The sequence below is a fragment of the Ochotona princeps genome, chromosome 22, assembly GCF_030435755.1.
Source record: "Ochotona princeps isolate mOchPri1 chromosome 22, mOchPri1.hap1, whole genome shotgun sequence".
Classification (NCBI taxonomy): domain Eukaryota; kingdom Metazoa; phylum Chordata; class Mammalia; order Lagomorpha; family Ochotonidae; genus Ochotona; species Ochotona princeps.
The window spans coordinates 9448562-9517519 of NC_080853.1; the positions used below are offsets into that span (position 1 = coordinate 9448562).

At 54.0% G+C, this 68958-nt stretch overlaps 2 protein-coding genes across 6 annotated transcripts; both read left to right on the forward strand.

The window, feature by feature from the left end:
* Window positions 1–8432: 8432 nt before the first annotated feature.
* On the forward strand, window positions 8433–46721 carry ELMO2 (engulfment and cell motility 2). 4 transcript variants are annotated; one of them, XM_058679269.1, is made up of 22 exons: window positions 8433–8497; window positions 20830–20957; window positions 21705–21745; window positions 22177–22249; window positions 22990–23040; window positions 26929–27110; window positions 28613–28712; window positions 29604–29755; window positions 31917–31995; window positions 32944–32979; window positions 34876–34926; window positions 38347–38469; window positions 38791–38925; window positions 39506–39610; window positions 39719–39827; window positions 40289–40425; window positions 41366–41529; window positions 41812–41924; window positions 42039–42146; window positions 42801–42883; window positions 44465–44542; window positions 45417–46721. In XM_058679269.1, the coding sequence occupies exons 2-22, from the start codon at window positions 20880–20882 to the stop codon at window positions 45615–45617; spliced, it is 2199 nt and encodes a 732-aa protein (XP_058535252.1). In that variant the 5' UTR covers window positions 8433–8497; window positions 20830–20879; the 3' UTR covers window positions 45618–46721. The 4 variants fall into 4 exon arrangements, with proteins under 4 accessions (XP_058535252.1, XP_058535253.1, XP_004585934.1 ...); XM_058679270.1 differs by having other exon boundaries at window positions 28619–28712; XM_004585877.2 differs by lacking the exon at window positions 32944–32979.
* A 1251-nt stretch (window positions 46722–47972) lies between these two features.
* Window positions 47973–57976, forward strand: SLC35C2 (solute carrier family 35 member C2). 2 transcript variants are annotated; one of them, XM_058679568.1, is made up of 10 exons: window positions 47973–48049; window positions 52098–52450; window positions 52855–53005; window positions 53364–53427; window positions 53872–53944; window positions 54335–54503; window positions 54598–54681; window positions 56547–56722; window positions 57463–57592; window positions 57820–57976. In XM_058679568.1, exons 2-10 carry the CDS (start codon window positions 52331–52333, stop codon window positions 57948–57950), a joined length of 1098 nt encoding a protein of 365 aa, XP_058535551.1. In that variant the 5' UTR covers window positions 47973–48049; window positions 52098–52330; the 3' UTR covers window positions 57951–57976. The 2 variants fall into 2 exon arrangements, with proteins under 2 accessions (XP_058535551.1, XP_058535550.1); XM_058679567.1 differs by having other exon boundaries at window positions 47974–48049; window positions 52095–52450.
* Window positions 57977–68958: the final 10982 nt, after the last annotated feature.

The window sequence follows — 68958 nt, forward strand, 5'->3', positions numbered from 1 at the left end:
TGCTATTCTTTTAATTTACTGTGTACATTGTTTTGGCGAATCTCATGGGAAACCGCTCCCACACTGAGCTAAGCCGCAGCACCAGTGGGTGTGTGCGAGAGCCGGATGGGATGTAGCGTGGGCCAGGCGAGGCTGCAACAGAGGTTGGCCCAGGCCAAAAAACAGGGCTGGGGGTCGCCCCAGTTAGGCTGCCACACCCACTGATTTGTTTAAGAACTGGGTCTATGGCAGGCTGGCTGGGCCTCCGCATCGGTCTGTTCATGTAAAGTACGGGGCTGACCAAGCTGTGATCACCCATTTGTGCGTTACCTGGTGCTGGGGACACGTGAGTCAAGTCTGAGGTCACCGCGGGCCAGGTTTCTTGCAGACTCCTGGAGTAGACCTCTGGACTCCGACACTGGCCACAGAGAAAATTCCAGGCTGTGTGGTCCTACCTTGGAGTGCCTATGTCGGGACTGGGCCTCCTCAGTGATTGATGCCTGAGCAGGGACAGCATGCCCGGATGCGCACGGGAACATGACGGCCAGCTCTTCTAGGCCAGCAGAGGATGTCAGCTGCCTAATCAGAGGATGGAAAGAGAAGTAGGTTGGACAGTTTTTCTGGCAAAGAAAGCTGCATCTGTGGAGACACTAAAGTGGAATTTGTCAATTAGTAGACCTTGGAAAGATGTTCTCAACCCTGGAACAATGAAACCAAGCACTTCTTAGAGTGATCAAAACCACTCAAGTAATACCCTCAGAACTCTCTTCTCTGCACGGGGGTCTCTTAGTCATCATCAAACGACCCTCCCCTCTCCTCCCCTGCCAACACAAAAGGAAAAAAACAACTGAAGAGCGTGTCCCACCCACCTTTCTCCATGACTGACCCTCTCCACCCTAACCAGAGGCTCACATGGACATGCATCCCTCTCAACTATATAAATAATATTAAAAATAAATTAAAAAAAAAAAGAAGGGCCTGGAGCGGTAGCCTAGCGGCTAAAATCCTCACCTTGAACGCACCAGGTGCCCATCTGGGTGGCGGTTTTAATCCTGGCAGCCCTGCTTCCTATCCACCTCCCTGCTTGTAGCCTGGGAAAGCAGTTGAGGACGACCCAAAGCCTTGGGACCCTGCACCTGTGTGGGAGACCTGGAAGAAGCTCCTGGCTCCTGGCTTTGTGTTGGCTCAACTCTGGCCATTTGCAGCCACTTGGGAAGTGAATCAGCGGACAGAAGATCTCCCTCTCTGTATATCCGACTTTGCAATAAAAATAAATAAATCTTTTTTTTTAAAGATTTATTCATTTTATTACAGCCAGATATACAGAGAGGAGGAGAGACAAAGAGGAAGATCTTCCATCCGATGATTCACTCCCCAAGTGAGCCACAACGGGCCGGTGCGCGCCGATCCGATGCCGGGAACCAGGAACCTCTTCCAGGTCTCCCAGGCAGGTGCAGTGTCCCAATGCATTGGGCCGTTCTCGACTGCTTTCCCAGGCCACAAGCAGGGAACTGGATGGGAAGTGGAGCTGCCGGGATTAGAACCGGCGTTCATATGGGATCCCGGGGCGTTCAAGGCGAGGACTTTAGCCGCTAGGCCACGCTGCCGGGCCCAAATAAATAAATCTTTAAAAAAAAGAATTTGGGCTTATTCTTCAAAGAAAAGAGAAGATAAGGAAAGAAGGGAAAAGAAAGGAAAGGAAAGAAAGGAAAAGAAAGGAAAGAAACGAAAAGAAAAGAAACGAAACAAAAAGAAAAAGAAAAGAAAGGAAAAGAAAAGAAAACCGCGCCCACAGGGGAGACGCCCGCAGGCGATCTTTTTCTTGCCGGCAGAGGGCGCCAGCCCCCCATAGGCGGCGTGGACTTGCCCTGCTCTGCTCCCCACCAAGTCGGTCCCTTCCCTGGCTTCCATTCTCACAAATTCACCGTAACCCCGGTTCCTGGAAGAACGATCTGCGCAAATTAAGTTATCGTGAGTTATGTGAACCCCAGCCTGCGAGACTGGCTGTCTGCCTTCTGCCCTTTGCTTCCCGCTTAAAGAAGCACGTCACCATGAATTCTCTTAATGATACTGTATTCGCCCGCTTTGGCCATTTTTCTTCTCTTCCTGTCTGAGGCAGAGTTGTCTTAAGGGAGACAGCTCAGCGTTGCAGGAAGGACACGGGTCTCGCCATCAGACAGCCCCGGAGCTGAGTGTTGGCCTCACCTCCCAGCCCTGTCACCCTGGGCCAAGCGTTCCTCCCATGTGAAGTGGGTGTTGGCCTTGTGCACCTGCTAAGAACTGGAGACAAATGAGACACGTCATGTCAAGGCCTAGGCGCCTCGTTGCATCCCTGCCCAGGCTTGGCAAGCATGGGAGTAAAGCCAAGAAGGAAAGGCCGGGAGGGGCTGTTTCCACCCCCAAGGACATATGAAGACTCAGATGGGTACTGGCAAGGTGTGTTGGCTTAATGCTTGCTGGGCTGTGACCTCAGCTGCTTCGTTCTGTATCTCCAAACTTCAACCTTTCTTGTCTGTAAAATAGACCACATTCATACTCCTTAGAAAGTTGATCATAGGGGCGGGTGTTGTGGCACAGCAAGTTAAGCACCTGCAATGCCAACATCCCATATTGGTGCCAGTTGGAGTCCTGGCTATTCCAGCTCAATCCAACTGGCTGCTCACGCAGCTGGGAAAGCCCTGCCAGAGGGCCCAGTGCTTGGGCCCCTGCCTGTCCACGTGGGAGACTTGGAGAGAGCTCCTGGCTTCAGTGTGGCTCAGCCCCAGCTGCTGTCACAGATTTGGGAGTGAATCACCAGCAAAGATCCCCTTTTTCTCTCTGTACTTCTGCCTTCCAAATAAGCAAGTAAGTCTTTTCAGGAGAAAAATTGGCAGTGTTGGGGTTGGTGTTGTGGAACAGAGCGTTAAGCCACCATCTTCTACACTGGCATCACATATGGGTGTCAGCTTGAGCCCTGACTGCTCCATTTCTGATCTAGCTCCCTGCTAATGTGCCTGGGAAAGTAATGGAAGATGAGCCAAGTCCTTTGGCCTCTGTAGCTATAGGAGAGACTCAGATGAGGCTCCTCACTTCAGCCTGGCCCAGCCTGGTCTTTGTGTCCATTTGGGGAGTGAACTCGTGTAAAATTGGTGTCAAGATATAATCCCTGCCACCAGCCCAAAGGATTTCAGATACACTGGCCACATCAGAATCTTCTTGTACCTGCCAACAAAAATAGAACCAGCACTTCCTGTGGGCCTACTGTGTGTTGCTATGTACATGATCAGACCTGCAGCCATCTTTTATTTATTTGAGCAGCAGCATTAGAGTGATCTGCCATGTGCTAATTTACTTCCCAGATATCTATAATAGCTGGGGCTGGGCTGCAGCCTGGAATTCCATCAAGGACTTTCAAGGGGTAGGCAGGAATCCACCTGCTGGCTCCCAGGGTGCAGAGAGCGCGATGGGGCGGGCCTGGATTCTAGATGCTCCAATACGCAAGGCAGGTGTACCTAAGGATAGTTTAACAAGCTGTATCTCAACGTGCATCCCAGAAAGGTTCTGGGGTTTTCTCTGGCCCCATCCAGGTGCTGGGCAGAGGCGTGGACTCAGTCAGTCATGGCTGGGTTCAACTGGAATCCGGCAAGGGCAGCATGAGAGTTGAGGAAGAGGAGACCGGGGTGCTAACCAGGTAGGGAAGAAGCGAGGCCACAAAGGGGCAAGGGACTTCACGCAGGTGGGAGGGCAGACGGAACAGCCACCGCCATGGGACATTTCTCTTAGTTCTGGTTTCAGATGTGACTCAAGGGGAACTTCAAACGCTGAAGGTAATTCACTTACCTAGTAGCTATTTAATGAAAGTCCGCTCATTTTAAAATTTAAAATCCGGGCCCGGCGGCGTGGCCTAGTGGCTAAAGTCCTCGCCTTGAAAGCCCCGGGATCCCATATGGGTGCCGGTTCTAATCCCAGCAGCTCCACTTCCCATCCAGCTCCCTGCTTGTGGCCTGGGAAAGCAGTGGAGGACGGCCCATAGCTTTGGGACCCTGTACCCGCGTGGGAGACCCGGAAGAGGTTCCTGGTTCCCAGCATCGGATCGGCGCGTACCGGCCCATTGCAGCTCACTTGGGGAGTGAACCATCGGATGGAAGATCTTCCTCTCTGTCTCTCCTCCTCTCTGTATATCCGGCTTTCCAATAATAATAAAATCTTTAAAAAAAATGTAAAATCCACCGTTTATTGAACACTGATGAATTCCATCTCAGGCACCGTGCTAAGTGTGGCGTGGCAGGCCCTCTCACACTGAATTCTCCCTACAATCCCTTGAGGACGGTCCTGCCTCCCTCCCTCAGTGAACAGGTGAAACGACAAAGCACAGAAGCGGGCTCAGTAAGCAACCCAGGGACACGCAGAGGCTACACGCCAGAGGTCTGCGTGGTTACATAGCTCTGGGTGCTAGCAACCATGCCCCCCTACATGTGGGTCATGCCTGGGAGTTCTGTCATCAGAGGGTGCCTGCCACGGTGGCACGGTGGTGGCGACCGGCAGGCAGGTGGCGGGGGGACCTGGACCCCTTTCCTTGTGTGTAGTCTCGGTGGAACTGTCATTCAAGGCATCTGCCCTTTTTAGCTCAGATTGCACCTGTTACCTAAGCTTTGGCCAGCTGGACTCTTGCTCCAGGGACTTCAACTCGGATCAAGACAGTGGAGAAAAAGATAGAATTGAATTATTTGGACCCCCTGAATGTCCAAAGTATCTGTGGCCTCTGTCCTTGTATAAGCCAAGGTCTTCAGTTTCTTGTCACCTCTGGATATGAGCCACAACCAATCCATAAACCCCTTTTCTGCTAACATCAGCTGGAACTAGCAGCAACTACACTGATATGTCCTGGTGGAAAAGACACTGGAAAGTTAGGGAAAGGCTTGTGCCTCAGATAAGCGCCTACTGGACAAGGCCAGGGTGCTGACTGCAAGGAGGCGCCCCCAGGGGCTGTGTGAGTGTGAGTGTGGGGTCAGCTCCCACAAGCAGGCAACCCCAGAAGCAAAGGTTTCATATGAGAACAGGAAGTGGGCATTCCCTGCCAGCACACAATTTCATTTTTGTTTTTTAGGATTTAAGAAGTGTTATTAGAAAGGCAGATTTATAGAGAGGAGAGACAAAGATCTTTTATCCACTAGTTCACTCCCCAAGTGGCTGCAATGGCCAAGGCTGAGCCGACCCGAAGCCAGAAACCAGGAGCCTCTTCTGAGTCTCCCACATGGGTGCAGGGTCCAAAGGCTTTAGATCATCCTCTGTTGCTTTCCCAGGCCACAAACAGGGAGCTGGATGGGAAGCGGAGCAGCCAGGACATAAACCAGCACCCATGTGGTATGCCAGCACTTGTAGGCAAAGGATTAACTAGTTGAGCTGTCATGACAGTCCTATAGCTTTCTTTTCCTTTAAAAAAAAGATCTTCCGTCCACTGGTTCACTCCCCAAATGGTTGCAGCAGCCAGGCTTGGACCAAACAGAAGCTAGAAGCCAGGAGCTTCATCCAGGTCACCCACGTGGGTACAGAGCCCTTGCCCCTGGGCCATCCTCCACTGCTTTTCCAGGTGTATGGGCAGAGGGCCGATTCGGAAGCAGAGTAGCCAGGACCAGAACAAGCACTCTCTTATGGCATGCCATCATCACCAGTGCTGGTTTAGCCCGTTGTGCCACAGCCCTGGCCTGGCAGACAGCTGTCAGGTCCCTGGGGTTGCTCAGAACTCCTGGTACTTTTTCTGCTGAGGGTCTGAGCACATTGGTGTCAGCACAGGGTGAAGGCTGAGCCCATCCAGCAAGGAGGAGGACCAAGGGGACAGAAGCAGGAGACCTGATCTGAGAATGGCCTTGACCGAGGATGCCCTCATCGTTGTCCATCTGCAAAAACTCACTCCCCAGCAGTTCCCCACTACAGCTGAGGCTGGGAAGTGACCCGCAGTGGGCAGGCACGTTCCTGTGGAGAACAGATTTGGGCAGATAGCTGGCAGACCCTGCCCCTCCACCCCCATGTGGAGCAGATTCTCCCCCTTTCTCTTTATAAAAATGTATTTTTAAAATTTACTTGAGAGGCATGGGGGAGAGCGAGAGCAATCGTCCATCCGCTGGTTCCCTTTTCGAATGGCTGCAATGGCCATCGACGCATGATTGAAACCATGGATGCTTTGGGCCAATCCAAAGCCAGGAGCCAGGAGCTTCTTCTAGATCTTTCATTGGGCACACAGTATCAGACATTTGGGCCATCTTCCGCAGACTTTCCTGGCCATTAGCAAGGAACTAGATTGAAAGTGGAAATAGTTGGGACTCGAACTGTCACTGACATGGGATGCCATTGTAGCAGGTAGTAGATTTCTTTGCTATGCCACAACCCTGGTCCCCAGCAGATTCTATTCTAAGTCATCTAAGTCATGTTAAAGGCTGCTGCGAACGGCTGCCACTTGGGACGGCATGTGTTCCTGGGCTGGGGAAGTGCAGTTGGCAGTGAGCAGTGGAGAATGATTCTGGGGTGGGGGCTCCAGGAGCATCCCTGGGTCTCCCTGTCATGTGGCATGAGGAGACAAAGGTGGGGCAGTGACAGAACCTGACGGCAGCTTGGGGTGCCAACTGGAGTGAGGAAGCCTCGGGTTAATCTCTGGCTGCAGAGCTGACTCAGGCGCATCCTTGGTCTTGTAGAGCCTTCAATTCCTCCTTTTCAACTTGGCAAAGACAACAGTAGCAGTGTCAGTCAGCTATAGGCCCTGGGTGATGGTATGATGTCTACATCCCATATCTGAACGCCTGTGTAGGTCCTGGCTGCTCTGCTTCCCATCCAGCTCCCTGCCAAGGCAGCAGGGAAATGGGAGAGGATGACCAAGTTCCTGGGCTCCTGTTACCCATGCGGGAGACCCAGATGGAGTTCCGGCTCTCAGCCTCATTGTGGTCCAGTCCTGCCTGTTGTGGTATTTGGGGAGTGAACCAACAGATAACTAATATTCTCTATTTTCCTCTCCCTCTCTCTCTCTCCTTTCTCTGATGCTCTGCCTTTCAAATAAATACATCTTTAAGAACAGTAACACTACACTAACAAGCAGCAACAACACTGTGGGTGAGAAACTGATGGGGAGGATCCTGGCAAGCAACAGTCTACAGAAGCTTTGGTACCCAGCAAGGTGATGGAGACACCAATGCCAAGATCTTGGCCTGGTGTGGAAATGAGCTTCTGGGGGGTCATAGTCACTGGTTTGTTATTGGTGGTAGCTGCTGTCACCGCTGGCCAGGCGAGTTGAGTGTGGCTGAGATGGCGGGATGGAAGGCAGGGGGACAGACCTCCAAGAGGTGGGCGCTTCCTGAGATGAGGCCTCAGGCTCCTGAAGGGCAGGGCTCCTCAAAGTCACCGGCAACCCCACAGGGGTGTGCACCTGCTTTGTGCGCCAAGCATACAGCCATGGAGTACTCAGGTGTGTGTGTGTGTGTGTGTTTTAAGGATTTATTTTATTGGAAAGGTAGATTAGATAAAAGCATAGGAGAGACAGAACTTCCATCTGCTGGTTCACTCCCTCAGTAGCCGCAACAAGCTAGGAACAGGGAGCTTCTTCCACATCTCCCAGTTAGGTACAGGATCCCAAGGCTTTGAGCCATCCTCTACTGCTTCCCCAGGCCACAAGCAGGGAGCTGGGTGAGAAGTGGAGCAGCAGGGACACAAATCGGCACCCAGCATGTTCAAGGTGAGAATTTAGCCATTGAGTTATCGCACCAGGCCCTTCAATTTCTTCCTGTATAACACACAATGAAGTGCCCGCACGACTCAAGGGCACCATGGGGATCCTCACCTGCCAAGCGCTCCACCCAGCTCCGGTCCGGTGGTCTTAACCCCTCTCCCTCGGAAGAAGGAAACCCCCAAGGCGCCTACCTTGCCGGGGGCCGTGAGCCTGGGACGAATGCCACCGCCCAGGGGCCCCTCTGCCTCTGCTCGGCGCCCACGGGCAGCTCCGAGTGCCGGTATAATTAGCTCGCAGCCCCTGGCACGATTGTCACCTCCCACTGGGGTCCCTAAACCGTAGTGGTGTCCCCCGCGGAGGTGTCCACTGGGCCGCCAGAGGTCAGCTTGGTCCCCACAGCCTTTCCTTAGCCACAAAGAACCAACGCGTTTTTCCTCACTCCTCGGCAGTGCACGAAAGCAAACGAAAAGTTTGCGGGCGACGTGAGGGATGGTGGAAGCTGCCTCGTGGCTTTGCCATGGAAATCACGCTCCTCTGGGCCTCAGGGAGCGCGAGGAGAGGGCGTCCTGTGTCTTTAAGAGGCCTCCATTGGGGGGCGGGGACTGCCTGCATTCCCCACCCCTTCTCAGGCCGCTACACCCGCCCCTGTATCAGTGACAGATAAACAGTCCAATGAAAGAAAGATTTCTGCGTGACGGCAAAATGGAGCAATAGGAGCTCGCGTCGAGCTCTGCGGGGGCGGGGTCTCTCGAAGGCCGGGCGGGCGGAGGCTGCTGAGGCTGCGAGACCCGGGCGCGCGGGAGCCGGGCCTAGGTCGGCGCCCTGGTGAGTGTGGGGCGCGGCGCGCGGCGGTGCGGGGCCCCGGGGCGCCCACGGAGGAGCGATCCAGCGGGCTTGGGAGCCAGGGGCTGCGGTTGGCTTAGGCCCCGGGGGTCCAGGAGCTGGGAGGGCGGGCCGGGGCTGCACTTCCCGGGCTTGTCGGGCCCCTCGAGGGTCTCGGCCTAGCAGGGGCCGCCCCGGCTGGAAAGGACACGGCACCCCCCAGGCCTGGACGGGGCCCCCGATGGAGAAGTGAGGACGGGCGGGACCGTGGTGGGGAGCGGGGCTGGGCCAGGCAGCGGGCAGAGGAGGGTGGGAGGATGGAGGCGCTGGAGGCGGGGATGGGGACGGGATGGAATAGGGCCTGGCCAGAGCTGCGGGCCCCGGCCCCCGGGGGTCCTTGCTGGACTTGGTCCCGCGTCCCTGGTCCACCAGCCCCTGCCGGCTGCGTAGCCGCGTTCGCTCCCCACCGCCTTTCCTGGGTTCAGGCCTCGCTCCTTGCCTGGACCGCTGGCATGGCCCAACTGCCCTGCACGCAAGTGCCAAGGCCACTCTCTGTTGGCCTCTTGGCCACCGTGTCCCAAGAGGTATTTTCAGAATGCAGGCGAAAGTGGGGCGCTCGGGCTTCAAGCTGGCTGAGCTCTGGCGCTAGATGGGCACCCAGGGCCAGGGACCGGCCCCACTGACCTCCCTTAGCCACAGGCCAGTGCTCCTTAGTCCTACTTGCTCTGCCTCTCGCTTACTTTTCTCTGTCCCTTCTACGCCCCACGTCTGGCCCTCCTGGGGGGTCTGTCCCCGGGTGGCACCTCTCCACTTCCCGGGCTCCATCTGGCATCTTTCTCTCCATCTTTCACATCTCCCGCAAGGTGTTCCACGGAGCATTCGTGACCATCTTAAGCATCCCGCGTGCTTCTCCATCACAGCTGGTGCACCTGCCACGTTACCAGGTGCAGGTGTGTAGCTGTCCCGCCAGACAGGCGCACCTGCAAGATGGTGTCTGCCTGTGCTCTTCATTCTGTCCAGCCCCCCCCCCCCCCCCACCAGCACACAACCCAGCGCTTCGCATAAGGGGCTGGGAACGGTGATCCTCCTGGGCAGGCTTGGGGAGTACTCTGTGTAGTCAGACTGCATGTTACAGGGATGCTGTCCAATGGCAAAACAGTAAACCTCACATTTAAATTCTTCTAGTAGCCTCCTGAAATAAAAAGGAACAGGTGCAAAGTTAGGGTGAGCATGTATTTTGTCACCTTCTGGGTTCCAAATATTGTTGTAACATGTATCAATATGAAACCATTGCTAATGGGATATGTTTGTACTCAGTTTTTGCAGTAGGGATGCGTGTTACCCTTAGGACCTCCCACCTATCCTCACAGTCTGAAAATGCTCAGTAGTAGCTACGTCTGGCTTGGGGCTGCCCTATCAGGCTGTGGTGTCTGTTACTTGATCAACACGATGAGGCTGAGTTCCCCCTGGATTCTTTCAGGTGAATGTCTCTCTCTGAATTTAATTGATGTTGAAGTTCCCTGCAGGGGAACCCTCCCTAGTGGGCCAGATGAGGCCTCTTGCTGTCCTGTTGGGCTTTTCTGGACTCATGCTGTCCCCTAATGAGGTTTAGTAGGGCAGAAAGTGGGGCCACTGCATGCTCTGGCTTGTTCCATACTGAGACAATGGGTCTGGATGTCTTGGTACCACCTGCGCAGGTGGCCCAGGAGCAAGCATATTCGATGCAGTTGGGGAAAAGCCTTCGAGGCAAATTTTCCTTGGACTCAGTCATTGCGGCTTGGCTCAGCTGCTCTGACTCAGCCTGGCCCCAGCCTCCCAGCTGAAACGTGACACAGCCTGCAGCATCGCAGAGGTGCTAGGAGCCCTGTGCTTGGGTTGGCCACCTGGCCCTGTGGTTCAGCAGCTGCTCCTGAAGGCCAGTGGCCACACTGGTGCCAGGCCACCGTGCTGAAAAGACAAGACCAGATCACACAAGATGCCCAAGGAAGATGCACAGCACCCTGGGGTGTGGTGGAGAGCAGAATCTGTGTGTGCCGGGGACTGCGAGGTGTGCGATGGATTTACTGAAACGCCGGATTCAGCTTCCCACAGGCGGGGTGTTACTTAGCAGGTGGCTCAGTCCTGGCCATCTGGTTGATTTACCTCTCTACACAGCATCCGAAGGCGTCCGAGTGTGCAGGCTCTTCAACCTGCTGGCTGAATTTGAGTTGGTGGGAAACATTTGTTGAGCACCTGTTATGCGCCAGGGTCTGTGTTGGTTATGACTCTGGAAATGCACCAGGAAGTAGTGATCATACTGCTCGAAGCACACTGACAGACCTGCTGCTGTGTGTCACTTCATGAACGATGTGCCGTGGCCTGGTATAGTTATGCTGGGAAGCATGGCTACAATGACAGTGTGTTTGTCCTTGCTTTAAGTTCACACAGATTTCAGCTTCCTTGGTGCCAGGGGCTTGGCTGATGCTTTCCACATGTTATTCCATCTAATGTTCCCAGTGGCTTCCCAGGAAGGGTAGGTTGCCAGCTCTATTTTGTGACTGGGAACATTGTTAGAGTTGTGGTTTCACCCTGGAATGCAAGCTCCTCGCTGCTAAGCCATGCTGCCTCAGTAGATGCGACGCATCATCCGAGAGCCCGAGACTGTGCACCCCAGCGTCCTCACGTCCACCAGCCCTGAGCTCCACAGAGGCTTGAGCTCCAGAGTGGTGATGAGGGGAGGGAGCGAGCTGAGCCGCGGGTTAGGCCGAAGCTGAGGGGCCTGGGTGCTCTGCTGATCCTCACTGTGGAGTGGCCTTGCCAGCTCTCTGGATCTCTGCCCCCTTCTCCCTGAGAGTGCTTGGCTGGACCTCATAACCACAACAGTGCTGTGTTGTCCGGTTCCTATTGAAGCAGTTGGGCCTGCAGGCTGAGCCTTTTCTTTGCATCCCCCAATCCCTCCCTGCCCAGGCACCAGCTCCCCAGGCGTCCCTGGTCACCTGTGGCTGGGAAAGGGTTCTTTGAGTTCATCGACCTGTAGCAGCTAAGTTTCTGTTTCCCTCCGTCATTTTTTCCGGGAAGAAGCAAGTGGTTTGTAAACACTGACCACCCTCCCCAGCCACTTCCTGGTTACTTGGTAGGAATCTGGAAAGTTCTGAAAGGGGGCTAATTCTCTGTTGGAAATTAGAGGTGATCAGCTCTGGGGACTCTCGAGGGGATGTTTTCTGCAAAATTCTGTAGCCACAGCCGTCTGCTGGGCCCCTGTGCTGTAGTTGGTGGGGTGGGTGGTATACAGGCAAGCTGCCAGATGTCCCAGAGCTGTGGGCTTAGATGACCTGGGTGGGCAGTGCTGATGTCAGGAGCTGTGAAGTGCTGGCTGGCCCTCAGCCCACCCCACCCCCACCTCCAGCCTCTGTCATGCACATTGGGCCTCCCTGGGCTCTTGAATAAAGGCAGGTTCTGGTGGGTCTGGGCTGGGAGGACTGCCCTGCCTCTGCTGCCCACATGCAGGTGCCACTTCTGTAGCCAGGGAGGAGACTGGGTGTGAAGAAGTATCAGCAGATGTCTGAGAATACCCATAGAATTCTGGGAGCACAGGAGGGCTCAGCTGTGACCTGAGTTGAAAGGAGTCAGCCAGCCACACAATCTGGGCTGGGCCTTGAAGGCTGAGAAGAAGTGAGTGGGCTGGACAAGGTGGTGGCCCAAGGGGGGTGGTGGGGTGGCCTTTTCTCAGTACAGGGATACGGGCATTCTTAGCAGCCCAGGGAGTTCTCTGGGGAGGGGTTAAGGGGCCAAAGCTGGAGCAGTTAGCTCCTCCACCCCCTCCTCCTCTCCCCCCACCTCTTTGCTCACCACAAAGCTGAGTGGCTTTGAATCATGTGGGGCTGTCTTCAGCTGCCTCCCAGCTGTGCATGCTGGAACCCCAATTGGTGGATCCCCCCCTCAACTCCGCAACTCTGCAGGGAGGGTTGAATCACTTCTCAGAGGAGATTACAGAGGGGGAAGCCTTGCTGGAGATGGAGTTCTTGATGAGAAAGGAGGTGTGACCTCCCCTTGCCTGCCTGTGGAGGTTGCCTGCTGCAGGGCGGAAGCAAACTTCCCCAGGCCTCCCCCACAGAACCAAGAGCACAGAACAGAAAGCATGGCTCAGGGGAGGGGGAGGAGCTGGGGCGCTTCTGGCTCTCTCCATCCTGGATTCCTCAGCAGCAGGAGGGGGTGGGCTTTCACTTCCTGGCTCTGTGGGCTGCCACGGTCAGTCCCCCAGAACCCAGCCTTAGCCGGGTGGTTGATAAAGCTCCTGGGGGCCTTTTGTGAGGACACTAGTTTTGTGAACATGTTCCAGACCAGCCCACCCGACTTTGCTCCGACTCTGTGGAGCAGCTGGCTTTTTCCTTGTCATGCCTTGTGGCAGGCAGTGTGGGCTCGTCTCCTGTATCATGACATTTCAGACTCTCGACATCATCTTTCCATCGGTAATGCCTTAGGAGGGGCTGAGGAGGAGAAGGGTGGAGGGTGGTTGGATCACATGGAGGGGTCCCCTGGGTGGGGACGTGGAACTACAGCTCCCCCACCTCCTTCTTGCTATCGAACCGTAGTACTGCTCAGTGGTGGAGCAAGAGGCTATTTATAACTCGGAGAATTTTGCAATGTGATTGAATTGCTTCGACCTTGTTTCCACTTCATTTCTGAAATGAAAGTGAAGAGAGTAAGCAAACCTGCGCCAGAAGGGCTCCCCACATGTAGACGATCCTTCCTCCTCCCAGGATTGTCCACGGGATGCTGTGTCTCAGCTCCTAGCTCCTGATGCTGGCACAGGAGAGAGTCGTCTCCCCTTTCCATGGGTGGAGAATCAAGGTCAGCTAAACCTGACTTTCCAAGAAAACATGCCCTGATATTAGGTGGAAACCAGGCTGTGAGCAGTGGTGGACATGCTGGGAGTTGCAGGTGGTGGGGGCGTGGTGGGAACGCCAGAAAAGCTGCACCATGCGTGCCTGTCCTTTGGAGCCAGCCCGGGCTCGCGGGAGTCGAAGGAGAGACGCAGGTGCTTACTAAGCCTTGACCATGGGCCACGTGCTGGGCCAGCTTGTGGGACCACAGGGGTTGTACCTGCCCAGCAGGAAGCACTAGGGAAGAAGTGAGAGACATGTAAATACAGGCTGCAGTGTGTGGCAGGATCCGTCAGAGGAGCAGCAGAGCGCCGGGAGGAGCAGCAGAGCGCCGGGAGAATGCAGCGACTTCTAGTCCGGGTTAGTTCTGCCAGGGAGAAGTGTAGAATGGAGAGGAGCGGACATCTGAGCTGGACCTGAAGCTCAGCGAGGAGCCCTTCTGACCACCAGGGACAGAAGAGGGTGTGCAGAGACGTAGCAGAGCGCAGGCAGATGGCCGTCCCAGGAAGGACCTAGTTAGGTGGTAAAGACTGAATACTGGCTGAGCAGTGCGGAGCTCCTTCAGTAGACTGTGAAGTGCTCTGTTTCCTGTTACAGCAGCGAGCACAGATTGGGGCCTGTGTCATGGCATATCAGGTTAGCCACCACCAGCATACCATATGAGCACTGGTTTCAATCCAACTCTCTGCTCATGTGCCTGGGAAAGCAGCAAAGATGGCCTGTGTGCCTGAGCTGTGCACCCACAGAGGGAACCTGAATGGAGTTCTGGGCTCCTAGCTTCAGTCTGACCCATCCCCATTCATTCTGGCCATTTTACAAATGAGCCAGTGGATGGAAAGCTTCTTTACTCTCTTTCTCTCTCTCTCTTATTCTGCCTTTCAGATAAATCATTATTTTTGAAGCACCAGCACTCGTGGTAGGGACCTAGCTCTGTGTACATTAGCTTCAGATGCACGAATCGACAGCCTTGAGCCCAACAGCCTCCAGCAGTCTGGTTTTGGAATTGTTGCAGGTTGCGAGCGAGATCACACCAGACATGTCTAAGGTTTATTAAGGAGTCTTTATTAACCAAGCTTGGTGATAATAGAGCATAGTAGTAAATCACAAGTCCATACAGCAATAGAGCACAGTAGCAAATCACAAGTCCATACAGCAATCCACCCAATCATAATCCAACCAGTCATAATCCCAAAACAAACAAATGGTCATCATCCTTAAGTCCATCCATTAAGCTGAAAAACCTATGTCCCAGCTTCCCCAACAATATATGTTATCCTAAGAGACATGCAACAAATAACCTGGACACACTCACAAAGAACCTGGACACACTTACAAAGCTGCAGACATTCACCTTTCCCTGGCCTCTCTGCCCACATTCTACTACTGCTAGGCCTCACCCCTCTTGGAACTCCAGATAGCACACAGACCAGGAACAACATTGTAATAACCATTGTCCCGTCTAAGCAGCACACAGGGACCATGCTCAGGGAATTACCTGTCCTGGGTCAGCCAAGAGTCGGTGCCAGAGTAACGGAAGCACCTGGCCAGAAAGAGAGAGCAAGAGCCCCTGCTTCATGGGCCTTTTTAAAGGGGCTTGTGAGGGGAGTGGTTACACACAACACAATACTGTCCCCTCTCAGTTGATAGGTGAGTCACAGGTGGGCAGGAGCGAATACCTAAGTGTTGTGGGCTAAGGAGTTGATTAGTGCTCATTAGGATGGACAGGAACAGGAACAGGGCTGGTAGCTAAAAATACCTAGACTAATTGGACTTCCAGTATCCTGGCTCATTTAGGATGTGGGGGAAGTGGTTGAGGATGCAGTTACTATTCCATTGCTGTTAGGATCCACCTTCAGGACAGAGGTTGGGGGACCCAGCCAAATTTCATTTGTCCACTTGTCAATGGGTGCTGGCTATCACAGGCTGCACCCCATAACAGAATCTGGCTGTGCCAGGTACCAGCTGGGTGATGCTGAGTGTGTGTTGTACTTCCCTGTGCCTCCATCTTCTAATCTGTGAAATGGAGGAATAACACGCAGCACACCTAACAACAGCAGTCCTGTACGGAACCAGTGACCACAGCCCTGGGGCTGCCACTGTGGTGCAGGAAGCCCGCCTTCCCTCTGCTGCACCAGCAAGCCATACAGGCCCCAGTCTGAGTCCTGGTTGCTCCGCTTCTGATCCAGCTCCCTGGTAATGCACCTGGGAAAGCAGGGAGAGTGACCCAAGAGCTTGGACCCCTGTACCCATATGGGAGACCCAGAGGAGGCTCCTGGCTTCTGGCTTCAGACTATGGCCCAGCTCTGGCTGTTGCAGCTGTTTGGAGAATGAACCAGTGGATGGAAGATCTCTCTTCTCTGTCTCTCATTCTCTCTGTAATTCTGCTTTTCAAAAAAGAATAGATAAATCTTAATGAGTACAGCCCTTCTAATGTTACCTTTGCATAATATGATTATTGACCAGTGTCATGATTGAAGTCACAGTGAAGGAAGTAGAAGGGGGAACAAACTTTGGAGTCAGGATGCAGACTTGAGACCCAGTTCTCATGTCCTTCCCTGTCCTCTCTTTTCTTTCTTCCCACATTTCTTTCTTTTCTTTTTTTTTTTTTTTTTTTTTTGTCTCGTATCTCCCTTCTTCCTTCCTTTTGGCGGAGGGGAATAACTGGAGGAAAGTGAAAGACAAGAGCTTTCAGCGCCTTGGAACTTTAGTTGTCTCTCTTTGTCTCCCTATACAGCAGGACTGTTTTTCAGGATTGTTGCACCAACGTAACAAGTCTCTGGAAGTGGTTAGTCAGCTTCTGAGGACCTTACATTCTACATAAATTGAGCCTTGTAGACTTGTGGATCTGCTAGAAACAAACCAGACTGGGTTTTTGTGGTTGTTTTTTAAAGAGTAATTTATTTTTATCAGAAAGGCAGATCAGCTTTACAGGGAGAAGGAGAGACAGAGAGAAAGATCTTCCATCCATTGGTTCACTCCCCAAATGGCCTCAATGGCTGAAGCTGAGCCTACCTGAAGCCAAGAGCTTCTTCCAGGTCTCCCATGTGGGTGCAGGGTCCTAAGGCTTTGGGCCATCACCTCCTGCTTTCCCAAGCCACAAGGAAGGAGCTGGATGGGAAGTGGAGTAGCTGGGACATGAACCAGTGTCTATATGGGATCCTGGTGCTTGCAAGGTGCAGATTTACCACTAAGCCATTGCGCCAGGCTCCCAGACTCTTGCAAGTGGACTGTGTTGTCAGTAACTGAGCCAATGTCAAGCACCTCCAACTCCAGCATGTTGGACCTTGCGCTGTAAGTCTCGGTGCTGACCCCCTGCTTTAGAGCGCCTTCAGAACTTGGCTGAGGCTTTTCACTTGCCATGATTGAAATGCAGGCAATTTAATATAAAGGAGGTTGGGAGTTTCAAGTATCCCAAATGTCAGAAGAGTAGCCGGTGGCTTTTTCCATCTCTGAATGGGATTTTGTGGTTTCTTGTGTCTGACCTCAGCCGGTCTGTCCGGGCCTGGAGTCTTCCACAGGGTGGCTCCCCGTCTGTGGCTTGAGAGTGGCTTTGGCTTGCCTGCAAGCTGACTGTGACCTTTACTGCTCCAGGGCCACCCAAGTCCCTTAGTCTTTGTCTTAAAAAAAAAAATCTGACCCTTACACTTTATTTTCATCTGCCTGAAAGAGTAGCTAGGGGAGGGGGACCAGGAACAGAAATTTTCAACCTTCCAGTTAGCTAGCCCCAACGTGTGTGATGGTCAGGGCTGAATCAGGGCAAAGCCAGGAGTCAGGAACTCTAGCCAGGTCTTGTACGAGGAGGGCAAGGGCCCAGACACTTGAGCCAGTTTCTGCTGTCTTCCAGCATGCGTTATCAGGCAGCGGTATAGGAAGCAGAATAGCCAGGGCTTGGTACCTGTACCTGGATATTATATGCAGGCATCAAACAATGGTTTAAACCACTATACTGCAACACCTACCTCACTGTTGGATTCATCCAGCCAAAGTTGATCTTAACTTCAGGCTCCCCTGTAGTGATAGGGCTGGGGAAAGGGCTATTAGCACGAATGGGCCCACTGGGATTTGTGGGAAGGGACAGAATCATGGCTTGCTGGCATTTCGCGTGGACTTGGCAGTTGTAGATTTCCCTGTTTCAAAATGAACCTTGGGTTTTTGGTGCTGCCCTGAGTCATTCCGAGCCAGCTTTAAACAAAGAGATGGTCAACCTGTGAGATGTCAGGTGGGGTCAGAGCAAAGCTCTGTGAAGTCAGAACCTGTAGCCTGCTCACCTCCAGTGATGACGGCAGGAAGGAATGTGTAGGAATACTGCGTGTTTCTTAGCAGCAACACTGAAATAAGGTCACGCCTTCTCTTGGCAAGGGCTTTAAACGGGCATCCTCATTTGCATGCCTAAGTTCTGCTTTAGATGTGGACTTTTGGGCTTAGCAAACACCCTGAGGCACCTGTGGGTTCGACCATCAGATCTTAAAGTTGAAGAAAACTTGGACCTGGGCCATGGGACATGGCTGTACCACAGCGAAGTTAGGATTTGGGCCAGAGTTCCTTGGCTGTAATGACAGTTACATTCTTGAGCAGGACAATCTCCCAGCCCTGGGTTCCTTCTGTTCTACTTACACGGCCTACTTTAAAAAGGGGAAGAAACCAGACTAAATAACAAGGGGTCTGAAAACCCATACTGCACACGCACAACCTCTCCACTGTGATAGGAGCCAGAAAGAGGTCGCCTTCGCAGGAAAGGCGGGGGTCGACCAGAAGGAAGTTTCCTTGGGTGCTGACAATGTGCAGAGTTCTGCAGTGAGTACCAGTTACAAGGATGTGTGTATGTATTCATTTATATACATTTTAATATACATTGCACGCTTAAACGCCACACATTTTGTTACAAATAAATTACATCTCAGTCTTTGAAAAAGCTGCCACTACCGTGCAGTCACACCTGGTAATGACAGCAGGTTCACTGGTTGGGTGAGGATGGATGCCAGCTCTGGGCGTCCAGCGGTGTGTTGTGCCAGGCCTGGAATGAGATCCCTTGCCTTGCTCTGTCACTGTGTGGAAGCAGAGCATTTTATTCAGAAGTGATGCTGAGGGGCGGCGGCTTCTTTTCAGATCCAGCTGTATAAAAATGACATGTGAAAAATTCTGCCTGCAGCTGTAGAAGTTGTACACACTTTAAAGATGATTTAGTCTATCCCACTTAAGTCGCCTTAGGACTTACAGCAAAGATCCAGGCCTGGGCACAGGCATTTAGCCTATGTCATCCCACATGGGAGCACCTGAATTTGATTCCCTGCTCTAGTTTCCTACCAGTTCAGTCCTTCGGAGGCAATATTGATGGCTCAAGTTACTGGGTTTCTACCACCCCACGTGGGAGACCTGAATTCAGTTTCCAGCACTCAATTGCAGCCCAGCCATTGCAGGCATTTGGGGGAATGCACCAGCAGATGGGAGCTCACTTATGCTTTCTCTTAAAGTTGAAATATAATAATTAGGGCCTGGCACAATGGTTCAATTGGCCAATCTTCCCCCTACAAGCACCAGGATCCTATTTGGAGGATAGTTGATGTCCCAGCTGCTCCACTTTCCATCCAGCTCCTTGCTTGTGGCCTGGGAAAACAGAGGAACTGGCCCACATGGGACCCTGCACCCACCTGGGAGACCCAGAGGAAGCTCCTGGCTCTTGGTTTCAAATCGGCTCAACTCTAGCTGTTGCAGCCATTTGGGAAGTGAACCAGTGGATGGAAGATCTTTCTCTCTCCTTCTCTCTGTAAATCTGCCTTTCCACTAAAAATAAGCAAGTCTTTAATTAAATTCAGGCTAGCTCAGGGAAGGGAAGACAAGCTCTGTACAAAGTTGGCTCGAAGGCCTGTCCTGCTTGAGTGCGTATAATCAAACTTGGAGTATTGCTGTCTACATCAAAATGAGTATAGGCTCTTGAAAAGCCCTTTCTTGTACAGTGGTGTCATGTGCCAGACGTGCTGCTTTTCCTTTTTTAAGATTTTTATTCGAAGGAGGAGTGACAGACAAAGGGAGACAGAGAGAAAGGTTTTCCGTCTTCTGGTTCAGTCCCCAGCCCTCAACAGCCAGGTCTGGGCCAGGCCAAAGCCAGGAAGGAGCCTACAACTTCCTTTGGGTCCCGCACGTGGACACGTGAGCCATGCTCTTCTCAGGTGTGATTGTAGGAAACTGGGTGTGGTGCAGAATGGCTGGGGCACAAACGGGCACTCTGACAGGGCCATAGGCATTCCAAGTGCCCAACGCCAGCCCCTGCTGACAGTTAACTACTGAAGCACCCACCTTGATTAGGAGGTGCTTGCGAACGCTTCCCCCTGCCTGAAGCCTGTGGGTTTGTGGGGGACTGACTTTTATCCCTTGTCACCAAAGAGGTTTGTATCTACCGGGCTGTGAGAGCTGTCATCTGTGCTTGGGTTGGAAAATTGACAGCATCCATGAATAACAGCTTAGCAAAAGCCGTGCTGCATGTGCCGCGAGAGGAGGGTGGTCCCTGTTGGCAAGTGGTCGGGGAGGGGTTAAGCCTGGAAGATGCAGACAGGTGTTGTTCATTAAGATAGAGATCTCTCCTGAACCTGAAGGCAAGGAGTGTGAACAGACACTGGAAGAATGCAGCAGTCAAGTGACTTCCTTTTGTCAGACCTTGGGAGAAAAGCTGCTTCAGCTACTGCTTGAATACCACTAAGCTATCGGAGTTGCCTAGGATACCAGTCACATGGGCACATCTTCTGCACTTGCTCAAAATGATTTATTTTTCCTTTATTTTGGAGAAAAGTGGGGGGCGGGGCAGAGGGTCAGAGGTACTTTGAAGGCCTTATTCTCCTAGAGAGGGGCCTTTGTGTGGGGATAGCCTTACCGCCCCTAGCAGCAGCCCTTGCTCTTGGCACTAGGGACTAAAATAGCATTTCCTGTCCCAATTCTCTTCTCCATTTTCTGAACTCTGCGTCATCCCACACAGAGAAGGCTCCGTGTTCTGTCCTTTGAGGGGGAAGGAATGGCAGTAAGAGGACTGAGGGGGCGTGCTGTGGGCCTTGCCGACCAGGAAGTCTCCAAGTTGGCTGCAGAAGGAGCCAGCAGCTGCCCCCCAGCCACCATTCACTCGAAGAAAGCCTGGGTCTGGCAGGCTCCATGCACCTGTTTGTCCCCTCTCCACCTCCCAAGGCAGGAGTTGGCAGTGAACACACTCGTGCACCCAGTGTCCTCTAGACCCTGAAATAAAGCACTGCTCTAACAGACCTTGTGGCCGGCTGATCTGTGGGTGACAGGCAGGTGTGTCACATTTGTACTCGCTGATTTACTCCAGAGAGACAAAAGCGCAGCAAGACGTTGTGGTATGTTCTGGAAAAATTCAGCCCAAGCAGTTGCATGTATTAACTTTCGCATGATGTCTGTCTCAGACCATAACACATATATAGTAAGAGTGAAAAGTGAGCGTGTACTTGGTGACTTTGGCTTTCTCCCCAGGCAGCGGCATCTGTGTGTGTGTTGTGGAGCAGCAGGACCTGCTGGGAACAATGCCACCGCCATCAGACATCGTCAAAGTGGCCATTGAGTGGCCAGGTGCTAATGCCCAGCTGCTGGAGATTGACCAGGTATGCTACTAAAAGGAGAAGCAGAGGGTGAGGAAAGGATACAAGGCGTGTGGCAGAGGATGCCCTCAGGGCCGAGGACAGTTGGCATCAGGAGTAAGAACTTGCAACACAGAAGACCCAGCCCACCCTGGGCCAGCTTGGCCACCTGACTTCAGAACAGGCTTCCTGAGAGGGTGGGCATTCAGCATGGCCCAGTGGACATTACCTGAGCTGCCCACATCCACGTCGGAGTGCCAAGGTCTGAGTTCCAGCTGCAGTCCCGATTCCAGGCTCCTGCTAAGGCACACTGGCAGCTGATGGGAGATGGCTCAAGTACTGTGGTTTCTGCTCCCCCACGTGGAAGACCGCTACTGAGCTCTGGGCTCTTGGCTTTGGCCTGGCCTAGCCCTGGCTTTTGGGAGCATTTGGGGAGTGAACCAGTGGATGGGAGATCTCATCTTTCAGATAGTGCTACTACTAATAATAATTATCTACCAGGAAGGATCTTGACTCTTTTTTTTTTTTTTAAAGATTTATTTTTATTTTTATTACAAAGTCAGATATACTAAGAGGAGGAGAGACAGAGAGGAAGTGGAGCTGCCGGGATCAGAACCAGCGGCCATACGGGATCAAGGCGAGGACCTTAGCCACTAGGCCACGCTGCCAAGCCCAGGATCTTGACTCTTAACTCCCCAATTTCATGCAGAACCTTGCTATGCGTGGGATACAACTGCTGTTGGAGCATCTCTCGTTCTCTCTCTCTTTCAGAAACGACCCCTGGCTTCCATCATCAAGGAGGTTTGCGATGGGTAGGTTGAACTTGACTTTGTTTTTGACATTGGCAGCTGAGACTAAAGTTGTGCAGGGAAGCCTGGAAGGGACTTCTGTGAGGAACGTCTGGGAGGTCTCCAGGGTGTGGTTCTTGTGAGGGACACATGGGCTGGTGTGCACATGTCCCTGTAGATCTTCGTTTTCCTTGAAGCCCAGGAATGGCCTGTGTGAGGACCCACTCAGATCTGAGAGCCACCCTCACGCACATGTGCCTGCTCCTTGTGGAAGGCTGAGGAGCCTCTATTTTCAACAACTTAGCCTAAAGTCTTGTCCCCTGCCGCCACCACCTAGCTCACTTGCACACTGCACATAGGCCAGCCAGTCTCTTGAGCAGCTCTCCTGGGAGTGATTGGTCTGCACAGGCTCAGAGGACTGGCCAAGTGGGATGTGCTTTTTTTTTTTTACCCAGGTGGTCATTGCCAAACCCAGAGTATTATACCCTCCGTTACGCAGATGGTCCCCAGCTCTACATTACCGAGCAGGTAAGTACTCGGGAGTCAGGGATGGTCAGAGCAGGATGGGTGAGTGAGAAATCAACACAGCTCTGGGGAGACGTGCTGATTGTCCTGCCTAAGGAAGATATGGGGTCCAGGCGGCTTGTTTGTGAGGTCAGGAGCTATAGCCTGGACAGATGGGAGAGCACCACTCCTTGTTTTCTTATGGTGGCTGGGATTGGCACCTGTTACATCCTGTGAGCCTGGGATGCTTGAGGCGTCTTGAAAGCTCTTTGCCAAGGAGCGCCCGGGAGAAGAGGGCTCAGCTGAAGGGCCCTCATTACAGCTACAATTGTTCCTTGGTGTCTATGGGGGATTGCTTTTACAACCCTTAAAACCTGCTCGTGATCAAGTCACTTTTATAAAATGGGAAACATTTGCATCTATGAACCAACACAGTCCTGGTGTGATTGAAGTCATCTCCAGATTGCTTTAATCCCTGATGCAGTGTTAATGCCATGTAAGCAGTTGTTAATGTTTAGAGAATCAATGGCAGGAAAAAAACAAAACAAAAAACAATGACACTTTGAGGATAGACACAAGTTTGCTTAGGGACATTTTTGGTCTGTGGTTGGGTGGCCTAAGCCTGTGGAGCCTAGGCAGTGGGAATGCCAACTGCACTTTCAAATGACAGAAAGTTCTTGTTGCTTCAGCCTGCTTGTGCCACTTCATGTTTGATCTTTGCTGGCTGTTGGTCTTTTTGTTTTGTTTTTCTCTTTGCAATGCAGACTCGCAATGACATTAAGAATGGGACCATCCTACAGCTGGCCATCTCCCCGGTAAGTACCCCAGCCTTAGCTCATTCCTTCACGCAGCAGACAAATGGGAGATGACCCCGTGACTCCTGCCCTACAGGTGATTGCAGAAGCAACCAGAAGGGTAGGAAGACAACCAGGAGTGGGCACTGCCCGTGCGGCTGAGGGCAGAGAGAGGGTCAGGCTGGAGTCAGGTTTGATCCACATTCTTTAATGAGCAGAGAAAGCCAACAGACCAGAACAGCTGCCTGCTGGCCTGAGGGGTCAGGAGGGCACAGGTGGTCTTCCTAGCAGCGGCATGGTGGGGTGGTTGGTTGGCCAGATGGCAATGGGTTGAGGAAAGGAACGGTGAAAAGGTGAGGCCCCTGAGTCTGCCACCCTGTGAAAAAGCTTGGTTTTCAAAGGAAGTCCACAGGGAAGGTGGAAACTGAGGGGCGAGCTGTGGAGTCTGAAAGATGGGCTTTATAAAAACAGATAAACATGGATGTGTTTCAAAAAGCAGAAAGTTGGAGAGATCAGTGAGAGATTTTGCCAGACACACTCCTGTTCCCCACTGACTCGGTGCCCCATCCTTCACTGACAGGCAAGGACACAATATTTTGTGTGTCCTCAAGACTAGATGGAGATGGAAGAGGAGGGTGGAAAGTGCTGGAAAGAAGGGATAATGAGCATAATAGAACCATACTGGGAGAGGAGGGTGGAAGGTGCTGAAATTAATTAATCAGCAGAACAGAAGCATACTGGGTAAGGAGAGGAAGGCCGCAGTTTCCTAACGGAGCCACCTTGGGTGCTAGGCCGCTGAGGAAGGCAGCAGTGCAGGTGCATCTTGGAATCCATTTGTGGGAGGACTGCTTGGAAATGATGGGCCTGCTGGTACCTGTGTTGCTAGTGAGTGGGGGGCTGGTTTATCCCCGAGGAGGGGAGGCACATGGGAATACCAGCTAACACTGAATGAAGGCCTGCGCCCGGCTGCGCTCTTTATGGGCACTTATTTCTCCCAAGGAGACAGGGATTTGTGACGGCTCTGTTTTGCAGAAAAGAGAGCCACGACCAGAGTTTAAATTCCTTGTCTCTTGCCGCTCAGCCGTCAGCAGCCGAGCTGGCGCCCGGACCCAGCCCTGTCTGACTGTAGGCCTGCCTCTGTCCTCACCATCATGTTCTATCCCCGTCTTTTCCCTGAATTCTCCTCGTCTTGAGGACTTCATCCCTCCCTCCCAAGCGTGGCTAATTTGACAGCCTGGAAGTGACTCACTTTAGTGGAAGTGCTGAAGCATTTTACAGGCCTCCAGCCCAGCGTCATTGGCTTTCCCAGCGGCACATTGGGAAGCGGGAGGCAGCAGCCGGAAAGGCTGTCCCAGGAGGAGAATTGACATTTGGGGTTGGAAGTTTCGGAGTGTGATGCAGACCAGTGCTCTTCAGAGTGTTCTATCCTGTGACCTTTTCCCGTGGCGCAGGGTTTGGAGGATTTCCTCTGACGCAGGCCGTCTTTTACACAAAGAGGAGCGGGGAAGGAGGGGTAGTGGGTCTGACTGCGTGGCCAGCAGCAGGAATGGGCTCCAGTCACTGACTCAACACTGCAAGGAGTAAGACAAAGGCACTGGTTTTGCCCTTCAGACTCATAACTTCCCAGTGGAGAAAATTCAGTGACCACCCCCAAAAAGTAGAGAATGGGGATCAGCACAGTGGCGTAGTGGGTTGAACTGTCACCTACAGTGCTGGCATCCCATAGTGGTGCTGGTTCAAGGTCCAGCTGCTACCAGCTCCCTGCTAGCTCACCTGGAAAAGCAGTGAGAGATGGCTTAAATACTTGGGCCCCTGCACCCACATGGGAGACTCAGAGGAAGCTCTCTGCTCGTGGCTTGGGCCTGTCACAACCCCGGGTACTGGGGAGTGAACTGTTGATGAGAGATCTCTTACCCCCTTCCTTCAACTGTTACTCTCTGTAACTGTTATTCTGTAACTGCCTTTAAACATTAAAAAGAGAGGGTCCGGCATGGTAGCCTAGCAGCTGAAATCCTCACCTTACACGTGCCAGGGTCCTGTATGGGCACCGGTTCTGGTCCTGGTGGCCCCGCTTCACCTCCCATCCAGCTCCCTGCTTATGACCTGGGAAAACAGTCGAGGACAGCCCAAAGCCTTGGGATCCTGCACCCACGCGGGAGACCCAGAGGAGGCTCCTGACTCCTGGCTTCAGTTCAGCTCAGCTCTAGCCATTGCAGCTGCTTGGGGAGTGAATCATTGGATGGAAGATCTTCTTTTCTGTCTCCGCTTCTCTGTACATCTCACTTTCCAATAAAAATAAAATAAATCTTAGAAAAAATAAAAACATTAAAGAGAGAGAGAATGAAGAAACGGTGACTTGTGAGGCTCCGGCTATGCAGTTAAGTTCAGCAGGAGAAGTCGGTGACCTCAGGGAGGGCTGCTTACCAGCCCTTGCCAGGAGGCGAGCACCTGCTCAGACATGTGCACGTGCCAGGAGGAAGTCTCACCTCCAGCCATCATTTGCAGAAAGTCGTCTTTGCAAATTAACTGTTCTTGGCACCCTCATACTCTTTTAAAAAAATGTTTATTTATGTTGTGTATAAACTGCAGTTGAAATGTCAATGAGGTGGTCACAGAAGGTGGTTAAGAACTCGCATTTATTTTTAACATATTGGTTACTCATTACTATGTCAGTTAATTCCATAATGATGTAAATTTTTGCTGATGGTATGTTGGAGCTTTTAACTGATTGGGATGATACTCTGCTGGCTCTGTCTTCAGACCAGAGAGGGTATACCTAAGAAGCCGTTAAACTTGACTGGACAATAAGATGCTGGACTCTTATGTTTGGTATATGCTTGCAATGGGGGAATCTCAACTGAACTTGAACTGTGGTTATGCAACAAGGTGGAGGAATCCACCATGGTGGGAGGGTTTGGGGAGGGGTGGGGAGAATCCAAGTACCTATGAAACTGTGTCACATAATACAATGTAATTAATGAATAAAAAAAAGCACACACAAAAAAGATAAATGATAAAAAATGTTTATTTATTTCAAGGGCTGAATACACAGAGAGAGGGAGGGGAGAAAAGAGAGATCTTCCATCCTTTGGTTCACTCTCCAAACAGCTAGCACAGCTGGAGCCGGGCCAGTGCAACGCCAGGAACCAGGAGTTTCCTCCAGGTTTCCCATGTGTGTTCAGGGGCCCAAGCAGGTGGGCCATCTTCTGCTGCTTTCCCAGGCCATTAGCAGGAAGCTGGATCAGAAGTGGAGCAGCTGGGTCTTGAACCAGTGCCCATGTAGAATACCGTTTTACTGCCTATGCCACAGCGCTGGCCCTCCCTGATACTCTAACCATCTGTGAGTACTGTTGCCTTGAGGAGGAAGGATACTGACTTAGAGGAAACAGTAAGAGACTTATCACATTGGAGAACTAAAAGGGACCGTAGAGTCATCAGATCAATTTCTGCACCCAATGTGAGAAACTCTTCTACAGCATCTTTGGCACTTTGTTGCCTAAACTCTTCTGGATTGCTTGCAGTGACGGGGAGCTCAGTATCTCAAGAGAAACCTTTTCTATTGTCTGACAGCCATAATTAGTAGGAAGCTCTCCTTTGTTAAGCCAATATCTGTTTTCTTATGATGTGCTGTAGGCAGTGGTTCTCTCTTGTTTTTCTTCAGTAGGAATGCTTTTTAATCCATATGTCAAAGTGGGACAGAAAAGATACAGATTACTACATATTGGCTGTTGCATACTGGTAATTCCATGATTGATCCAGTAAACGTTGTTTAGCAACTTGTAAGCAGTACCAAAAGCCAGCTCTCCGCCTTGGGCCTGGTTGTCCCCAGGAAGGTCCCTGCAAGCTGTCCGCAGATTAGCAACCAGCTGCAAGGAGCAGATGGCACATGTGCTGTCCCTGCTCTCACAGTCCCGGGCCGCCCGCCAGCTGATGGAAAGGACCCAGTCATCCAACATGGAGACCCGGCTGGATGCCATGAAGGAGCTGGCCAAACTCTCCGCCGATGTGACTTTTGCCACCGAGTTCATCAACATGGACGGCATCGTTGTGCTGACGAGGCTCGTGGAAAGTGGAACCAAGCTCTTATCCCAGTGAGTGGCACCGAGCCCTCATTCCGAGGGTCTCCTAGATTTAGTATCCTCTGCAGGGCCTCCTCTTCTCATCTCCTTTGTGTCAGATTAGTTTACTGAACACCTGACCAGGCACCAGGGCCCACCCCGAGAGGTCTAACTTACTGTTGTGGACCAATACCTTGTAGCCTGGTTGAGTTTCCTGCAAGTAATAACCCGGTGCTACGCCGAGTGTATCCAGAAGTGAGGCAGCAGCACCAGTCTTTGAAGACCTCTCCCTTGATGGCAAGTGCCGGGGGGCCTCAGGATGGTTGACTGTCTGTTATCTCCCAGAACAGGTGTCTGCCTACTCCTAGCCATCACCTCCCACCCCACAGGCACCCACACACAGGCCTGCTTTTGTGTCTGCCTATTTGCTGGATTCCTGCCGTGTATTTTCGGGGGTATGGGAGTGGGGAGGAGATGAGGAGGTCTGTGATATTCCAGAGTGGAGGTGACTCTGTTGGGGTGCTGTGCCTGTGACAAGCAGTGAGCCAGTGGGCTTCCAGCAAAGCCTCTGGAAGCCACAGCTGGCAGGCAGGGAGTGAGCTGGTGGATCAGCGTTGGAAGTTTGCAGCCGCAACCATGCACTAATCATAGGCATGTTTTCAGTCTTGGATCTTGCAGCCACACTAAACTTTTAAAGCCCTCATCTGTCATGCATGCTGACGTGGGAACCCTGAAGTCTCCCAGGAGGGCAGGCTTCAGCTAGCCTCAGTCTCCCAATTTTTAAAATGGGGACAGTCCCCATCTCACTGTGGCTGTGAGGGTGCTGCTAGTGGGAGTGTGTCTGAACCTGTTTTGTAGGTGGGAGGATGATTTGTTGATTATGGAGCACAGCCCAGATGTCTAAGGGATTAGGCATCTAAGGAGGAGAGATGGAGGCAGAAAGCACTTAATCCTCCTGCTGCACCAGGACCGCGTTAGGGCTTTGCTCATCACATCAGCTCGCTCTCGCCACAGCCCCACAGGCTACCCCCATGCGGCTAACCCAGCTCTGTGGAGGAAGGAATTGAAGTTTGAAAAGATTAAATGTGCACAGTTAGTACTTGAATCAGGAATTAAGGCCACATCCACACTTTGTACCATCTCCTCAGGCACTCCACTGTCTCTTGGCCAGCAGGTGAACATGGGACATAAGCTCCCTGAGCTCCCCGACAGGTGTGGCAGATTGACAGGGGTCCACTGTCGTCCTGACCTCAGGAAATAGATGAGCAGTTCCATTTTCCTGAGGGGCAGCCATCTGCAGAAGGCAAGGCTAAAGCCGAGCAGCCTGGGGTTTTGTTTCCCCATGGTGCAAATTTCTGGCAAGGGGCACACACAGACTCTTAGCATTGGGCTGACTGATTTCCCGAGGGGTGTTTACATGGAAATCCATCCCTTCTGTGGCTGCCTTACCCCCTGAGTTCTCCGGACTGAATCTTTGTTATCTGTGTGTGTGTGCGTGTGCGTGCATGTGTGTGTGTGTGCTGCCCATGTCTCAGCTACAGTGAGATGCTGGCATTCACCCTGACTGCCTTCTTAGAGCTCATGGACCATGGCATTGTCTCCTGGGACATGGTGTCCATCACCTTCATTAAGCAGGTGAGGCCTCTGATGTTCTCCTTTCTCTCCCTTGCCAGATGTTCCATGGGCTGGTGGGGAGGAGATACTGGGTAATAGACCCACTCTGCTAAGGGTCAGCTTTCTGTGCTCTGGGTCCAGCTGTTTTCCTCCTCCCAAACCGATCTTCCTGTGGTTCCTGCAGGACTCATACTTGGGTGTGCTGTCAGGGACCCTCCTGGGAAGATAGCCCTGGGCTCTCACAGTGGAAATAACTGTCAGTGAGATTTGGAATAAAACCAGCCTGCCCAGCACACTGCCCAAGTACGGCCCCCTGAGCTCTTTCTTTGTCTCCCAATTAAAAAGAAATCTCTCTCATTCCCTGATCTGCCCGGCAGCCTGTCAGGGTCATCAGATTGAACTCAGCAGGCTGATGGGGTCCACTCTGTTTTACTCTTTCTTTTGGAAGGGGTAATGTCAAACTAAACATGTGAACTAAGGCTAATGAATGTTATATCCACTGACCTAGAATTTCACCTATCCTTGGCTTGTGACATTGGCCAGCATCCCCACACTGAAAATATTTGGACAGAAGTAAAATGGCCACGTGTGAAGGGTAGCATGGGACTGAGAAGGGAACAATCAGATGAAAAGACTTCAAAGCTGATTCGGCCTCTGAGCTTTCTCACACCCACACCCTTACTTTGGAAAACAAGATTAAACTCTTAGATTTTGAGGAAGTAACCATTGTGTGGATGCTGGAATCCGAGACTGATTTATCCTTGCCCAGTGAATTCCTGGCCAATTGACCGGGGTAACCATGAGCCAGATAACCCTGGCCACAAGCATCATGCCTCGGGGGCAGAGAGCTGTAAGGGCTGACATCAGGTGCCAAGGCACGCAGCTCTGATCTGCCTCCTGCTCTGATTCCAGATTGCAGGGTACGTGAGCCAGCCCCTAGTGGACGTGTCCATTCTTCAGAGGTCCCTGGCCATCCTGGAGAGCATGGTCTTGAACAGCCAGAGTCTGTACCAGAAGATAGCAGAGGAGATCACCGTGGGACAGCTCATCTCTCACCTGCAGGTGTGAGTAGGAGACCCTCCCTGCCCTTCCCTTCCTGTTCTCTTACCTTGTTTGTGTCTTCCAGTCCTGCCTGTGCCCGGCTCCTAGTCCCAGCTGCAGTCTACCAGTTCATTCACGTATCCTCCCGTTCCGCATTACCGCCCCTACACCAAATGGTCTTTGATGTTTTCTCCTTTGAGGGCCCAATAGTCTCTGTTCCTGTGAAGACTGTATTTGTATAAAATACTGTGTTGGTTTTTTGTTTTAGTTTTTGTTGCCCATTTTGAACATTCAGCTCCTGACTTTATGTAAAAACTTAATTAGTATGTGTTGAATGAGTATTTATTGAGCTTGCCATGAGCTGTGCTAAAGTGCAAGAAGTGTCAAGGAAGGCATGAGTTCAGGATACCAGTTCAGATCCAGGCTTTACTGCTTCATAGGGCTCAGCAGGATGCCTAGTCACTTCTGACCCATTTCTCAACTCAAGAACCCAACTGTCATGGAGTAAGAGGACTGAAAAAAGATGAGTGGATGGAAGAGCTTAGCATGGTCGCCAGACAGGTTAGGTATTTCATAAATTGGGAGCTTTTAAACCTTTAAATTTGTTTTCAATTTATCCAAAAGACAGAGAAACAAAATAGCTGAAGGAGAGAGAAAGAGAGAGAGAATGAGCTCATATCCTTGGGTTCATCCCTCCAAAGTCCAGAACAGCTGGAGCTGGGCTGTGCTGAAGCCTGGAGCCAGTAACTCAAGTCTCCCACATGGGTAGCAGGAACCCAGTTCCTTGAGCCATCACTGCTGTCTCCCAGGGTCTGCGAAACAGGAAGCTGATGTCAGGAGTGAAGCCAGGAGTCAAATCCCTATACTTAGATGTATGGGGTGGATGTCCTAACCACCAGGCTGAAGACCCACCTCCTTTGGTTTTTGTTTTGTTTTGTGTCTTATCGGACAATAGAAGTTGGTGCCAGGTGAGTCCTTTGAAGTTCTGTTCACTTCACTTTTTAGTCAGTCTACACAGTGTAAGGCTGCTGGACTTCTCCCAGACAAGGGCTGTGATCCTGCTGATTGCTTCTTGATTGTTGTTCACGTCAAGCCTAGTGATGTTGCCAGAATGCAGCCGGATTCCACTGCCAGTCCAGAGGAAGTCCTGGTGCCCAGGCTTGGGGGTGTCTAGCAGTCAGTCCTGTCTTGAGTTATACTAATCCAAGTAAAAAGAAAGCCCCATGGTTTCTTTGCAGCTCTGATTTCCACTGATCCCTTTTAAAAATTTCTTAGCCTCAGCTTTTAAAACAAAAGGCCGATGAGACTGGGGGACACCGAGACACTGGCTAGTGCAAGAACATTAGAAACTCTGGGTAGACAATCCCGGTCTTCCTGTGACCTCACGCCTACCCCTGGTTCTTCACCTCCATAGGGAATGACCCCCAACTGCCTCCCTCAGGACACTAGATACGTGCACTCCACAGGACTTGGTTGTACATGCTTTGAGCCCAGTGCTATCGTCAGCCCTTGCATGCTATGCCGAGGGACATTGGCTCCCTTTGTCAGCTGCCTAGGTGTCCCTGCCTGACCAGGGAGCCCATCACCCACCATGGAGACAGAACCACAGAACGTATCCAAGATACAGCAAGTGGCCATGTCATAGCAAATGACAGGATTACAAGATTCCAGAGGATGATTGTAGTTGTTGGGTATGTCTAAAATAATGTAAGTTTGTAGTCAAAAGAGTTTGAAAATACGGAAAAGTACTAAATTATTTGCCTGCTGCCTCACCTCCAAACATAAGCACTGTTAAACGTTAACTTGAATGTCCCTTTAGTCTTTGTGCATATTTTTGTCACAGGATCTCATTATACATAATATGTGTACCTTGATCATTATTATTTTATGGAATAATTGATCTTAAGTATTTCCCATTCTAAGATTGCTCCAGAAAAGGAGCCCTAAACCTGGCTTGCATCTCAGACACCATTTCAAAATCCAGTAATTACTACAAACTCTCACTGTTTTGAATGAGTAATTCACAGTGGACTGACAAGAGTACTTCCATACTGCTTTGAATGTGTTTGTTTGAGACTTACCCCCAGATCAGCGCCTGATTACAGCCCGAGGGTGATTGTTTTGAGGCATGGCCATGCCGTTCAACCTCCTGAGCTGCCTCTGCTTTCTCCTCCATCAACACAGTTCCAACCAGGAGATCCAGACCTACGCCATCGCCCTGATCAATGCGCTCTTTCTGAAGGCTCCTGAGGACAAGCGGCAGGTCTGTGGCTGCCTTTGCAAACTTTCCACCAGGGCTTCGCTATGGCAAGTCTCACCCCACACACTACCATGCAGGGAGCGAAAACCCACTGTCCCCAGAGTCCCTCCTCTCAGCCACCATGGTCAGAGAGCAGCAGGGCAGCAGCCTTGCTAAGGAAGGCCTGGGGAAGAACTGTGAGGATGAGGAGTTAGGCCATTTCTCTACAGAACCAGAGGGAAAAGATTGCCCCGCTTCACCAGCCCAACCATCTGTCTGGCCATGGCTCCACCTTACCATTGTAGCCCAAGCAGCTTGAGACAATAGGTGAATGAACGGGGCACAGCTGTCTTTCTGGAAAACCTTCTTTACCTAAGCCCAATGTGGGCACAGTTTGTAACCTCTCCCCATTCACCTGGGGCAGAGGATCAAGAGCGAGGAAGGGGAGGCCCCCTGGGCATCCCTATTGAAGCCAGCAGGCCCAAGACCGATGAAAGTCGCTGTGTGATGTGAAGCTCACTTCCCTCACCTGTGATACAGCATGGGAAGTGGGGTGGCGGGAAGGGGGGATGGGCACCTGCCAAGGGCCCTGGATTGAGAACTTTTCCTACCTCTACCTGGGCAAGGGCTTACCCACGCTGGCTCTCAGCTGCGCCTCCTTGAAAAGATGGGGCCTTTCTGACCCTGGCACTTCAGGTGACTCTGATGGAAGTCCAAAGTGGTGCCCCAAAGTAAGACTTCTTGCCCCTGTCAACATTCTGGGCTCAGTAAGGTGGAACGCAGGTGGGGGTCGTGCACCTGGCTCTGCCTGCTTTCCCAAGGGAGGACCCATGACATCCATGGTTCTGTCTGTCCTTGTCTCTTTTGGATGGCTTGGCTCTGTTAACCCCTTCCCTCCCAGTCCTCGTTTGAATGTAAGCCGAAAGCTCATCCCGTCTGCTTCTCTCTGTGCCTTTTGCTTCCTGCCGGCAGGACAAGCCTCTTAATCCTCTAGACCTGCCTGTCACTGTAAGTAGCCCCGCTGTGTGGCAAGGGCCCTGGCTCTTTTTCAGGTGGGGAGGTCAGAAGCAGCTGGGGCAGGAGTCTCATGTTCCCATCTCTGCGTGCAGGACGCGCTGACACCCAGGGGACAGTGGTGTGCCGCAGGCCCCCATTTGTCAGACACATAGAGAAAGCAACAAAGTCAAGTCACCAAGAGGGTTAAGAGGACACCTGCACCAGGAAGGTGGCCTGGTCTTCCCCTTGTCCCTTGCCGTTGCATGGGTATCTGGCTACAAATCGCCCATGACTTCACTTAGATGACACTATGGAAGTATTGCCTTCCAGCTTGGGCTGGTGAAAAATGAAAGTCAAGCCTTTTGTCTCTTTAGACTCCAGGAAGACAGTGGGAATGTGAAAAGCCTTAGAGGACAGAAAGGAGCTGAGATGCTCATTTGGAGGATAGGAGGCTTTAGAGAGATTAGCTATGCGTGACTGTGGACCAGAGAGCGTGCTGTCCAGCACCCTAAGGGGCTCCACTCTAAGGTCTTCCCATTCAGCTCCAGATCCCTGTCAGTTACCTGCCTTCTTAGTTGTCCACAGCAAGATTCATCTCAACTGTGACCCCCTGTGGTCACCAGAGAAGCTTCTAGGCTTCCTTCCTCCCTTGCCAGCCCATGTGCGTGCAGGAGATGCGAAGTAAAACCCAAGGTGCCTGGCAGCATCATCCATGCGAAATGTGTCTGGGAACCCGGAAGGGAGGGAGGCCCCTGTGCTCTCAGGAAAGATGATGGACAGGGCCCTGCAGGAGGGGCGAGGCGACCCCCTCGGGCCTCCTGGGTCAGAGTTATCTCTGAAAAGAGATGAAGGCCACACCGTACTGCATGAACTCCTACTGATTAACATTAGGGAGAAGTGATGGCCGACATTGGAAGGGAAAGGCAGAAGAATTACGAAAAGCTGTCAGAAAAATTAAAAGCATTGTAATCTAGGGCCATTTTGTTTAGGGGAAAATAGCCTCACATTTCCACAGCTCCTTAGGGTATTCCAGTGTCACAACACAGGATAATAACCGATGTTCTTTCTGATGAAGCCAAGTCCTCGGTGGTGATTAAATTATAATCACTGTGGACTCTGTGGAAATAAATCTAAGCATGTATTTTTTAGAGATTTGCATAAGAATGGTCAAAATAGTGGTTCTGAGAGAACCCGTAAAGCTCTGCTCTCCAGGAAGATTGATTTATGTAGGGTACTTTATTTCCTGGGTATGCTAAATAAATCGTAGCTGTCAAAATCCGAGCCAGGCATAATAAAAGATCATCTTTTATGAAAATGTACCCAAAAGTACCCAACACATTGCTCTCCAAACCAGTCAGCATCCCAGGTTTGTTTACTGCTGTTGGAGCATCAGTGTGCAGCCCTTGCAGCTTGGGGCTGGAGAGGCTGCTGGGCCAAAGCCTTTTCCTCACTTGGATCCAGTGCTTTGGGAGGGTCCCTTCCGCCCTTAGGGCGGGCTGCGGGTGGTCTGCCTGGATCTCTGCATGTGCCTTGGAAACCATTACGCTGCTCTGTGCCCCACACACGTGTGCAGTGTCCATGCCTGGCATCTCTGTCACACGGCGTCTTGGTATCTTTGTCACACAGTGTCTGGTCCTTCTTCAAACAGTCCATGTCCTTCTCTAAAGATGAGGCAGCCAAGTGTGCCACTGGGAAGGGGCCCCGCTCAAGCAAATGTACACTTGACGGAGGGTACAAGGGTCACATGTGTTTGGTAGTGGCTGTTCTTCAAGTTGCTCCCTTTTTCCAAGTAAGGGAAAAGTTGGGGGGTAAGAGGAAAGGCCCCAGAACTGTGGCGGCCACCTCTTTGTAGAGATCCTAGGTTTGTGTCTGCCACTTTGCCTTATATTTGCTTCCTCTTCTTCCTAGGATATGGCCAATGCATTTGCACAGAAACACCTTCGGTCCATAATCCTAAACGTAAGTTCCTGGAACACAGTGCATTTTGTTAAAGCAGTAGATATTCAGTATAATTAGTAAGTTATTGAGGTTACAGCTGAGTCAGGGAGGGCACGCAGGAGGGAATTTAGCATAGGTACCAAGCCCCTCTTAAGCTGGAAGACTTTTCCTTGTACTCCACCACCAGCACCATCCCGCCAGGGTTTGCAGAACCTGTGGGAGAGGCAGAGGCCAGCCGTACTGCTTGTTGACCTGCAACTCCAGTGTGTTTTTCCGAAGAGACTATGTGCAAGTGGATACCAAAAAAGGATAGGAAGTTATCCAACCAACCCCAGTCAGAGACAAAAAAAAAAAAAAATAAAGATTTGTGCTCCCGTCCTGGTCCCGAAAGAAAAACCAGCATGGCAAGGTCAGCATTTCATGGAGATGTATGGTTGAGGAGGGGCCTCGATGGAAGCCTTCAGAGGACCATCCACAGCTGAACTGCGGCCGGCCAGGTGGGACAAGAATTCCAGGCGAGGGTACTGGAGCATAGGAATGTGTGGAATTGCAAAAGCCATGAGGCAAGGAGCAGGTCAAATAAGTCTGTTTTCTTCCAAGGCCTGCAGAGGAGCTGTGATGAGAAGAGCTTAGGAAGGAGCAACAGAAGGACTTGCGTAGTGTCTGATGAAAGCAAGCAGGATAGGAAGTGTGGGAACCAAGGTCTGGAAAGAGGTCTGATGCCTGTCACCCAGTGCTGATAGGCAGGGCAGGAGGGCTGAGATGGGAAGTGCTGGCAGATTGGTACTGGAGAGGAGGGCCAGGGATCTGGATACAAAGGAGACCGTTAAAATCAGTTGTCAAAAAAACAAAACAAGGGGAAAATGGAGACTACAGTGAAGAGGATGAAATGAAAGCTCAGGAGTCCGTGTAAAAGACTCAGCAGTGCTGGACTTGAACCTTGGATCTACCAGCACCTGCTTTGCCATCACCCCGCCTTTGAGCTTGAGCAATCCAGGTCACAGCCCTGGGCTTCCATTTGTTTATCTGAATGTGAGGACTAGAGGATCTGATACCTTCCCAGCAGGTGCCTGGCACTTGGCAAACATTCTGCCCCCTCCCAGCTGAGCAGAAAGCAAAGGCAGCAGAATTCCACGAGTAAGCTCTGCCGGTCTGCCAGACTTCACCTTGAAGAGCCGGCACCTGCCTGCTGACTGCTGCCCTCAGGAGCCCAGCAGGAGTCCCCCACCCCCAGCAAATCCTGGCCCACAGGCGCAGGGCACCTGTCTGCATGGGGGGGAAGGTGGTCTTCTGGAGGAAGCACAACCTGCTTGATCCTCGGTGTTTACCTTCATGAGCTTAGATATTCGGCTCACTTCTGGACAAGCCTTATGAACTGGCCAAGATCTCACTAGAGGTGAGGGTTCCTCGTCAGGATTCAGGAAATAGTTAATGCCTGCGCAGTGAAGTGCAGGGGTTTGACAGTCTAGCCAGAGAGCTTCAGCTGGCTGGGAGGTACTTGACAGTGAAGTGAGACTTCAGATGAAAGTGCCTCTTGGAATGGGGCTGTGTAGCTGCCCAGGGCAATTAACTGCCTCCACACCATGGTGCCTTGCAAGTTCAGAAAAGGGATGAAAGTGAATGCAAACCAGGAGCAAGTTAACCTTCCCTTCACTTTACAGTGGCTGATACATTATGGAGGGAAGTGAGGAGGCAGGAAGAAGGATAGGCGGGTAGGAAGAAATCAGGGCATAGAGAGGGAAGAGCAGGGAAGGAGAGGAGGCTCAGTGAGGCAGAAGAAGCAGGGGCGGGGAGCAGGCAGCCATGAGGGCTGAGCCGTACCAAAACCAGGAGTCAGGAGCTTCATCTGGATCTCCCACATGAGTACAGGGACCCGAGCACTTGGGCCATCTGCTGCTGCTTTCCCAGGTGCGTCATCAGGAGCCAGCTAGGAAGTGGAGCAGCTGGGAGTCGAACTGGTGTCCACATGGGGTGGCCTTGTCGCAGGCAGCAGCACTGGCCTCTATAATTCCAGTTTAAACTTAAATCCCATATGTGAGTGGTGGTCACTGTGGTGGACCACACAGATGACAGTGAGGAAATGATGGTGACGGGAGGGAACTTCAAAGCACACAGCAAGGCAGCAGTGCTGAACAGCACCGTCCCCTGGCCTTGGTATGAAACCACATGTGTAATGTCATGCATTCTAGTAGAAACTTTAAAAAAGAAATAGGAAAAATTAAGTTCAATAATTTACTTAATCCAAAACATCATTTCAACCTGTAATAAATGCAAGACACCACTGAAGAGATACTTTGCATTTTCTTCCAAGGCTTTGAAATCCGGTGTATGTGTTGTAATACTTCTTGTTTTGAACTAGCCACACTTCAAATGTTCAACAGCAATGCATGCGTATAGCTGCCAAACTGGTCTGAACAAATGTAAAACAATTGATCTGGATCCAAAACACATTCTGAGAGAATAGATCTGAAGTTAGAGGGGACACAAAAAGCACGGGCCTGGGGTAGGAGAGCTGAGAGCAGTGCCATAGGTAGAACTCCTGGGCTGAGTCTGCACCGTCCCATACCGTGGCACCAGCCACAGGTGACTGCCGGGCACAGAAGGGTGGCTGGTGCAACAGGGAGCTGAGTTTGTAACTTAACTTGGCTTCCACTGATTTAACTGTGAATGACCACATGTGACTCGAGGTGGCTGTGTTGGACAGCACAGCTCTAGAGACATACAACTTCTGTATAGAGGACATGAAGACATAGCCATGATCCGTGTGGGGAAGCCGAAGGGGACGTAAGACAGAGGGGGAGCCAGACGCACCAGAGCAAGAAGGAACGAGCAGGATGTTGTGGGGGAGGGAGCACAGCCAAGTGTCCATCAGCCAGGACAAGCTGACGGAGAGGGGGCATGCAAGAGAAAGATACACAGGACGGAGCGTGAGACAGGTGTGGGAAGGACAGAGGGGGAAGGAGGGAGGGGACACCATGTGGGGCACACACAGGAGGACCAACAGGGTGATGGAGTGGGGAGGGAGTTGCATTACAGGGACCCATGTTCCTCCTTTGTGTGGGCATCTCAGTTTCCTCAAAGTGAAGTGACCATATTTAAGGACTCCCTGGCAGGTGAAGCTCTCCTGAGGGGAAAATAACCTACTGGGTGCACTCTTTGTTGGCCTGCATTTAGTAGGCCTGGGAGGGGCCTGGCTGACAGTGGGATAGCCTCTCTCGTCTGAGGGTGTAAGAGTGGGCTGTGGTCCCCGCCCTTCACTCCACTTGCCCTTCAGGCCCACAGTGAATGATGTCGGCCTGAATGAAAGTCATTCATACTCCAGTCCACTCTGGAACACAAGGTCCCCAAGGGTGTGTGGGAGGGAGCACTGGGTGGACGCGGCTCCTCAGTGAAAGATGCTGTCAGTTCAGCCCCCTCACCTCTGGCCTTGGCTTTTTCTAGCATGTGATCCGCGGGAACCGCCCAATCAAAACGGAGATGGCCCATCAGCTCTATGTCCTTCAAGTCCTGACCTTTAACCTCTTGGAAGAAAGAATGATGACCAAGATGGACCCCAATGACCAGGTAGGTGCTGCCTTGTTGGCTTTATGCTGTCTCTCACAACACTGCGTTCCACCTGTGGTCCAAGAACCATGCACTGGGCTTGATCTCTGCTGAAGTGGTTTGCATCCATCCTGGAAAACAGATGGAACTCCTGAGTTTACACCTGCTGTGGCTTTCTGTGTGTCACGCCCAGTTCTGTTCTGCTGTGGTAGCGGTGCTGCCTCCTAAGAGGTTGGTTGGGGCCATAGGTTGGTCCAGAAAGGCTTGATCCTAACCTAGTGTCTCTTTCCTTGTTTCCTCGACCTGGCTGATTGACCTGCTGATATCTGTTTCACTTCTCAGGCTCAAAGAGACATTATTTTTGAACTGAGGAGAATTGCATTTGATGCGGAGTCTGACTCTAGCAATGCCCCTGGGAGCGGGACTGAAAAACGCAAAGCCATGTACACCAAGGACTACAAAATGCTGGGCTTTACCGTAAGTACCCCAGAGCATGGGTGATAAGAGGCCTTCTCCCTTGATGGGAAGTTGGGGGTCCAGCCAGATAGGGCCTTGACAGCCCCTTTATGTAGGGGTTTCCCTGGGTGGGATGGAAGTGGGAAGCCAGTGGGGCCGTCTTTGTGGAGGCACATCTGTAAGTGTACCCTTTGGGCCCCCATAAAATAAATCCACCTAGAGAAGCACCTAGTAGGTCAACCAGAGTTAGGGGAGTAGGGGACAGGGAGAGGGGTCCTGACCTGACCTCAAGGTAGCTCAGCTCTTTGCGAAGCTAGAGTGAATGCTCTGTGACAGGTGACAGCTTGAAGATAGGGTTAGTTTTGGTGCACCTGCTCAGTGCTGGGCAGCATGCTCAAGTGTGGGGGACACAGGATGAGGCAGCCACAGCCCAGTGCCCTGGAGCTGGCAGTGTCACTGTTGACACGGGTATGTGTGAAAAGCTCTGGAGCAGGAGAGTGAAGTGCTGGCGGCCCAGAGAGCAGGCCAGTGGGGCCTCCCCTCAGTCCGTACCCCACACAGGCAGGTCACCAAATCGCAGACCCGATCTTTCCTTCTACAGAACCACATCAACCCAGCCCTGGACTTCACCCAGACTCCCCCGGGCATGCTGGCCCTGGACAACATGCTGTACTTGGCTAAAGTCCACCAGGACACCTACATCCGGGTAAAGGCGGGGGCTTTCTCTCTTGCTCCTGGAGCCGCACCTCTTGCCTTCCCTGCTAACCTCCCTAAAGCACTCGCTCATTCCTCTCTGCCTTCCGCCCACCCCCAGATCGTCTTGGAGAACAGCAGCCGAGAAGACAAACACGAATGTCCCTTTGGCCGCAGTGCCATTGAGCTCACAAAAATGCTCTGTGAGATCCTGCAGGTTGGGGAGCTGCGTAAGTCTCTGCAACCCCACCCCTCCGTCCTGCCCACCACTCCTGGCAGTCAAGAGCCTGGTGACACTGGAGGTCAAAAGCAGACATCAGGAGGACTGACCACCTCAGGGAATGTTTTGTTTCCAGTATTTCTAACTACAGCATGAAACAATCTGTTGTGTTCTGATTGATGGAAGGAATCATAGGTGTTGCTGTGTTTGAGCCGGTCATCCAAGGCTTGTTCAAAAGCTGTCCCATGGCCCTGTGTAAGGGCTGACTGAGTCCACAACAGGGCAGAGGCAGGCCAAGGTGAAAGCCTGCCTAGGAAAGCCGGGACAGTGGGGAGAAAGGCCCATGCCTCGTCAGCCACAGTTCCTGGTCGGCTTCTGTTCTGGGACTCCAGGGCAGAGGAGCCAGGGTGGTAAGCCCCAGGCCCCCGCGGGCAGACCCCTCACCCTTTCCCCGTTTCTCTGCTCCCACAGCAAACGAAGGGCGCAATGACTACCACCCAATGTTCTTTACCCACGACCGGGCTTTTGAAGAGCTCTTTGGAATCTGCATCCAGCTGCTGAACAAGACCTGGAAGGAGATGAGGGCTACGGCAGAAGACTTCAACAAGGTCAGTGTCATCTGCTCCGGGGTCTCCCAGATGGAAGCACTGGCCACTGCCCAGGGAATCCCACAGCTGGAAAACCAGCCTGGTACACAGTACTGAGTCAGAGAGCTCCGGTCCCACCTTCTTGCACGTGCCTCTGTAACCATGGCACCCTGGGCCTTCATTCACTCCATGAAGCCAAAACTTCTCTCTCCTGTCCTCCCGGAGCTCACTGCGCATCAACTGGGCAGGCACTGTTGTTGTGTGGTGGGCTGGAGGTGTGAGGAGAAGCAGGAATGGACTGACGTGCCATGCGTATCCAGGGTTCTCGGGCAGTTGTGCCTATGGAGCACCGTGCAGGCCCTAGAAACTGAGCATCTCAGAGCTGAGTGTGTGGGAGGTAGAAAGCTCGACCAAGAGAAAGGCAGCCAACAGCAGCCGGTTTAGTGCGGTCCTCTAGTCTTTGTTTTTTGGTAGGTTGCTTCCCGCCATGCAGTGTAGAAACCCACTTGTGTCTTTAATAGCTGATGATTCCCGGGAGCAAACACAACCTGTCTGCTCCTAGGCGCCATGCCCTTCTTCTGCTGGCATCTCATGCTCTGGCAGCACAGGATAGCAGGAGACACGACTTCCTGTCCTTCCATTTAAACATGAGTAGATGGTGGTCTGAGCACAGTAAATGACTTCCTCAAGTAACAGACTAAGGGACAGAATCCAAAGCAGAACCTGTTTCTAACTCCAGATACCTGTGCTCACTTCCTTACTCTGCTGGTGATTGAAATATTTGAGAAGAAAGACTCCTGTGTCACCAGGAGTCACCTGTCTAGGTGTCTCTCATTCAGCCGGTGTGTGCAGTGCCCATGCGGCTCAGACCCTGGGCCGGGAGAGATCCCAGGTGCCTCACTGCTGGCCCATCTCTCTTACCAGAGCACAGACTCAAGTCAGCCATCCTCTCTCCTCATAGGTCATGCAGGTAGTGCGAGAGCAGATCACCCGAGCCTTGCCCTCCAAACCCAACTCCCTGGATCAGTTTAAGAGCAAGCTGCGCAGCCTGAGCTACTCAGAGATTCTGCGGCTGCGCCAGTCCGAGAGGATGAGTCAGGATGACTTCCAGTCCCCGCCCATTGTGTAAGTGCCTACCCACAGTGCTCTGCCCGCCTCCATAAGCCCCACTGTGTGTGTGTCCGCCCCAGTGCCCACCCGCAGGGCTCTGCCCACCTGCGTAAGCCCTGCTCTGGGTGTGTGTGTGTGTCTGCCCCAGTGCCCACCCAGAGAGCTCTGTCCGCCTCCGTAAGCTCCGCTGTCCTTGGGACCCTGTGCCCCCCCAGCGTGTGTGTGTATCTGCCCCCATGCCCACCCGCAGGGCTCTGCCCACCTCTGTAAGCCCCGCTGTGTGTGTGTCTGCCCCAGGGAGCTCAGGGAGAAGATCCAGCCCGAGATCCTTGAGCTCATCAAGCAGCAGCGCCTGAACCGCCTCTGCGAAGGCAGCAGCTTCCGAAAGATTGGGAATCGCCGGAGGCAAGGTGAGCATTGGCCTTGCTGGGACTAGGCAAGCCCCACTTGGCCCTTCAGCGCTTGGGTAGCCCAGGCCTTTACTTGCACCGCCCTTAACCTGCCCGGCTCCCCCTGTGTTCCAGAGCGGTTCTGGTACTGCCGCCTGGCGCTGAACCACAAGGTCCTGCATTATGGTGACCTGGACGACAACCCTCAGGGGGAGGTGACGTTCGAATCCCTGCAGGAGAAAAGTAGGTGTTGACGTGTCATGGTAGCTGGACCCTTCAGCGGGCCTGACTTCGAGTCCTGGCTTGGGCCTGTTTGCATGGCTATCAGAGGGCGTCATTCCCTGGGCAGTCTCACAGGGCTGTGTGGATGATGAATGAGCTCACCCAGGGGGCTGTGTGAAAGGCTCCAGACCACATCCTGAGTTCAAACACTGGCCTTGCCCCTCATTGGCTGCTCCTTCTAATTAACTGCCAGTGAACCCTCCCCTCTGCCTGGTAGAACGGCCTTAATAGCCTCACTAAGAGGCTAGCAGGAGTAATCCACTCACAATGCTCCCCAGAGCGCTGGCAAGCAGCCGCCACTGTCATGTTCATTACTATGAGGTGGAGCAGGGGTGAGTGTCCCAGGCCCTGTTCCTCGGGGAGATGAATCAGGAGCCCCAAAGTGACCCCCCGGGGAGCTTAGACACAGCTTCACCAGGCGGTGGTCATGCGTAGGGCCCACAGAGGCGGGAGCAGTCCCAGGCCACGCTCCACCACCCTCTCCCTGAGCCAGCCAGCATCCAAGGCGACCAAGCTTCCCGGGCACGCTGCCCAGGGCTTTCTCTCCCAGCCCTGAAGCTGGCGCCAACCAACTTGCAGCACCAGCTTCCAGAAGCTAATCCCATCCTTTCTCAGTTCCTGTTGCAGACATTAAGGCCATTGTCACTGGGAAGGACTGTCCTCACATGAAGGAGAAAAGCGCCCTGAAGCAGAACAAGGTGAGAGGAGGGGCTGTCCAGGGGGTCGGCCGCTGGGGAACCGGGGAGCATTGCGGGGTGGAGGAGGGGGCTTTCATGCTGTGTGTACACATTGCTGAAACTGTCCCTGAGCGTGTTTTAAGGAGAGCTTAAGGTATACATAAAGATAGGTAGAACCCCCTGGCCTCAGCGACCAGGCAGATTCTGCCACCCACTGGTTCCTTTTCCTGGGTGCTTTGAAGAATACCTAAGCATTTTGCTATTTCATCCATAAATATATAGTGTGGATCTTTACCATATAGGGCTTCTCCTAACGTAACCCCAATCACTTTATCACACCCACCAGGAAATTAAAGTGAAGTTATTTCATATTAAGAATTGTACTGATATTTGAATTTCTATCTTAAAAAGGTTATGATATATATGCTTATGTGGATAATACACACATAAAAACACTGGTACCAGGGCTTGGCAGCGTGGCCTAGTGGCTAAGGTCCTCGCCTTGATCCCATATGGCCGCTGGTTCTAATCCCGGCGGCTCCACTTCCTCTCTGTCTCTCCTCCTCTCAGTATATCTGACTTTGTAATAAAAATAAAATAAATCTTAAGAAAAAAAAAAAAACAAACACTGGTACCCATATTGTTTGCATCATAATCCAAATAAGGTTTCCATGTTTTATAATTCTCTTTTGAACATGTTAATTCATAAGTTCTCTTTCACCTTTTCCTATTTTCTGCTTGTTTGCTGGTTTTCCAGCATCTGACCCTTGCTGGTCATCTCCTGTGGTGCAGTTGAACCCGCTGGTCCGTCCCAGCTCTGTAAATCGGTAGTGGGATCTCAGGGCCTGCTCCAGTTCTGGCAGGACCACGTCCTAGCTGCCATCGTGTCCTGTCAAGGGGCACACAGCATCCACCATCTCCTCTCACAACCGCAGTAGACTGGGAACACTCGGTCCTTCCTCCCGTTAGTAGATCAAGGTTTGCAAAGGAAAACTCGTCTCTTTCGGTCCTGCCTTCTGTTGAAGAGCCGGACTGCTTCTGTACAGGGAAGCTTGCCCTTGCTTCCTGTTGGTTTCTCTGCAAAAGGAGAATCCACCCACGTGTGAGTCTTCTTGTGTGGAACCACTTAAAAACAATGAGCGAATTCCCTGGTATCATGTAACAATGGCCAAGTGTATATAGTCTTTTTTTGTTTTTGAGAATTATTATGAACTAATTTAAGCAAATTAAATCTGCTTCAACCCATTCTAGTCCTGTATTGATGCTCCATTGTCTCATCTTTGTCTGTAATTTGCTTTTGTTGTGATTTTTTTTATACTCTTCAGCATGATAAAGGAAGTCAGTCACTGTGATGATAAAACATAAAAACTTGTAGGATCCACAGCCCTGGACTCTGACACTTAAGGGAGTGAGTGTGGAAAACTGGTTTTCTTGAACCCTAAAAGACTCACCATTTCTTTGGTGTGGCTTGGGGCCTTGGAGATTCACATCGCATCTCCTTCTGGTGATGATGCCACACGCTAGGGTTCTGGGCAAGATCTTCGTGTACAGAACCCAGGGGATCCCACTGTTCCCAGTAACCACAAACCCTTCCTCCTGCAGGAGGTGTTGGAATTGGCCTTCTCCATCCTCTATGACCCTGACGAGACTTTGAACTTCATAGCCCCTAACAAGTACGAGGTGAGCTCGGTGACGCTGTCTGGGGAGGAAGTATGGGCAGCACCCAAATGTCCCCCTGAACCAGGTGGCCATAGTGCAGTGAAGGCCACTGGACACCCAGGGCCGGTTTTACCCTCTGAGCTGTGGCGCTCCACGCGACTCCAGCAGGTTGTCTTTGGGAAGATGGGGTCAGCTGTGAATGGTTTCCTCTTACCTGAGGCAGGTGGCTTTTCCCCATCCGGGTTCTCCATGACCACACACCCTGACAGAGCCCGCCTTCTTGGTGCTCCCATTCACACAAGGTCTTGCATCTGGCTTGGGCCTTGAGGCTAGATTCTGAGTAGACCTCTTCTGACTGGGGACTTGTAGTCCCACCAGCTCCCAGAAGGAGCTTTAGGAGTTTTCAGCTGGAACTGGAGCTGGGCCTGTGAGAGGAGCCCCTCGGACAGGGTTGAGCCCCAGTGGAGCTTTGTTGGGGTTGGCGGAGAACAGGTAGCAGTTGGAGGAGTGGGGCAGGTGGGCTGAGAAGAGCTCGGGGGACCCTCCCATTGCGTTTTAGCATCTGTGTCTAAGCATATCACAGCTAGGTTGCTTTTTGTTTGCTGTTTTGGAAACAAGAAGAGCCTGCAGTGATCGCTGTTGGTGTCCTGCTTTTGTCACTGAACACATGCTCTCCCCCTCCCAGTCCCCACTTTAGGGTCCCCTTTTTGCTGTATCCATTAGTTGTATTTCTAATTCAAAAGCAAATGGTCTCTTGAGAAAGTGGGTTTACCTCTGCCGTCATCACTTTCCACCTGTACCCAATACCCAATCCAGAAGGGAGGATTGTGAGTCCTGGCAGCAAGGGGACTGCCTTGGGGTCAGCACATGACATTGGACAACTTGCCGCCCACAGTACTGCATCTGGATCGATGGCCTCAGCGCCCTCCTGGGGAAGGACATGTCCAGCGAGCTGACCAAGAGCGACCTGGACACCCTGCTGAGCATGGAGATGAAGCTGCGCCTCCTAGACCTGGAGAATATCCAGATCCCCGAGGCGCCGCCGCCCGTGCCCAAGGAGCCCAGCAGCTACGACTTCGTGTATCACTACGGCTGAGCCGGAGAGCACAGGAGGGGATTTGGGGCCCAGGAGCGACACTCCCAGTCTGGTGCCTTGTCCTTTTGCTTGTACAGAATCTGTAGTGATCGTGGTGGCCAGCCACTCCTCACACCCACTTCGGGCCACCCAGAACTTCCTCTTGGCCCCGTCCACCAGGGTCACGAAGGCGAGCTGTTCCGCCCTCCCTGTCACCACAAAGCCTGGGGTTGGGCCAGGAAGTCAGCAGCCCATGCTTTCCGGCCTGAGAAACTACACGTTGAACTGGGTGTAACAGCACTCAATCACCTTTTCGGCAGCAGCCTGCTCTCTGAGAACGGGAGGAGCTGGCCCGGGAAGGGCTGTGTGCTGTGGACAGACAGACCAGGCTTGGAGAGCCCGTGGAGTGACCGCCATGGGGTGACCTGTGCGTGTGACCCCTGGCCTTTGCCTCTGTCTCCTGCGCGAGGGCTTGCTGCAGCCTCATTCGGTGCCAAGATGCTGATGGCTCACCAGGTCTGGCTCCAGCACTGGTCTCTGGAACCACCAGATCTCTCTCTCGGCTAAATGGGGACATCCAGCCCTGTGAGCTCTTAGTCTCCTCCTGGCCAGTCTGCTCTCCAGGCCTCATAGCCCACAGCACAGCTACAGGGAAAGCCCAGCAGAGGCCTGGGTGCAGACTGTGGTAAAGCCACCCTACCCCCACCCCCACTTCCCCATGTTTCTATCCCATCCTTCCTCAGGGAGTAAAGCTCCCAGCAGTCTGAACAGTGGCCCCCTCCATTCTAAGAGCCCAGGAGATTTGCCATCCCTTTCTCCTCTTCCTTGCGCCGTGGTTTCTGCCATGGGCCAGGATTTCAGGGAGCTGGCTGAAGCCGGCTGAGGCCACAGCTGTGCCAGCAGGCGTCCCTGGTGCTGCAGCACCCGTGACCCACACACGTAGCCTCTGTCCTGTAGGTTAACACGGTGGCGCTCAGTTTCCGTAACTGGCGTGGCAGGTACGACCCAATGAAGAGTGGACTCTATTTTCTCTACTAGGCCATACTTATATAGCCCTGTATATATATATTTATATAATATCAGCCTATCCTAGGATTGAATGCTTGGGGGAGGGGAACGCGGGGGTGGGGGGAGGCACCACTTCCGGCAGCAAGCCGAGATTGTATGGGGACAGTGGTCAGAAGCTTCTTGTCAGTAACCATGTTTTCAATAAATACTCTTTCATGTACAAACTGTGGTTCCTCATCACAGCTCAGCACTGTTCCCCTGTCCTTACGTCACCTTGGCAGACAGGCCTTCATCCCAGAGGGTCTGGGAAACTGGAAGGCTCCAGCCAGTAACCCTCAGGCCTCATCCAAGATCTGCTCCATCCTCCTTGTTCATACTGATCACACACACACACACACACACACACCTGCTCATGGAGCTCCCAGATTGTTGCAGCCGGCACAGCAGGGAGCAGCATACAGTACGCCCCGTACATGGCCTCCCTCTCCTTCCTGCCAGGGAACAGCTCAAGTAGCTGTGCCTCTCTGAGGAGACACACTCCCCCGCGTACTGCCTGCACCTCATGCCCAGCCTGCCAGCTGGTGTTTCCAGCTGCTGCTCCAAACTTTGGCCTTGGGAGCTGGGAGCCTTGAATGACTACAACAATGAGATTAGATGCTTTCCCCTTGCCTGAGAGAAAGGAGGTGAGACGAGCTCCTTCCTAAGGCAGAGAGCCTGCACGCAGGATAGGCCTGGAGGTCTGAAAAGAGCGAGCCCTGGGGCAGTGCTGGCTACCACTGTAGGTGCTTGGTAAGCGCTGAATGAACCAAGGCCAGCTGGCTGCAGCTATGGCAGCAGTTTGCACAAACCCTTGCTTACACTGGCCTTGAGCCTGGTATGCAGAGCAGCCTAGCTGAGTCGCTTGTAGGGAGCCTGTCTCCGTGCAGAGCTCAGGAAGAGAGTGGAGAACAAAACGCACCAAACTGGACTTTGGTGTGCTGCCCAGTCAGCCTGGCCAAAGGGCTTGCCCTGTCCACAGATCTGCCCCTTTTAGTGAATCCTTCAGGGGGAAAAGCTGAAGTCTCCAGACTAACATTCTAGGGTCACTCTCTCCCGGTTGTCTCTGATACCCTTGGAAGTCACCTGGGCTCCAGGCGGGGCTTGCTGGAGACTTCTCTGTCCCTCCTTAGGGATCCTTCCTTTGCCTCAGGCTGGGCTGCTGACCCCCTGCTCTACCTGGTTCACAAACAACCCTTCCCAAGCAGCTCTAACTCCCAGGAGGAGAGCTTCTGAGACAGTTCTGTGTATCCTATAGCGACTGGCCCCGCCCCCAGCCCGGCTCCGTCCCTGACCGGCTCCGGCTCCGCCCCGCCCCTCCAGCGGTTTCCGGCGGAAGTCCCGTTCCCTCCGCCAGCAAGGTGGCGGCTCTCGGGATCGTACTTCCGGCAGGAGCTCCCGGGACCGAGGTAAGGGAGTGCGTGGCAGAAGCTTTGCAAGCCCTGCCGGCGGGGGCTGGAAACCGAGAGTAGGATTCCTGGCTGAGCCGTGCGCTGCAGCGGAGGGCAGGTCCGGCTTCCGGACCCACTGCCAGGCTCAGTTCCCCTCCGGGGCTAGGGGGGGGGCCCAGGCGCCCGTTTGCGAGCCAGCTGCCTTGCACCTGCTCTCCTGGCAAGTACCGAGCACCCCTGGGACGCCCCGAGCCCCGCCGCGGAGGTGGGGTGGGCTGGGCAGGGACCACGTGAGCAAACAAGCACACGTCAGAAGCCAAGTGCCACGAGGCTGGGGAGAGGGCTCAGCCGGCGGAGGGAGGCAGAGGGGATGCAGCAGGTGCCAGGGAGGACGGGGTTGGACGCTTGACCAGCAGGGGAGGCCACTGCGCCCAATGCGGGGGGGGAGGGGAGCGGGGGTGTGAGTGGAGGTGCATAGAGCCCAGGGCCTAGGCTTCGCTGCAGACGGTCCATCATCTCCTTGGCTGCTTGGTGGACTCCCGGCGGTGGGGCCAGAACAGGACCCTGGGGGACCAGCTGGGATGTGAAGAAGCAGTCATGGCTTGGATGGAGCAGAGGTGAAGTGAGACAGGTGTTGGCGGTGGACTTGACAGCTGGAATGGAAGAAAGGGGGCACTGGTGTTTGCATCTGGCTTCAATATCCTGGTTTACCATGCTGGTGTTTGCTAAATGATTTTTGCAATAGGTTGGGTGGTACGAGGGGTAAGGATGTTTTATGTGCTCCTTATTTTGCATGGCACTACCCACCACGCCATTGGAAAGGCCTGGACCTTTCGGAAAAAGTCAGGGTTAATATCAAGAATGTAGTGTCCTGGGCGTGGGCCTTGGCTGGGAGGAGTAGGGCCAGGGTGAGAGTTGAGCAAGTCACGTCAGGCTGCAGGGCTTGCCCAGTTTGTGTTGGTTGAGGTGAGCAGGGAGTGGCAGCCCAAAAAAGCCAAGAAATTGTCCCAAAAAGCAGAACCAGGCCGAGGCATCTGACCAAGCTCTGAGTGGCTCTGCAGTGCCCAGGAGGGGAAGTGGTCATGGTGCCAGGGGGTGGGAGCTCGTGAGGCTGGCAGAGCAGGGGGTCTCTGATGGAATTGTGCTGTGAGGACCGTGAGCCAGCATTACGTGCTGTACCCATTGCCCACGACTCCCTTCCGTCTCCTCACAATTGGAGAAAGAGCCAAGGCCACGTGACAGGTTGCTCGGAGGAGGTGCTGGGATTGGTCTCTGCCAGGCCTGTGCCCCAGCTGGGGAGATTGGGGGGCAGCGGACACGTGCAGCAGGTCCTGGGCCCTGCCCTGACTTGGCTGCCTGGGGATGTTGAGGCAGAGCAGGGAAGGGCCTTCCTGGACAAGGAAGGTTTAGAACAGCCTTTACCCTTTGAGCTTTGTCTTCCCTTACGAAGTCAGGGCTGGGGGAGGGAGGCTGACGCCGGCTGGTTCTGTTTGTCTCCAGTGCGGGGCACGTGGCATGGGGCTGGCTTCCAGGTGTCCTTCTGCCTGAGGTCCAGCTTCGAATTGGTGGGTAAGCCAGCCCGATTGGAGAGAAGAAGCGTTTTTAGCTTTAGCAGTGCTGTTGTTACGTGTAGAGCTGTGAGGATGCAGGGGTTTACTGGCAGGGATGGATGGAGCGGGGGCTACGGCAAACACAGAAGATGATGCGAGTTGATTCCCGGTGGCCATCCCGGCTCAGGAGCCCTGGAGCTGAGTGCTCTGTTATCCTGTGCTTGCAGGAGTAGGGCAGGCAGCGGGTCGCACTTGGCCATGTCTGGAGACGCTGGGGGCAGGGGGCGAAGGATGCTGCTGCCAGCATTGGCTAGAGGCCAGTGACACTGCTAAACACTCTGCAGTGTCCCAGAAAGAACATCTCCCTAGGGCAGGCAGAAAGGTGCTGCCCCAGAGCTGCACGACACAGGTTCAGGGCCTGCGGCCCCGTGCCAACTGTCTGGGAACTGGGAACTCCCAGGAGACAGCTTCATTGTTTGGAGAGCCCTGGGGCTGTGGTCCTGGCGGAAGGCAGGAGAGGTGGGGGGAGTAAGGTTGTTTGTGGAAGAACTGACTGTCAGTTTTGCACTTAGAGAGGAAGGAAGCCAGGATGAGAGCCAGGGTGTGGCCTGGAACAGTGTGTGAGGGCAGCCCCACTTGCTGTGCTGGGCATAAGATGGGAGAGGACATAGACACTGTGGGCATGGGATGCCTGGTGGTAGACACCTGGGGGAAGGGAGTGAGGAACCTGCACTGGGGTTCACCACAGGAGACGGCAACCCAGGGAAGGCCTTGGAAGAAGCGAGCCTGCCTTGGGTGGGGCAGGACAGTGGCTCTCCATGCACGCACTGAGCTATCTTGTTGTTATGGATGTATTGTAGCAGTGCTCTGTTAGCCTGAAATGAAACTGTGGCTGATTAAAATCTGCCCACGCCTCATCGTTAACACTGACCATAACCTAAAAGGAGAGTCTTTGGCAGCCCAGGAACGTGTGTCCCAGCGTCTAGTTGCTGAGCACAGCAATTCCAGAAGTCACGGTGCGCAGCCGGGCTTCCCTCCTCGGTAGGGCTTCCCTGCTCGGTAGGGCTTCCCTCCTCGGTGGTGCCTCCAGGCCTGGGCAGCCGCAGGCGCAGGCCGCATGCCCATGTTGTGCTGGCCGCTCAGTACACACTCGCACACACGCAGCACCATCGCTGCTGGCACCGTTTTGACCAAAAGGTGAGTCTCTCCCCAGTGTCCATAGCAAATGTCTGCTTGTATGTGTGTCTGCCCAGAACATGGGTCTGTGAATGAGGCTGTAGTCGCTCAGGATATACAGTTAGTCGTGTGGCGTGCCTCATCGCTAGCTGTCAAGATCACCCCCTAAACCCCACTGCAGGTCCCCACATCTCCCCTAAAAAGAACCACAGTCTTGGAGTGTCCCTTGGCCAAGCCTTGTGCTAGCTCTTCACTTGCCTTTGGGGAGGGGCAGTGATAAGCCAGGCTCCAGAGTACAGACCAGAGAGGACAGGGCTGAGACCATCCTGGAAGGCTTCAAGGAGGAGGTGGCCTTTCAGCAAGTCAGGAATGTCTCAAAGGAGATGAAAGGGGGGGGGTGCGCTGGTGAAGTGGCAGGGTGACAGTTCTGGACCCGGCACTCCTCCATGCACAGACTGGTCCTCCTGGTCTCCCCACACTTGACAGGGAGGCAGGGAGTGGCTGAGGATGGCCCTGCCTGCGTGGGAGGAGTTGGTAAAGGCCCATTTTTTTTTTTAAAGATTTATTTATTTTTATTGGAAAAGCAGATATACAGAGAGGAGGAGAGACAGAGAGGAAGATCTTCCGTCCGATGATTCATTCCCCAAGCGGCTGCAACGGCTAGAGCTGAGCCAATCCAAAGCCAGGAGCCAGGGGCTTCTTCTGGGTCTCCCATACAGGTACAGGGTCCCAAGGCTTTGGGCTATCTTAGACTGCCTTCCCAGGCCACAGGCAGGGGGCTGGATGGAAAGTGGAGCTGCCGGGATTAGAACCAGCACACATATGGGATCCCAGGTATGTTCAAGGCAAGGACTTTAACCGCTACACTATCGTGTTGGGCCCGGTAAAGGCCCATTTTAACCCCTCAAGACTAGATCTGTCCCCCCAAGTATCACACTTGTTCTGTCACAGAGTGGAGAACACACAGGATGTAGGCATCTAGGCACGCCAGCCCTGTATTTGCAGGGGACACACGTGACTCAAGACCCCTGCCTGAGTGCTATGAAGGACAGAGAAGGGAGCCTGAGAGCCCTGGGAGTGGGCCCCTGGAAGTGACATTTGAGCTGAAGGAAGCAGGTTGAAGTGAGAAGGGACTGCAGGGTTGCCAAGAGTTCCATTCCTTCTGGGAGCAGGAGAGGGCCCAGTGCACTTGGAGCAATAAGGGGTAGGTTGTGGAGCCCAGATCAGTCCCTTGGCCCCTGCTTGCTGCCAGGCCCTGGGCAGCCCAGGACAGGCCTGCAGCTGAGGACACTCCGCCCACGCCTGCCCCACTCACCTGCTTCTCCCCATCTTTCCAGCAGCAGGCCTGGAGACCCGTGTGTCCCGCATCCCATTGGCCATGGAAGGCATTGGTTTGGGCCACCAGCCTCTCAGGTGAGGCCTGTCCTGGACTCTGTTGACCCGAGGAGTCATGGCGGCAAGGGCAGACTCTCTGGCCAGGAGACAACGGCCTTGTTGAGCGTCAGGGTCCAGCTTGGTGCACCTCCGTGTGCCACCTTCAAGAGAGGCACCTGTCCCCGCCGGGCCTCCACGGATGGGGAGGTGGGCCGTGGACGTGGCCTTTGTGTGGAAGGCGCTGCTGACACTGGGCCTGGTCCTTCTGTACTACGGCTTCTCCATCGGTATCACCTTCTACAACAAATGGCTGACCAAGGTATCTGGAGGCCAGGGCATGGGCGGGGAGGGCAGTGGGGACCCGAGCCTTGCTTCCCGTGTGTGGGTCGGGGTGAAATGTGGAACAGTGGGAGACGCCCAGGGATGAGCCAGGGAGCCTGGGGCCCAGGGACGCAGCTCCTTACTACACGGCCACCAGCTATTCTGGGATTTTAACGGAGACAGCACATTGGCCTATGGCGACTCTTACCCGGCCATGGGCTATGCAGGTGGCTAGCAGGTGTGTCAAAGTAATAGAGGCTGGATTGGGCCCCAGGGCCTCCAGTGTTAAGACAAACAGGCCCCGCGCAGGCAGGAGCCCTGCCACCCTGTTGTGGAGGCGGGAGACGGGCGCAGGGCCGGCTGTCTCACCCCAGCCTGGGCATCTGCTTTGGGTCTGCACAGAGCTTCCACTTCCCCCTGTTCATGACGATGCTGCACCTGGCTGTGATCTTCCTCTTCTCCGCCCTGTCCAGGGCACTCGTTCAGTGCTCCAGCCACAGGGCGCGCGTGGTGCTAAGCTGGGCTGACTACCTCAGACGAGTGGCCCCCACGGGTACGTGCCCCCAGGACGTGGCGGGAGAGGTCTGCTGGGGAAGGCGTCAAGGTCAAGTGTCCTGGATCTGGGTGGGGGCCTTGGTCAGGGATCTGAGAGGGAAGTGAAAGAATGGACGGGAGTGGGTGAGGCAGAGGGAGAAAGGAGAAGTCAGACCCTGGGGGCCAGGCACACGGGCGGGAGGGGGGACCTTATGGGGCCCCCAGCCTGGCGCTGGGGCACACCCACTCCTACTTGCCTGGGCAGATGTTAACCCTGTAGCTGCTGGGTGACAAGAGGTCCAGCAGCCCTAGAGAGGGGTGCTGGGGTCGCTCAGAGCCGTGTCCTGGCTGAGCGTGGCGGGGCCCTGTCTCTGCAGCGCTCGCGACGGCCCTTGACGTGGGCTTGTCCAACTGGAGCTTCCTCTACATCACCGTTTCACTGTGAGTACCCGCCGCGCCCTGCTGGCTGCTCCACCACCCCCGGGCACCCGCCCTCACTTTCTCAGCGCCTCCACGGGATGCCAGAACGGAGAGCAGTGAGCTGCAGAGCCTGTGGCCGCGCCTCAACCCCAGGGGCCATGCGTGGTTCTTCAGAGAACACAGTCCACCTGCTTGTCCCTCTCCCCTCCTCTCATGCTCCCTTCCACTTCCTGGTATACGGCCAGGGCCAAGTAAAGGGAGGGGCCTCTTGTCCTGGTGACAGAGGCCTCTGGAACTCTGTGCCAAGTCCGGGTCCCAAGAAAGCTCAGCCCAGCTCCTGTTGATCCTTGTTCCCCGGGTGCCCAGCTGTCCCCTTCTTCCCCAGCCCCCTGATGAGTGCTCCCCGGGGGGGTGGGTCTGAGCCACAGGCACCTGGGCTGCATTGTGGGTGATGTTCACTTCCAGGTACACGATGACCAAATCCTCCGCTGTCCTCTTCATCTTGATCTTCTCTCTGATCTTCAAGCTGGAGGAGCTGGTGAGGCAGTGCAAGCGGCTCTTTTCTCCTTCCTCCCCCTGCGGGTGCTGAGAAAAACCCCGGGGACAGGGGTTATTTTATCTTTATATATAAAGAGGGGACAGGGCCAGCCCAGGTGGCAGTAACTCCCTGCCCTGGGAAGGTACTGAGCAGGAGAGTGTATGGAGACGCTGCCTTCCTGTCCCCTGGGGAGGGGCAGGGCCACCTGGGGGCCGTGGGACACAGCCGCTGAACATCAGCCACGCGTGCATTGGTGGGCAGGGACCAGCCAGGACCCTTGAATCGGGTGAGGAAAGCAGGCCTCCTCGCCCCAATTGTGCCGAGCACCTGGGTTGGCTGCAGCTGCCCCTGCCAACCCCCTAGCCACACATACACACCCCTGGTTTCTAGCGCGCAGCTCTGGTCCTGGTGGTCCTGCTCATCGCTGGTGGCCTCTTCATGTTCACCTACAAATCCACGCAGTTCAATGTGGAGGGCTTTGCCCTGGTGCTGGGGGCTTCGTTCATCGGTGGCATCCGCTGGACCCTCACACAGATGCTGCTGCAGAAGGCTGAGCTTGGTGAGTGCCTGCTGCTACCCGAGGGAGGGGACCTGGTGCTGGCCAAGCTAAAGCCACACAGGCCCCACCTCATGGTGCCCATCTCCGCCCCCAGGCCTCCAGAACCCCATTGACACCATGTTCCACCTGCAGCCGCTCATGTTTCTGGGCCTCTTCCCTCTCTTTGCCGTGTTTGAAGGTATGTTGGGTCGTCCACCCCAGCGACACCTCAGTGAGGCAGGCCCCAGGTCCCCGCTCTGAGCCCAGCCAAGAAAGCCACTGTAGTAAGTCTTCCGTACAGACAGTGGCAACCATGACCTTGGCGGTGCGAGCCCTGAAGGGCCACCAGGACTGCTCCAGTTGTTTTGAACATGCTAACAGTTCATTCTGGCAGAAATCCGACACGTGAGGACTGACACCCCGATTTGCAGATGGGAAGAACTGAGGTGCGGGCGCCTGCCCGAGGCTTCAAGGCTTGGACGGGAGCATGACTCTGGAGCCAGCGGCCGGGCTCCCATGGCCATCTGTCATTTGCTTTGTCTTGCCTCCACAGGGGAGAGCAGGGGAGGGCAGCCCAGGCAAAGGACCCGGGAGTTCAGCCCGGGCTGCCATGTGGCACAGGCGTGTGTCCGGGGTCTTGGCAGCACAGCATCTGCCGAGGTTTGGCTCTCAGGGCTAGGCTGGGGACGTGATGGTCACCCACCTGCCTGCCGCCACTGTCATCTTGAGGAGGCCGGTGTCCTTTTCCTTGTTCCAGGTCTTGGGGATTAGGCTGTGTCCTGTTCATCTGTCTGTCCTCAGGGTCAGTGCAGAAAATTCCATCCCACATCCATTTAGGTTTCAAGCCACGAAGCATCTCAAACCTCCCTGAGAAAATTATTCCACCACCCCGTTGTCCAGGAAACTTCTGTTGAGAGACTTTTTTTCCCTCCTTCTGAAAATCTCCCCCGTTCCTTCATTCTGCCCCCTTGGCTGCCAGTGCTGCGCTTCCTGCCCGCCTGGTGTTCGTGCGGTCCCCTGTCTTTGCAATCCCACGTCCAAAAGCACCTGGTCGTCCTCACTTAGCAGAGCGCCATGGATTTAGCTCCTTTAATCTTCTCTGGTAAATTAATCCCCCAAGCGCCTTCATTACTTCCTTGCTCTTCCCCGAGTTCCCGTTGTTGGCAGCTGCCTTTGCAGCTCTGCTGAGCCCAGCTCCAGCCAAGACGTCCTACCCTGGGCCGCACTGGCCTGGGGGGGGGCCTTTCCGCCCTGCTGTGCACACTCCCACCCACACGGGATCTTGCTGCTCCCAGGAGCCCAGGAGTCCTTCACTCAGGTGGGCCATGCCGTGGGGAGTGGGGCACATTGCAGCATATGTGTGTATGTTTCCAGAGCTAGGGGCCCTGGCCTCTAGTCATTTTCTTGTGTATTCATGGGTTTTCTTTGTAAGAAATGGTTGTCAGGCCGTGACGCCTGTCTGAATAGCCCCCTGCACCTCGTCCACTCACTTGTTCGGTAGCGAGACCCGTGTATCGGCCTCAGCCCGTAGCTCTGCCCAGCAGGATCTAACATAACATGGAGATGTGGAGGGGCCTCTTGTCCAAGACCTGGCTGGAATGGGGACCAAGAGTCTTGCCTAGTGGGCCAGGCACTGCTCAGCTCTCCTGGGTCCCTCCCTCACCACAGCTGTAATCCCTCCCACACCAGGCTGGCACTTCACAAGGCTTGTAGGAGAACGGAATTTAAAAAGGAGTTCATTTTGGTGCCTGTAACACACATCTTCCTAGAACTATGTGATCTCACCCCCTATCCTACCCCCACCGCAAAGACCAGCAGGTAAGAGCAGGGCAGGGCTGTGCCAGTGTGTGCTGTGCCTGCCCCACACTGGCACCAGAGCAGGGCTATCCCAGTGTGTGCCTGCCTCGGGCCGGCGCTCCATGTCCCCATGTCACATTTTGGACCATCTGCCTGTTTAATCTTCCCACCGTCTTGCCTGGGGCTGCGGTCAGCAGGTACTCAGAAGGCAGACTCGGCCAGGGCAACCCCAGCCCCAGCCCTCCCCTTCTCTCCCGTTGCTTCCAGGTCTCCATTTGTCCACGTCTGAGAAACTCTTCCGTTTCCAGGACACGGGGCTGCTGCTGCGGGTGCTCGGCAGCCTCTTGCTGGGCGGGATTCTCGCCTTTGGTCTGGGCTTCTCTGAGTTCCTGCTGGTCTCCAGGACCTCCAGCCTCACCCTCTCCATTGCCGGCATCTTCAAGGTACAGACTTGGAGGTGACCCCACTACTGCACTAGAGAGGAGCCCCCAAGGGCGCCTCTCAGAGGCTTCCCAGAACTCTGCGGGGAGGAGGAGGAGACCAGGTGAGGGCACAGCAGGAACAGCAACTCTGCTCCCACCCAGGGAACACAGCAAGGGATTCCCAGACACATCTGACCCTGAATGCTCCCTCTGATTGTCCAGCCACCAGTGGAGGAGCACACACACAATCATCAGTAGAGTTCCGTGATTGGTGATGTCTGCCATTGGCACAGCCTAGGGCAGCGCCGTATGTGGTCTTTGTCTTGACTACCACCTAATACCACTCACCTTTGCCACTGCCCCCATGTCTCTGTCTTCCCAGCCCCCTACTCACTCACACCCCCGCCATTTCTGCAGTCACCCCTGCCCATAGAGCCCAGACGATGGCAGCCTAGAGCAGACATGCAGGAGCTGAGCGTCTTCCAGGAGAGATGCTGGGTGCCCTCTGCAGATGCTTGTGAAGGACTGGGGTGATGCCACATTGGGCATGGGAGCATGGGCAGCGCCCTTATTCTTGTGGCCCTGGCCTAGGCTGGGTACCCTTTGCTGCCAGCCTTGGGTCTGGCTTGCCTGTTTGATTCGTGACAGAATTGTGCAGAAAACACCTCTTTGAGGGGAGGCTAGCCGGAAGGGGTTGTCAGCAGCAGTGGTCCCGGGCCACTCTGCTGATCGCCTCCTTCCCTGTCGCACTTCCCCCCCAGGAAGTCTGCACTCTGCTGCTGGCTGCTCATCTGCTGGGTGATCAGATTAGCCTGGTGAACTGGCTGGGCTTTGCCCTCTGCCTCCTCGGAATATCCCTGCACGTGGCCCTCAAAGCCCTGCACTCCCGAGGTACCCAGGGCCCCTGCCGGGACAGACTTTCCTTGTATATCGCCTCCCATCTTCCCTGCACCCAGCCTCAGCCCTGGCTATTACTGTTGGGGGTGGGATTGGAGGGAGAGGGGCCGCCCTACCTGGAGGGGGTGGGTGGAGCCTGGTTAACTGCACTCCCAGTCTAGGCCAACCCTGGAGCTGCAGCGTTGTTAGGTCTCTGACCCAACTGTGGTCTCTAACCCAAGGTGACAGTGGCCCCAAGACCCCGAAAAGCCTGGGCTCCAGCCCCGACCTGGAGCTGCTGCTTCGGAGCAGCCCACAGGAGGAAGAGGATGGCCGGGAGGAGGAGTACTTCGTGGCACAAGGACAGCAGTGACCACCGGGTTGGCCAGCACAGGAACAGCCACGTGGCAGCCCGAGGCAGTGGATCAGCAGTCACAGGCACTGTCAGAGGCTCATGGCTCCTCCCCCTTCCCCTCTAGAGCCGGGGCAAGTGGACTGAGCCTCTGTCCCACCCAGACACACCCTACGCGGCTGAGCTGGAGCAGAGTGAACTGCTTGCTGGGTTCTGGGGACCAGGACTCATTTCAGAGGCCTCTCCACTCTCCAAGGGGACTGACGCGCAGGCTGGGGCCTGCTTACCTGGACAGCCTCTTTCTAGGAGAGCAGATTTATTTATAGTTTGGAAATAAATGCCTTCCGGGTCACTGACCGCCTGGAGTTGCCTGGAGGTGTGGGAGCAGGGAAGATTCTGTGGGTGTGGCCTCTTCCCCTGCTGGAGGCCTGGTGAGCGCCATGGTGCCACCATACCTGGCTGCCCACAAATAAACCCTGAACGAGTGATGTAAACACTCAATATTGAAGTGTTTTTTTTTAATTTGTAACATGTTTACATGTTACATGTTTATTTACGAATCCTTTTAACAACCAAGGAACCGAGACCCAGCAAGTTCAAAAAATAATAAATCTAAAACTTTGCTATATAATGGTTTGAGGTACCTCAGCCAGTGTGCCTGGTGACCATGGCTACCACCTTGTAACCCCTGGGAGGGGTCTGAGGGCCACAGGGATCTCCACCCCCACTCACCCACATGGATGAGACTTGTGCTCCTGTGCCTGGCCTGCCCCAGTGTCCCTGGCCCTGCAGGCTTGGGGGAGTCGCCCCTGGCCTTGGAGACTTAGGGGAGTCAGGGAACGGGGGTGTCCAAGGCTCAGGGGCAGAATTGCTTCCATGCACTCACAGCAGGTGGCGCCATTGCGCTGCACTGCAGCTCCCAGAGCCCAGCCTGCCAGGAAAGCTCGCGCATCCCCCTGGGATGGGACAGGGAATATTCACCAGTGAGGACCAGGCTGCAACTTGGAGGGTTGTTCCAATCAGATGGGGCTGCTCAAGTTCCTTCAGTTACCCTGAGGAGGACTTCAGTCCCTGAAAAACAGGTCTGCCAAGTCACTAGAAAGGCCAGAGAGTGAATATTCTCAGCCTGGTGACTGTCAGCCCTTGTCCCAACCACCTGCTCTGCCCTGGGGGCCTGACTGAAGCCAAGGACCACACAGAAACAGAAGCACAGGTCCTGTCCGCTGAAACCTCCCTTGCAGGGGGGCACTCAGCTTGTCGTCCCTGCTAGGGCAGAGTCCTTCCCGGTCTCTGGATCCAGGCAGGGAGGCTGAGGCTCCTGAGGGAGTAGACTTGAGAGCCGCCTCCAGTTCGGTGCCCAGCGCCCTTGGCCAGACGCAGATGTGGCAGCCGGTGTGCCCCACGGGCTGCCTTCCCTGGGCCTGGGCCTGCTTTGGGTTCTGTGAGCTCAGAAGCCAGGATCTGAGGTCACCACTGCTACAGGGAGGGGAAGCGGGCCCCCCTGCTGGCTCAGGTGGCTAAGAGCTCCCTACCCTCCTCCCCAGCACAGGGAGCAAGCGCTCCTGTCTGTGCAGTAATTACAGGGTGCAGATGGGGGCCCTCACCACATGCCTCGTACATGTTGGCTTCAATGACAACCCCTCACTTAGCAGCAATTACCAGCCAGGTCTCGAGGAGGCCTCTCCTCCCCCACCTGCCTGGCCTACTAGACCAGATCACATTTACCCTCGGCTGTGAGCCCTAGAACTACCCATGCTGCCTGCAGCCCTTGCATCTTGGGGGGAGAGGACTGCAGTGTTGCCATGGTGATTTGGTGCTTGCACAGGTTGAGGGAAGCGAGGATGTGACTCGCCTCTCGGAGGCTGTAGTGTCTTTCCCCACCCCCCCACCCCCCCACCCCTGCACAGCCTCCAGCTCCAGGGTCCCTGCAGGAGGGGGTGGGGAGGGGAGGGCTGACCTTGCAGGTCCGGGTTTGAAGTGTTTACATGCCCACTGCCTCTCCCAGGATCCTCCAGGGGAAGCAAGGTTAATGCCTGGAATGCAGGGACATGTGCAGGCAGGCAGAGGAGCGGGCTGGAGTTTGCCTGTGGGAGCGACCTGTGCCATCAAGCAGGATCCGGCATACCTTCCTCCCATCTGCTTCCCTTCACCACCTTGCTGGCTCAGGGGACAGGCTGCATTGGCTTCGCCTCTGCTCTGCTGTGAAAAACCCGAAAATCCCAGTGGGGGAACCCCTCAGGTGGTCCTCATGGCAACTTGCGGCATCACAGGCCCCAGCAGGCTGAGGCAGGTCCTTGGTCTGCAGTCTCTAGACCCCGGGATGGACAGCGATCAGTGAGTTGGAAACAGGCTGGTTTGTCCTTGGAGCCACTCCTGATGTTGAGACGGGACGAGGGAGCGGCACCAAGTGTTCCCTGGGCACCTGTGTCACTCACATGGGCAGTGTAACCCCCAGCAGCATGGCACAGGAGGGCTCAGTAGCCGGTGTCACAGATGTGGAAACCAAGTTCACAGAGCTCACAGCACCAGTGGCGGGAAAGACCACTGGGAATGCACCAGGCCAGGTTCCGCATCCCCGTTTGCCCCCGGGGATGTGTGGCCTTGAACACCTCTCCGGTCCCCATCAGCCTGTTTTCCTGCCTCTAAGAGGGGACCCCAGGCATCTCCCAATGAAGCTTTTGGGAAGATGAAACAAGATGGAGCCTGTAAAGGGGTTTGCACTTGGCCATGAGGTGTCAGTGATGAGGGCATCCTACGGCAGGTGCAATGACGACACAGGAGGGGCCAGCACTAGAGCCCCAGGCTTCCACAGTCCCCCTTCCTTGCCATGATTCCTGCGTGCACAGGAGCTGCTTGACGGAGTTGTCCCTCCGCACAAGACTTCCCAGGAGTGGGGATCTTACAGGTCCCAGCTTCCAAGCACTTGGCCCCGAAAGAACTGTGCCCTGCTCCCATGCCCTGCCTGCCTCCAACTTCCAACCTCTACCTGATGCCTCCTTCACCCCTGCTTTGTAATAATCGATGAGCTTGACTGTGTGTTCCTGGTTACTTAAAATCTCCTGGGCCACTCAGCCATCGCCCTGAAACAAACCCGCAGCTCCGGGGTCCATGGTATCCTGCTCAGGAAGCGCAGGCTGTCCTTTCTCCCAGTCTGATGGTCAGCTCTACTGAAGGGAGTGACTGAAGGACAGGACAGACACCCGAGAGACCATGCATTGCGGTGCCTGCCATGGGCCTTGCCCCTGGGGCAGCTGTGGAAGGTACAGGGCTTTCTAAAAGGCTTTAATCATTCGTTCAGGAGATCTTCCAACTGCTACTTCTCTCCCAGCAGCCAGGGCACTTGCTGCACTCAATGCCTGACCAGTCTGCCAGGTTCCACAGACTCGGCATTGGCAGTGAGCATGCAGGTTGCTTATCAGAAAGTGGTCCAGAGAAGGCGGGAGGAGGACACGGGCTAGGCAGAGCTTCCAGGCATTTGGTAGCTCAGGCCTCAGCTGACCCCGGGAGCAGCTCAGGGCCTGCAGACTAGTTTTGAGTTGGGTGGGAAGTCCGGGCCTCCATGTTCCCATGTGCCCCTGGAAGGAAGTGTGACCAGACAAAACAGTTTTCTTCAAAACCATATCTCCCAAGAGGGCTTACCCTAGGTCAGTCTTCCAGCTATGATGCTGATCTCTGGGGACACCAAGTCCTTCCTTTCAGAGGGGACTTGTGGGCCATACCTCAGCATCCACCACTCTCAGGGCCCACCCCCTGGGGCTGACCAGAGGGCCCTGAGGGGGAAACAGCATCCAGCATGTATGTGTGTGCCCCCAATGGCGAAGATGAAGGAAAGCCATTTTAACCAGACAAGCACCCAGGAGGCATTTGGTAAGTATGAAGGGACAGGTTCCAGTGCTAGGGTGCAGTGGCACAGCAAGCCAAGACCCTGCCTTCAATGCCTGCATTCTATATCAGAGTGCTGGTTGGAGTCCTGGCTGCTCCACTTCCAGTCCAGCTCCCTGCTAACGCACCTAGGAAAGTAGCAGAGGATGACCCATGTGCTTGGATCCTGCATCCATGTGGGAGATCAGGGTGAAGTTCCAGACTTCTGGCTTCAGCCTGGCCCAGCCCTCCTTACTGTTGCAGTCATTTAGAAAGTGAACTGGTAAATTGAAGATGTATGTGTGTGTGTGTGGTGTGCCGTGTCCCTCTCTCTCAATGTCACTCTGGCTTTCATGTAAATAAATAAATCTTTAAGAAGATATGCAAGGATGAGTAGATGGATATGGGTGATGGATGGATAGGCAGGTGAGTGGATAGATGAATGATGGATTAATGGATGGGTTGGATAGGTTGGCTGGATGGATGGTATGTGAATGGCTAATGGATGAATGAATGAGTGAATGATGGATAATAGATGAATAACGGATGGGTGACAGATGAGAGGTAGGTGAATGGCTGAATGAGCAGACGGATAGATGGGTGGACGGCTAGATGATGAGCGAGGACCGGATGATGTCTGGAAATCAAGACGACAGGGGTGGCTCTGAGTCTGGATTGGGCAGAGAACAAGGGTGTCCTGGGAGAGCTTACCCCTTGGAACCAAGTCAGGTCTGCCAACCAGACAAGAGGAAAGGCAGGAAGGGCGCACCCAAGGCTCAGTGCTCTGAGGAATGTCGTGGTGGGATCTGGGCACTCACTGCTTGAACGCGTTCACAGTGGCTGACTGGGGTGTGCACAGGGAGAGAAGCAGCCGCACCCTGTAGGGGTGTTCCAGCTGGGAAGTTGGGGAGGGGGAGACAAGAGGGCCCTAGGAGAGGTCTGTGCACTTGAGGGGGCCATGTTTTGTTTGCCAGTCTGGTCTCTTCAGTCCTGACCACAGTCCCTGGGTGGGGAGAAGGGCAGAGCATTGTTCCCAACAGCCTCACTGTCCAGGCTTGCCCGAGGTCACTCACCTCATTAGCCACCCAGCAGGGTGCCCTCCCTTCTGTGGCTCACCACCCTGCCCCTGTGCTGGCTGGAAAGTCTTGCTGTGCTCCTGGAACTAGGCCCCTCTGCTTGGCACCAGGCATTATGCAACCCTCCGCCGCAGGGGGACAGGGCTGGAGGGCTGGCCAGGTGGCATCCTGCTGACAATGTTTTGCTGGGGGAGGAATCCCCCACTGAGCCCTGGCCTCCCCACCCTGTTCCTGGGCTGCCCCATGAATTAAACATGCCCCCGTGGTTAACTCAGTAATGCTTTTATTAATAGTTAATTACTCAACACACACTGGGGATATGAGACTCACTCAGGCCTCGTAAATTAAGGCAGTGATCTCGTGAAGGAAGCCAATGGGAGTTCATTACCCAGGCCCCTTCTGCAACTGTACCTCTGGGCTTGCCATTTAGCAGTGCTAAATGAGAGGCACAGAAGGAAGGGGGAAAGAGGGGTGGGGACAGCACCACCTGCAGGCAGAGCCAGGAACTGGACTAGGAGCCAGGTCAATGAGAGAGCACAGCCTCTAGGGGTTCCCCACAGGGCAAGGTGACCTGCCTGGCTAACCTGGGTCGGCCTCTCTCCATTGAGCTTCCTCCCCTGTTTGGTTTCTGAGACACAGAAGCCCCTCTGTGTGTCCCTGAGGGGGAAGTGCCAGCATCTGCTTTAACCTGCTGTGTGCAGGGCGCGTCCCCCCGCCCCACCGAGCCTCATCACAGCTGATCGATGGGCTCGCTCACACACCTGCCTCTGTGGCAGTCCCAAGGGTTTGTGTCTGAGAGCGCCTGACAGCCAGGGTCCTCCTTTCCAAGCTCCCTGGACCTGAGTCTTTGCCTGTGGTGTGAGGATGACAGCCCTTCCTGGTTGGGTGACTGGAGTCCCCACCAGGACCAGGGGCACCCACCTGCCTTGCAGGTGGAAAAAGGTGGCACAGGTGAACTGCTGGAGCACTCAAAGACCCTCCAAAGCAGAGATGGGCCAGAGTGTTAGCGACTGAACGCTGCCCAGCCGGATAAGGGGATCGTGTGGCCTAGCAAGTGGTCTCAAAAGCATGGTGATGACCACTTTCCACCTCACACCCACACCAGTCACCAGCCATGGCGGGCCTCCGGCTATGCCCCACAAAGTGCAGAGCCACGTGCAAGCAAGGAGTCCAGGGCGGGAGCTTGCAGGCTCGCTGGTCAGGGCGCACGAGGCGCGGAGGCGTGCAGCTCGGGGTTCATATATAATATGGAGCGTTGGATTTAAATGTCACTGCAGCAGGCGGCTGACCCGGGCTCCCGCACAATGGGCCGCGAGGGGCTCCTCCGCCGCCTCTTCATCTTCCTGGCGGGAGCTGACCAAAGGGAGGGAGATCTGGTTTCTTAAAAAACTAAACAGTTGTTGAGCACTCCGGCGTTGCCTGGGCAACAGCCGAGGGGGCGAGAGAAGCATCTTATTGTTTAAAGTTATTCTTGCTCGATTTCAAAGGTCTGCTCTGAAAAGACCGCATCCTCCGAGCAGCCCGGCGGCTCCTCTCTGCCGGCCCAGCCGGGCGGTGATGGCTCCTCCCTGCCCTCAGCCGCCAGCCCAGCCTCCCAGCTTGAGGCTGTGCCAGGCACCAAGGCACAGGAAACAACTTCTGCCCAAGGTCTGTGCTTCTACCTGCGAGTCTGTCCAGCAGGGTGGCGACTGACCACACCCACACCAACCTTCCTAGCTATTCATTGGCTGCTTTTCCAGTCACTCGAGCCCTGGCCTGGGGATTTGGGGACAGAAGGTTCAGTTCAGCACAGGATCCTAATCTGCGGCCAGGAGTGTGCAGGTATTCTTTGGTGTTCCATGGTGCACATCCTGCTTCTAGAGCCAGCCTGGGACACAACCCAAGTGTCTGGATGAGGTGGTGCCTCGGAGGCGGGATCTCTGAGGTCTTGTCTGGCAATGCCTATGCCCCTCTGGCCCTCTGGCCACACCACGTGGGAACTGTCCACTCTTTCTTTCCCACGAGACTGTCAACTTCTTTTTTTTTTTTTTTTTTTTTTTTTGTATCTTAGGAGGTTTATTCCAGTGGGGCAGGAACAGGGTGGAGGGGAAGGGTAGGGGAGGAGGGGAAGGGAGGCCGGAAGAAGAGGGAGAGGAGCAGAGAGCAAAGTGCCACACCTGGGGGCCTTTTTGTCTGCCAGGTGTGGGGGGTGGTGATTGGGAGGGTTTGAGGGCAGGCCCCAGGGGATTGGCAACTGCAGGTGAATGCCTAGGGATGATTGGTAAGTGGGCGGGGTTGGGGAAGGGGCTGGAAGATAGGGGGTGGGAGTCTCAGGTGGAATGCCAGGTTACATCTGACTGGTGGATGGCTAGACTGGCGTAAATTTCATGAACTGTGAGGAAGAAGAAATGGCGCCGGGGCCCAGGGTGGGATATTCGAATAACTCCTTCCATTCCTCCCTTTTGTTATATGTAAGAGACTGTCAACTTCTTAACAGTAGGACTATGTCTATTCATGTTTGTGTCCTTGTGCGCAAATTCTGAAAGTCCAAATGAGATGTACATGTGTTTTTAATTAGAAAGTGTTTATATAGTGACTACACACACAATGCAACGATTCAAATGCTTCAAAAGGAATAGCTCCCTGTACCTTCCAGGCCTGGTTTCCCTTCCACGGGGCCAGTCCCGAGTCCCTGCTTTCTGCTGTATCCTTCTAGAGACTCTGCTTACAAGAGGGGACTTTAGGAAGTTAGTGAGAAAATGGATCCAAAGATGTTTATTTAGGTGCACAATTTTTCAAAACCCATGCATAGTTTTGCCCATAATATGCATTTTCCATGAACTTTTGCCAAGACCAGTGTGCATGGATTTCACCAATTCTTTGCACCAAAATGGGCTTCTTTTAATGCTGCTCTCCACAAACTTTTTGAATTCCCCTCATATAGGTACAGAGGGGCGTCAGACACACTTGTTCTCATCACTGTAGCCCCTGCGTCCACCACAGCGCCAAGTGCAAAGTAGGTGCTCACTACAAGTTTGCTGGCTGGGTGGATCTGCACATGAGTGGATGGGTAGGCAAATGGGTGAATGGAAGGATAGATAGTGGGGTGGCTAAAAGATGGAGGGGTAGAGAGGGACAGATCACTTGGTGAGAGGGTGATGGATGGGCGGATGAAGGATCAGTGGAAGAATGGATCAATGGCTAGATGGGTGGGTAGGGATAGCTGGATGGACAAATGGGAAAATCGGATGAATGAGGGATGGATGTATGGGCGGGCCAGTGATGAATGGGTGAGTGGAACAGTGATAGATGGGTCCATGGATGGATGGATGAAGGACAGATGAGCAGGTGGATGGTGAAGGATGGTGACTAAGTGCAGTTCTTGCTCTCAGCTGCCTTTTCTCACAGATATCTGCGTTCTCCAACAAGGAGCTCCAGGGGACACATTGAGCCTGAGGGGGCCTATGCTACTCAGAAGGAGCTGCCCATCAGCAGCTGAGCTGTGGCTATGTCAGCTTGAAGTTTTATTCTGCTGCGACAAATCAGACCGAGCTATGGTGGCTGACACTCATAAAGGTTTGTTTACTCAAACTGAGAAACACAGGTAGAGGCTTAGCTCTCAAGGGGATCAGGGTCAAAGATGCCCTTACCATATCCCTCAAGGGCAAGGGGCCCTTGACCAGCATGTCTGCCTTCCAGGGAGGGGAAAGAGGAAGAAAAAGAAATCAGCCTCCTGCGAGCAGCCTGCCTCTGGATGCCCGCTTTGTGACTCTGACCACCTCTTTCCTGGACTTTGTGCTTCTCCATTACCCAGTGCTTGATGCCCACTCTCTGCCCAGCAGCCAAAGCGATGCTGCTACTCAGCAAATCTGAGGGCATTGCACCTGGAGGTCATCCTGGGTCCTGCCCACCTTGCCCTGCCCATCACCCTGCACCAGCCAACCGGCCTCTTCTCTCTTTCCCACCCCAGAGCCCTGAGACTTGCTCTTCCCTCCTCCACACTGCTGATCAACACCACTTCAACAGAGAGCCCTCTGAGACCATCACCAGGCCTCCCTGGGCACCCCTGCCCCAAATTCCAGAAGGGAACCCATGTGGGACCAGACCCTTTGGCATCTAGTGCAGCCTCCAGCAATTTCCTAGGATTGTGTTTTCCAACACACAGGAGACAACACGTAGGTTTACAAAGGCAGCCAATTATATTGAAATACAGTTTTCAAAATATTTGCAAAACAAATGTGTGATATAGCACTATATGTGCTGCTTTATTAATACATTGAATAACAGGCTCAAGCGGCAACTCTATTAACCACCACAGTTTTGAAGCAACGATGGGTGTCAATGATATTTTGAAATATCTGTAACCACCATAATGTGAGAGGAAATATCTGATTTCTGTTGGTGACAAAGTCGCAGGCATTGCTAATACTGCTGTGACGCCTTGCCAACATTCATAATGGAGGAGCAATGCTATATTTCAGTTAGAGGCTGGCAAAATGAAAACCTGATTTCTTTTCCCTCCATCTCACATCACTTACCCCCAAATCCTATCAACAGAAGCCTTGGTTAAGGGTGGGGGATCTTCTAAGCTGGCTTCACCTGTTCGTGTGTTAACTCGCCTCTTGTCAGACCCTCCCAGGAGCAGAGCTTTTATTTATTCTGTTCTCTGCTGCATCTTCAGTTCTGAGAACACTACCAGGCACATAGGTGATCAGCAACAAATTCTCAAAATAAATGAACAAATAAGGGATGAGGCTGCCAAGAATGGGGAGGGGGGTTGGAGCCATGTGTGAGGGGCCTTGAATTCCATGTTCAGGAGCATGGCTGGGACCCGTGGGGGATGGACTCATCCCAGCGGGGAAGCCGAGCTGACAGGTGTGATGGCTGGGGAGGACAGCTCTCTGCGGAGGTTCCAGCATAAACAGGTCCCTGCATCAATCCTGGATGACAGCAGCTGCTTCACTGCCTGCTCTCCTGCCCTCCTCCGTGTTAAGCAGGGACCTTGGAGAAGCTGGGCCCAAAGGACCATTGCCATTCTGCAGGGCCTGCCAGGCTTCCTGGGTGACAAGGACACGGTCCACAGGGATGTACGCTGGGAACATCATCTCTATGATGAAGGACCCCGGTGCCCGACCCTGTAGTCAAGGAGGAGGTTCTCCCTTCTTCCCTCCCTTCCTGATGAGCCAGGCGTTCAGGGCCATGGATTTCACAGTAACCCAAGCTCCCCAGAGCCAGGCAGCTTCTGCAGGCAGCCCGGTGTGTGCACCATTCCTGCTCTTGGTCTGGTGCTACAGAGCGGGTCAGGTCCCCACTCTGACTTCCATCCCAATCTCTAACATGAGGGTGGTTCATTAGGGGTATATAATGGCACCAAAGCAGCCAGTCCAGTGCCAAGTACATGACAGAGAAGCAGTGGCCCTGGTCATCATAAACATAAAGCGAGGGGCTGGCCCTGTGGCCTAGTGGGTTACCATCAGCACCCCATAGGGGAGCACTGGTTAGAGTCCCCGCTGCTCCACCCCCCATCCAGGTTCCTGCTCTTGCATCTGGGAAAGCAACCAAAGATGGCCCAAGCACTTGGTTCCCCTGCGTGCTTACTCAAGCCACACCTGCTAACCTTGGAATGCACTAGGACAGAGAACGGAGCATTTGGAGCCAGGTGAACTTGGGGTCAAGGCCCGCCTTAGTGCGATTTGCACCTGGGGGGCTTCCAGAGACATAACCTAGAGAGGGAAAATGATTTGTCCAGGTCACTCCGCATCTGGCCAAGGGCCCAGCTCTCCACACTGCTGGTTGACCCACGGGGTGTTGCTCAGACACTCATGGCTGGCTGGCCGGCCTGGGCTGCCAGTCCCTGTGGTGCCTTTGTGTAGATTACAAAAAGATGCTGCCTCCTTTTGGGCCGTCAGTGGACTTCGTGCAGGACACAACCTATTCAACTGTACATACTGACCCTGCTGAGCTGCCCCTCCACGCCTTCCACCCTCAACCCCTGCCTGTGGAGCTGCTCCCCTGCAGGTGCCAGGCTGAGGCTGGCATGGGCACAGCCCTGGTGTTGGGCTACACTTTTTGAGCCTCGAGGCAGCCACGGCCAAAGGTGCTGACTCAGCAGA

Excerpts from the sequence above, each read along its gene's own strand:
- SLC35C2 (XM_058679568.1), top strand. The coding sequence starts at position 52,331 with ATGGGGAGGTGGGCCGTGGACGTGGCCTTTGTGTGGAAGGCGCTGCTG. Across the intron at positions 53,006-53,363 it reads CAGACGAGTGGCCCCCACGG|CGCTCGCGACGGCCCTTGAC; the intron begins GTACGTGCCCCC and ends CTGTCTCTGCAG. Across the intron at positions 54,504-54,597 it reads GCTGCAGAAGGCTGAGCTTG|GCCTCCAGAACCCCATTGAC; the intron begins GTGAGTGCCTGC and ends CTCCGCCCCCAG.
- ELMO2 (XM_058679269.1), top strand. The coding sequence starts at position 20,880 with ATGCCACCGCCATCAGACATCGTCAAAGTGGCCATTGAGTGGCCAGGT. Across the intron at positions 38,470-38,790 it reads AGATGGACCCCAATGACCAG|GCTCAAAGAGACATTATTTT; the intron begins GTAGGTGCTGCC and ends TTCACTTCTCAG. Across the intron at positions 44,543-45,416 it reads TAGCCCCTAACAAGTACGAG|TACTGCATCTGGATCGATGG; the intron begins GTGAGCTCGGTG and ends TGCCGCCCACAG.